We start from the raw sequence: 60948 nt of genomic DNA, 5'->3' as shown, positions 1-60948 counted from the left end.
TTCGCTTCTGGATGCGAACGGGGCTCCGGAACGGATCCCGTTCGCATCCCGAGGTAGCACTGTACTGTAGCATACCCATATTTTTCGCTCTATAAGACGCACCAGACCACAAGACGCACCTAGTTTTTGGAGGAGGAAAGCAAGAAAAAAAATATTCTGAATCTCAGAAGCCAGAACAGGAAGAGGGATCGCTGCGCAGTGAAAGCAGCAATCCCTCTTGCTGTTCTGGCTTCTGGGATAGCTGCGCAGCCTGCATTCGCTCCATAAGACGCACACACATTTCCCCTTACTTTTTAGGAGGGAAAAAGTGAGTCTTATAGAGCAAAAATATGGTATATTCAACACAAAAAACAGCTGCAATTTGTTTTTGACAAAGGACAGCTGGACATATAAAGGGCCCCATTACCTTCAGTAGCTTCGGGCCTCATCAAACCTAAATCCGGCCCTGCGCCAGATGTTTGGCTTCCAAAGAACGTTTGCTAACCAGAACACTCATTCCGGGGTTGCAGTATTTGGGGACCGGAATGCAAGGCGTTTGAGATCCGAGGTATAACTGTATGTTCTTTTAAATATATTTTTATCTCCGTGAAAAAGACCCTGGTGTTGGGAAAGATGGAGGGTGCAAGGAGAAGGGGATGACAGAGGACGAGATGGTTGGATAGTGTTCTCGAAGCTACAAACATGAGTCTGACCAAACTGTGGGAGGCAGTGGAAGACAGGAGTGCCTGGTGTGCTCTGGTCCAGGGGGTCACGAAGAGTCGGACATGACTAAACAAAAACAAGTCACCATGTTCCCTAAAGCGGTGGGGATCAGCTTGTCCAGACCTTACAACCAACCTCTGACTTCCCAAGCTGCAACATGGGACAGACGTCCGCATTTCTGCTTACAGTTTACACTTAAAGTAGAGGGGGAGGAAAGCGGGGGGGGGGGGGGATTCACTGGCATCCCTTGGGTTTCAGACAGTACATGGGTAAAGGTATTTTAATTTCACCATCTGCAGTGATAATGGAGCCCAAGAAAGTAAAATCTCTCACTGCCTCCATTTCTTCCCTTTCTATTTGCCAGGAGGTGATGGGACCAGTGACCATGATCTTTGTTTTTTGGATGTTGAGCTTCAGACCGTATTTTGTACTCTCCTCTTTCACCCTCATTTAGAGGTTATTTAATGGTGACTTTATGGGACAATAAACTCCATCACCCTTGCCAACAAAGGTCCGTATAGTTCAAGCTATGGTTTTCCCAGTAGTGATGTATGGAAGTGAGAGCTGGACCATAAAGAAGGCTGATGGCCGAAGAATGGATGCTTTTGAATTCTGGTGCTGGAGGAGACTCTTGATGGTCCCATGGACTGCAAGAAGATCAAACCTCTCCATTCTGAAGGAAATCAGCCCTGAGTGCTCACTGGAAGGACAGATATTGAAGCTGAGGCTCCAATACCTTGGACACCTCATGAGAAGAGAAGACTCCCTGGAAAAGACCCTGATGTTGGGAAAGATGGAGGGCGCAAGGAGAAGGGGACGACAGAGGACGAGATGATGGGACAGTGTTCTCGAAGCGACCAGCATGAGTTTGACCAAACTGCGGGAGGCAGTGGAAGACAGGAGGGCCTGGCGTGCTCTGGTCCAGGGGGTCACGAAGAGGCGGACACGACTAAATGACTAAACAACAACTCCAACAGCTCCTAATCCTTGGGCATGACAGCTGGGGCCCATCGAGTCCAACATCCTCTGGAAACCCCAAGGCAGCTAATGCTCCTCCAGGATGCCTCCAGCTAAACTGGCCGCCATCGTGCCAAGCGTTGGGCAAATCTAGTTTAGAATGCAGTGCGCTCGGCGTTCAGGCTTGTAGACGCTTCAGAAACCAGGCATGGCAGCAAGAACTCTTGTGGAAACCTGGTTCTTGCACCATACCACACTCAGTTATCGGTTGCCTTTTTTGTTTCCTAGACCAATTCCAGGTGCTCTTTAAACTTCCTAAATCAGGAGTGGGAACTGCCCCGAGATCTACGGATGAAGGGCGGTTATATGAATTTATTAAATAATAATAATTCTGCTCGCAAGGCTGTTTCCCCCAAACCACACCCTCCCATGCTAGACAGCAAACACAGATCGCAAGGGACGGGTCGATTGTTCCTTTTTGCTTGGAGCAGTGTGTTCCCGGTGCCCATCAGCTGGTAAAATGCAGGGTTGGGACGCCCTTTGTGCAGCCAGCTGTTGGGAGCCCTCCATAAGGAATTTTGACAGGTGGAGACAACTCACGTGTACATGATGCCGTGCGATTGACCTGTGGGTTGCCCCACACAGCCAGTCCGCCCACTCGGTGGGGTCAGGTAGTAAAGATCCGGACCCCAAAGCCCAAACGATTCCCCACCTGAATATATCTAACATGAGCCTCCCCAAACACAAACTTCAGGCTGAGTCTACCCTAAGAGCCATTAGGCTGGCAGGTACCAGCAGGCCAGACTCGGGTGGCACTGTGGGTTAAACCACAGAGCCTAGGACTTGCCGATCAGAAGGTCGGCGGTTCAAATCCCCGCAATGGGGTGAGCTCCCGTTGCTCGGTCCCTGCTCCTGCCAACCTAGCAGTTCGAAAGCACGCCAGTGCAAGTAGATAAATAGGGAAGGGAAGGGAAACGGCGTTTCTGTGCGCTGCTCTGGTTCGCCAGAAGCGGCTTAGTCCTGCTGGCCACATGACCCGGAAGCTGTACGCCGGCTCCCTTGGCCGATAAAGCGAGATGAGCGCCGCAAGCCCAGAGTCGGCCACGACTGGACCTAACGGTCAGGGGTCCCTTTACCTTTGCTTTTTACCAGCAGGCCAGACTGTGTGACCTCAATGCTTGTAGATATCAGGCTGTCTCAAAAGACAATGGAGTGCACCTCCAGGGGTGAAATCAAACCACTGTGTTAGCAAGACCCAAGTAACAACCCCAGGGCGTAAGCCTGGGCAGTGAATATGGGGGTCCTGCGACAAGACTCGCTGATGGGGTCCAAAGGAAAGCAGAGCAAGACACCTGGATACAGGTGTTGCCAGTGTACAAGCACCACCCAACCATTTTAGGGAATCCATTGAGGATTTGTGCAGTTTACTCCTTAACCCTTTCTTTTCCCCAAGGTATCTTCGCAAGGCATGGGAGGTATAGGATCAGTTTCCCTTTTCCTTCCCAGGTTAATAAGCCCCATCTGGCCATACCATGATTAGTGATTAAGACAAATGACAATTTGATGGAAGAAATTTAAAGAATATTTAACTAAATATTGTGATATAAGGGAATTAGAAAATTCTTGGAAGTAACAAATAGGCTTAGGGGCAGAATAAGAATAGGTGGTAGTAAATATTAAGGATTTGAATATTAATAAGAGACATGAGGATAGTAAATGAAAGGAGTGAATATTATTAGAAATATGAATTTGGAGAACTACTATACAGGGGTTATAATGAAATTCAGTTAGAGGGGATTTGAGGAAGTCAGGTATCAATGTAACGGGAATTAGAGATTTGAAGTAAGAATTCTGTTTTGTGTTTTTCTTTTCTTCTTGTGTGTTTTGTAATAATTTCTTTTTTTCTGTGATATGTGGAAACCAATAAAAAATGGCAATTTGTTTCCCATTTTTCCCAACCACACATTCAGTTGCACATTTGTTTTTCGGGGTGGCGCGTTTGCTTGTTTGTTAAAAGTTCTAATGAAAATCCCAATATCCAGATTTTCATATGCAATTTTGCTCATACAGACATTATGCAAGCAATTTCCTGTAATACACAGCAATGCAGTTTTCTGCCACTCGCTTCAATGTCCACTTTAGCCTAGGTAATTTAGACATTATGGCATATGTTGGGGTGGCTTTGCTAATTCAGAGAAGTGTGACTTTCAAAGGATAGCCATTGTTTTGGTTGGCCTATTGTTTCAGGAAACATGAAACAAGTCCACTTAATTCAGTGAAGTGTGTATACCTCTTAATTATCGCAAATATATCATTCACTCAATCACTACTGGCCTTTCTTCATGCCTGTGAAAGTCCCCAGGCAACCTATTTCGATTGCTTGCGAACAATGCTGAAATGGTGATAATTACGTATGGGGGTAAAGATTAATAATAATAATAATAATAATAATAATAATAATAATAATAATAATAACAACAACAACAACAACAACTGTTGCTACTATTACTACTACTACTACAGCTTTTGCACTAGACCCGAGAGTCTAATCTAGTGCCTCTGATTTTATCTTTAGGGGCGGGCGAATGAACCACGGGCGCATGCGTCACGTTCCCCGTCAGTTATCGCGAGAACTATCCCTGTTTTTCCCACGCTGCCTCTACGCCCATGCGAGAAGACGTTGGGCCGGCCGGCCGGCCGGGGGGGCGTGGCCAGGGGCGTGGCCAAGCGGAGCGACCCGCGCATGCGCATCCGGGACCTTCCCCGTCCCTCTTGTCGCGAGAGTTCGCTTACATACATCCGCGAGCCTACTGAAGGCGGGGAGAAGAAAAGAGAAAGGAAGCCCAAGTCACGTGGGGGCGCGGCGTCCCGCCCAATCAGGGCGCCGGAGCGCGAAGTCCTCCCGAGATCCCGCCAAATACGAGCGGGGCGCGAGGGAAGCGGGGAGCCGGACGGGGCGCCGGAGGGGACAAAAAGCCGCCGTCGCGGGTAACGGACGGCTTTGTGCGGTGGTTTCTTTTCCCACCCCTGTGAGGGTTGTTAAAGAGGGGGCAGGCGCGGGAGCGGGCCTCGGGGACGCGCGCGCCCCCCCCCTCCTCCGGTTCTCGTGAGGGGGAGCCCGGCTCGGCCTCTCTCTCTCTCCCGCGCGCGCGAGAGAGGCCTTTCCCCCTTCTTCTTCCCTCAGCGCCTCAGTCCTGAGGGAAAACTTTGTAGCAGGTGAGAGAGGGGAAGAAATAAGATATGAAGTATCGCCCCGCGACCCTTCGTGGGGGGGAGGGGGAGGACTCGAGGGGAGGGGAAACTGAGGCAGGTCGGGGAAGGCGGGTCGTGGGTTTGGGGGGGGGGGGAGAGATATTGCCCTGAGGGGAAACTGAAGCGGGAAAAGGGGTGGGGATGGGGGTTGTGTGTGTCACGCTGCCAGTATTAAGGTGCTGGCGGGGGGGGGGGTTCCTGAGGGGGAACTGAGGCATGTCGTGGATGCTGAGGTGGATATATTGGAGGGAGGGTAATTGTCGCCCTGAGGGGGGGGGTAGGATGGCTCTGCAGAGCTGGAGGGACTGTCTTATGGGCTGCTGGGGGTTGGGCTGGATGACCCCTGGGGGTCCCTTCCAACTCTACACACAGTTCTACGATAATTGGGGGGGGACACTTTTTTGGGGAGGAGATATTGTCTTGAGGGGAAAAGGGGTGGGGGGTTGTGTGTTGTCACGCTGCAGGTATTAAGGTGCTGGTGGGGGGGGTTCCTGAGGGGGAACTGAGGCATGTCGTGGATGCTGAGGTGGATATATTGGAGGGGGGGGGGAAATAATTGTCGTCCTGAGGGGGGGGAAAGGGGTGGGTAGGGTGGCTCTGCAGAGCGGGAGGGAGGGACTGTCTTATGGGCTGCTGGGGGTTGGGCTGGATGACCCCTGGGGGTCCCTTCCAACTCTACACACAGTTCTACGATAATTGGGGGGGGACTTTTTTTTGGGGGGGGGGGAGATATTGTCTTGAGGGGGAAACTGAAGCGGGAAAAGGGGTGGGGGGTTGTGTGTGTGTGTGTCACGCTGCGGGTATTAAGGTGCTGGTGGGGGGGTTCCTGAGGGGGAACTGAGGCTGCTGAGGTGGATATTGGAGGGGGGGGAATAATTGTCGTCCTGAGGGGGGGGGAGGGGGGTAGGGTGGCTCTGCAGAGCGGGAGGGAGGGAATCCCTTATGGGCTGCTGGGGGTTGGGCTGGATGACCCCTGGGGTTCCCTTCCAACTCTACACACAGTTCTACGATAATTGGGGGGGAAACTTTTTTTGGGGGGGGAGATATTGTCTTGAGGGGGAAACTGAAGCAGGAAAAGGGGTGGGGGGGTTGTGTGTGTGTGTGTCACGCTGCGGGTATTAAGGTGCTGGCGGGGGGGGGTTCCTGAGGGGGAACTGAGGCATGTTGTGGATGTTGAGGTGGATATTGGAGGGGGGGGGGAAATAATTGTCGTCCTGAGGGGGGGAAAGGGGTGGGTAGGGTGGTTCTGCAGAGCGGGAGGGAGGGACTGTCTTATGGGCTGCTGGGGGTTGGGCTGGATGACCCCTGGGGGTCCCTTCCAACTCTAATAATAATAATAGTAATAATAATAATAATAATATCTTTATTGTCATTACCCCCTCTCGGGGACAACGAAATTACTTGACTGCTCCATAAGAACACTAATTGAAACAATACAGTATAGTACAGCAAGGAAGATTAGATGACTTTCAAAGTCCAGGCTTCCCATTCAGGGCCGAGATCTATACAGTTCTACGGTAATTGCACACCCATGTTCTCTAACCACTGGCTGCAGGCTTTCAGAGGAGGAACGGAGGCGCTGCAGCAGAGAGGGAGGGGGGATATTTTATGGGCTGCTGGGGAGGGAAACTGAGGCAGGGCCAAGGAAGCTGCTGGGGGGGGGGGGGAGCGAAGTACAGTGGTACCTCAGGTTATATACGCTTCAGGTTACAGACTGCGCTAACCCAGAAGTAGTACCTTGGGTTAAGAACTTCAGGATGAGAACAGAAATCGGGCTCCGGCAGCAGCAGGAGGCCCCATTAGCTAAAGTGGTGCTTCAGGTTAAGAACAGTTTCAGGTTAAGGATGGACCTCCGAAACGAATTAAGTACGGTACTTAACCCGAGGTACCACTGTAGAGCTATGTTTATGTCTGAGGTTTCCAAGCAGAGGTTGGGTGGGGTCATCTGCCAGGGATGCTTTGGCTGAGACTCCTGCATTGCAGGGGGTTGGACTGGACGACCCCTGAGGGTCCCTTCCAACTCTATGCGATTCTACGATAACTGCACACCCATGTTCTCTAGCCACTGGCTTTGCAGGGATTCAGAGGGGAAACTTGAGGCGCTGCAGCAAGGAGGGAGGGACAGGGAAATCCCTTAGGGGTGGGCTGCAAGGGGGTTGTGCTGGATGACCCCTAGGGTTCCCTTCCAACTCTCTATGGTAATTGCACACCCATGTTCTGTAACCACTTGCTGCAGGCTCTGCAGGCTTTCAGAGGGGGAACTGAGGTGCTGCGGGAGGGGGGGATATCTTATGGGCTGCTGGGGAGGGAAACTGAGGCAGGGCCAAGGGAGCTGTTGTGGTCCTCATGGGGGGGGGGGGGACCGAGGCAGACATGAGTTTGTTTGGGTGTCAGAGTCCCTGTGAGTGGAAACACTTTTGGGGGGGGGGATGGAGAAGGGAGGCAGGGATATATTTGTTGCAGGTTTTCAAGCAGAGGTTGGTCAGGGATGCTTTAGCTGAGATTTTTGCACTGCAAGGGGGGCTGGATTAGATGACCCCCAGGGTCCCTTCCAACTATACAGTTCTGTGGCTCTCGAAATGGAGCTTTTGGAGGGGGATCCCAAGGGAGGGAAATGGAGAACATATTGCCGCCTGAGAGAACACTACATTTTTCAATATTTTAAGACTATTGTGTTTATAGACTGTTTTCGTAAACCTTTTCCGTAAACGCATTCATCAAATGCAGTTTATAATTAAATTGATTGTCTTCCATTGACAGCTATGGAGTGTCAAGATAAATCAGCGGTTCCAGCCCGGAAACTGATACAAGGTAACCCGTTTCATGCAAAAACAAAAAACCCTGACTTATTTTCAGCCTAGGCTATTCTTTCTGCATGGCAGAGACTTGCTAAACTCTTCCTTCAGGCTTGTTATATTTCTTTATAATTGTGATACTATACATAAACCTTTGAACTCATAATGCTACATTTCCAGGAATGCAATATTTATTTAATCTGAGGGAAAGCAATGGTGTTTTGCTACAATCTTTGCAAAGCAGAAGTTATTCAGTGCCCTGTCATACATTTATTTGGAGTATGATGCTACTTGTTGTATTTGTGGATGGTTACGATTTTTGCAAGAGGAAATATTTTTCGTGTCATCTCAGGCCCTTCTTGATATGTCGCCACCTTCTTTTCCTGTTTAAAAGATGAGAGTTGCATTTTTATTCAGTTTTTGGCATGTTTTATCCCATCCTTGAGCTCAGGGTGGGGTACAGTGGTGCCCCGCAAGACGAATGCCTCGCAAGACGAAAAACTCGCTAGATGAAAGGGTTTTCCGTTTTTCGAGCTGCTTCGCAAGACGAATTTCCCTATGGGCTTGCTTCGCAAGACGAAAAAAATTCTGGGTTTGAATTTCTGTGTGGTGGGTGGCTGGGGGAACAGTTGGGGAGGGGTTTGCAAGAATCTGGAAGCTTGTGTGGTTTTTTTCCTGCATTTTTATGATTTTCTGTGACCATTGGGCCACTCTGCTGTTTTTTTTAAAAAAATCTGGGTTTGAATTTTGAAATGCTCTTTACAGTATGTGTGACTTTAAAGAGCACTTAATAAACTCTTGTTGTACCAAATTTGGCTTTGTTTGGACTTTTTTTGACCATAGGAACGCATTAATTGATTTTCAATGCATTCCTATGGGAAACCGTGCTTCGCAAGACGAAAAATTCGCTAGACGAAAAAACTCGCGGAACGAATTAATTTTGTCTTGCGAGGCACCACTGTATATGGCTGTATTTGCTCTTATCCACACAACAACTGTATGGGTTGGGTTAGGCTGAAAGTCGCCCAGTGATCTATTTGTGATCTTTGAACCTGGTTCTTCCCAGTCCTAACCTATCGCCTGCACCTGGGATGAGGAACTTGTGTCCCTCTGGGTAGTCCCTTCATCCCTCACCATTGGCCATGCTGGTTGTTGGGTTGATAGAAGCTGAGAGCCCAACAGCATCTGAAGGGACACATGGTGTAGTATCTTTGACACGCTGTTGCATGTACGGAGCAGGCTTGTTCCCTGTGGCTCTACAGTGTACAGCATGGGTAGGCAAACTAAGGCCCAGGGGCCATATCTGGCCCAATCACCTTCTAAATCCGGCCCGCGGACAGTCTGGGAATCAGCGTCTTTTTACATGAGTAGAATGTGTGCTTTTATTTAAAATGCATCTCTGGGCTATTTGTGGGGCATAGGAATTTGTTCTCCCCCCCCCCAAAAAAAAGTCCGGCCCCCCCACAAGGTCTGAAGTACAGTGGACTGGCCCCCTGCAGGAAAAGTTTGCTGACTCCTGGTCTTCAGGGTAGGGCTAGAGTTAATGAATGAAAATTGCAACAACGTAGAATCTGGCTAAACATCAGGAGGAAATTGTTATTCGTTGTATTAAACATTTGTTGCTTGTTACTAAAGAGGTCTGCAGACAGTTTTGATTTAAAAACATAAACTTCCTAATGGTAAGAGATGTTTGATACAGGAATAGTCTGCCTTGGGAGATGTGGGCTGTTCTTCACTGCAACTATTTAAGCAGAGGTTCAGCATCTACAGTATCAGGGATGCTGTAATTGCATAGGGGGCTGGGCTAGGTTATCTCCAAGGCCTCTTCCTTCTTACCATTCCCCCCCCCCTTGCAGATGGGTGTTATTTAGTAATCTTGGGTGCACAGATCCAGCTTTCTAAAATATGTACAGTGGTGCCTCGCAAGACGAAATTAATTCGTTCCGCGAGTTTTGTCGTCTTGCGATTTTTTTCGTCTTGCGAAGCACGATGTCGGGAAAGTTTTGGAAAAGCTTCAAAAATCACGAAAGTCTTTAAAAACCTCAAAAAAGGCTACCACGCCGCGTTCTATGAGTTGCTCCTCGAAGTCAAGTCGCAACTGTATTAACGGTGTTAAGAAAAAGGAAACAAACTTGCAAGACGTTTCCGTCTTGCGAAGCAAGCCCATGGGGAAAATCGTCTTGCGAAGCAGCTCAAAAAACCCTTTTGTCTAGCGAGTTTTCCGTCTTGCGAGGCATTCGTCTTGCGAGGTACCACTGTACTTTTATTGGGAAAAATACATTCTTCTTTTTTCTGTTCCAGCACGATTGCCTTTCAAGCGTTTGAATCCCATACCAAAGGAGAAACTTGATGGAAGCCCAGGAGTCAAAAGAGGCAGGAACTCTCAAAACGTCTTTGATCAAAACACGCCCTGTCCTGGTTTGTCACATCCGTTACCGGACAATGCGGAGAACAGCTGCCATGAGGAAACCGAGACACAATTTGTTCCAAAACTTATTAATGGCAAGGGCCCCTTAGATAGCTTTGTGCAAAAAAGCACAAAAAATAGCACAAGTCAGTTGCCCTTCATAGACTTGACAGAGGATTCCAACCACAGACTGAGTGATACCGACACAGACCGCTGCAAATCGAACAAAGTAGCGGCACCTGTAGAGAAAACTCACGAGGAAGCGGAAGCCCAATCTGGGCCACAAAAGCCTGTTTGTAATACCCCTGTGGATGTTCTGATGGCAACTTGCCCAGTTACACCAGAAGAGGATGAATTATCAGATATGGTGTTGACCAAAACAGAAACCAATAGTACTACAGAGAGCAAACACAGTAATGTCATATTTGAAAGGAAAATGCCCGTCATTGTCCTGGAGGATATCATGACGGCCAGATCTCCACAAGCTTCACCTTTGGAAAGGAGCCTGTCTTCTGGAAATGAGACAATTGAGTCTTGTCCTGGAGAGAGCAAGGATTATACAAATTCCTCGTTAAGTTCCGCCTCCCTTACCAGTTCACCTGAATCCCTGCGTGTACAAGGATGCAAGGACAATATTAGTCCGATGGCTGCTTCAACACCTGTTGGAAAGGTATAGTATGTGTTGAGAGGGAAGCAATAAAGATGGCAAATGTTCCTTAGCAAGATCTTCTCTTTCCCAGCTTCCTGTTGCGGCCTCATCCACACGCTCATCTCTCAAATGTCCTCTCTCTGCCCATTTAATTTATTCCGGCTTTGGTGCCTTTACAGTCCTCGTCTGTCGTATCTCCTACGTCAGACATGTCCAACTGGTCGATCGTGATTGACAGGTAGATCCCCGGGGTGTTCCTGGTAGATCATGGAACTGTGGTCGATCATGGGCAAGGAATGATTCCGCCCCCGGTGCTAGGTTCCTCCATCGGCGTGGCAGCAGCATTGAAAGCCGGGCAAGGTGGAAAGCAAAAGTATTTTTTTCTTTAGTGCTGCATGTGATTGTGAGTGCTGGAGTTTAGGCTGAGCGCCCCCCCCCCCCAGCTAAAAGATTCCGGTTAACCCCCCCCAAAAAAACCCTCAACTCTTGGCAATCCTCCCCCCCAAAAAACCACACGCTTCTCCTCCCTCCAATGACAATGGATAGATCACTGCCTGTTTCTTTTGTACTGGGAGTAGATCACAGTCTCTTGGGAGTTGGACGTGCCTGTCATACGTCTTTCCCTGTCAGGTTCTCCCTCAGGAGTTCAGCTTCAAACACTGGTTTCCACATTGCACAGTGACTTCTAAAAGCTATGTTACATACTTCTCTTTTTTTGTCAGTGGGTTGGGTTTTTTGTTTTTTTGTTTGGATACTTGCATCCTGAGTAGTTAGAATCTTCTATGTACCGTATTTTTCGCTCTATAAGACGCACCAGACCACAAGACGCACCTAGTTTTTGGAGGAGGAAAACAAGAAAAAATATATTCTGAATCTCAGAAGCCAGAACAGCAAGAGGGATCGCTGCGCAGCGAAAGCAGCAATCCCTCTTGCTGTTCGGGCTTCTGGGATAGCTGTGCAGCCTGCATTCGCTCCATAAGACGCACACACATTTCCCCTTACTTTTTAGGAGGGAAAAAATCAAGAATCAAGTATATACCCTTCCAGAGTTAACACTAAGTACATTACTTCTGGTAAATGAGACACCATCGCTGCCAGAGGGCCATGGACAGTTTGTCCCAGGGTTTTTAGATTCTTAATCCCAGGGTCCTGGGTTTAAGCTCCAGGTTGGATGAAAGATTCCTGCATTCCCTCGTAGTCCCTTCCGGCTCTATAGTTCTATGATGTTGTAAAGTCATGTCTACTAAGGACCTGACTTAGGGAGCAAGCGTGTGAATGCCCAGCTCACTACTAAGCATTCAAAAGCAAGAAAGGCATCGCACCAAAGCATGAAATATGCCATGCTCTAAACTTTTCATTGCTATCTTCCTCTCCTTAAAAGTGAAACTTGTGGGCAGACTTCTTACTTTAGCTGCCAGTTGTCAAATACAGTGGTACCTTGGTTTAAGAACAGCTTAGTTTATGAACAACTTGGATTAAGAACGCTGCAAACCCGGAAGCAGGTGTTTTGGTTTGTGAACTTTGCCTTGGAAGCAGAACATGTTGAGTGTGTTCCATTTGTAGATTGATTCCCCCGTAGCTATGGGAAAGCATGCCTTGGTTTAAGAACGCTTTTGTTTAAGAATGGACTTCTGGAACGGATTGAGTTCGTAAACCAAGGTGCCACTATACAGTGGTACCTCGGGTTAAGTACTTAATTCGTTCCGGAGGTCCTTACTTAACCTGAAACTCTTCTTAACCTGAAGCACCACTTTAGCTAATGGGGCCTCTTGCTGCTGCCGCGCCACCGGAGCCTGATTTCTGTTCTTATCCTGAAGCAAAGTTCTTAACCTGAAGCACTATTTCTAGGTTAGCGGAGTGTGTAACCTGAAGTGTATGTAACCTGAGGTACCACTCTACTGTACAGTTGCTCCATGGGACTGGTAGCTGGCTAACCTTAGCTTTGCTTGAAGTTACTGTATCCTTGATTCTGAACAAGAACATACAATGTTTCTGATTTCGCATGGTGGTGGAAGCCTGATCAGAATCAGTGGGAAGTTCTGGTTAAAGAAAGTACAGTGGTGCCTCGCAAGATGAAATTAATCCGTTCCGCGAGTCTCTTCGTCTTGCGGTTTTTTCGTCTTGCGAAGCACGGCTATTAGCGGCTATTAACGGCTTAGCGGCTATTAACGGCTTTAAGAAAAAGGAAAGAAACTCGCAAGCCCATAGGGAAATTTGTCTTGTGGAATGACTCAAAAAACGGAAAACCCTTTCGTCTAGCGAGTTTTTCGTCTTGCGAGGCATTCGTCTTGTGGGGCACCACTGTAAAAAAATGGAGGTGTCTCTCCTCACCTCAGCACACTTTTTAAAAAAGGTACAACTTCAAATGATTAGGTAAAATTCACCTGCAGGCTCTCAGAACTAAAGATCACTTAGAACAGGGAAATATTTGGGTTTTAAGTTGCTATTGGAATCTTGCAAGGAGTAGGTAAAGGTACCCCTGCCCGTACGGGTCAGTCTTGCCAGACTCTAGGGTTGTGCGCTCATCTCACTCTAGAGGCTGGGGGCCAGCGCTGTCCGCAGACACTTCCGGGTCACGTGGCCAGCGTGACAAGCTGCATCTGGCGAGCCAGTGCAGCACACGGAAACGCCGTTTACCTTCCCGCTACTAAGCGGTCCCTATTTATCTACTTGCAGTGCTTTTGAACTGCTAGGTTGGCAGGCGCTGGGACCGAACGACGGGAGCGCACCCCGCCGCGGGGATTCGAACCGCCGACCATGCGATCGGCAAGTCCTAGGCGCTGAGGTTTTACCCACAGCGCCACCTGCGTCCCTACCTTGCAAGGAGTGGCATGTTCTAAATATATTTAACACTCTATTGGATCTTCTTTTCGACTGGTTGGAATTTTGGCCACCACGTGTTATAGTCATCTGAGTGCCAAACCCTTCAAAAATAACTGTGTTGGTGTGACAGGAACTGTCTCCTCTCGGGAACAGCAGCAATGAAATGGGATGGAGGGGGTGGTCTCCTATGCAAAGTCAGCTAATTTGCACTGGAAAAAGTTCAGCTTTTATTGGAAAGTTTTCTGGCGCCCAACAAAGTGATCTACCATATTTTTCGCTCCATAAGACGCACCAGACTACAAGACGCACCTAGTTTTTGGAGGAGGAAAACAAGGGGAAAAAATATCCTGAATCCCAGGAGCCAGAACAGCGAGACGGATCCCTGCGCAGTGAAAGCAGCGATCCCTCTTGCTGTTCTGGCTTCTGGGATAGCTGCACAGCCTGCATTCGCTCCATAAGACGCACACACATTTCCCCTTACTTTTTAGGAGGGAAAAAGTGAGTCTTATAGAGCAAAAAATACGGCAATTTACCATGCTTATTTGTGCTTAATAAAGTTATGCTAAAAACGTAGAAACTGTCAGGCATACCCAGGGTGGATAAAAATTAATGGTTTTTTTTTAAAAAATTAAAAATCAGATTTTTGAAATTTTATTTGGATTTTTAAAATAAAATGATTTTGGAGGGGAAATCTTTCTAAAGATAGCTTTCTATTTAAGTTACATTATAGTCCAAAGGCTATTCATCAGGAAATAAGGATTTGTTTTCAGTTTTTCATGTGTTTTTCATAAGTTTTTTTTATAAAATAATAATCGTTTAACCACATCAGTTAACAAATATGGATACATATGCTATAATGTTCTTGTTTTGGTTAAATAGTTCAAATTGTTATTAAGGAAAATATTATTTTTCTCCTTCCAATAAAGTACAGCAGAAAATTGTCCAAATATAACTTACTGATGTTAACTTATCAAACCTCACAATAATTTCGTAATTGTCTGTATGTATTTATAATAGTATAACCAAATCAGAAATTTAAAGATCCTGTAAAATGGGGAAATAATGCTGCAGAAAAATAAAGCCCTGGGAAATGTTTCACCCCACATGAAACGTGGATGTTTGCTATGGCATATATGGGGGGGCGGTTCGAATCCCCGCGACGGGCTGAGCTCCCGTTGCTCAGTCCCTGCTCCTGCCAACCTAGCAGTTCGAAAGCACACCAGCGCAAGTAGATAAATAGGTACCGCTTACAGGCGGGAAGGTAAACGGCGTTCCGTGTGCTGCGCTGGCTCGCCAGATGCAGCTTGTCACGCTGGCCATGTGACCCGGAAGTGTCTCCGGACAGCGCTGGCCCCCGGCCTCTTGAGTGAGATGGGCGCACAACCCTAGAGTCTGTCAAGACTGGCCCGTACGGGCAGGGGTACCTTTACCTTTATATGGGGGGGGCCCTTCAGCAGACTTCCAAGTGTGTTTTGGCCTACACAGAGCAGTGGAGATGTGGTTAATCTCCCATGTAGAGAGATGTAAAGGCCTGGAAAAAGAAACCAACCCAAGAAAAGTGAGGTGGCGGAGATATAGCAATTCAAATAAAACTGAGTGGCTCCAGAATATCCCCCCCCCCCTTCATATTGCTTAATTTCAGGTCAGAGAAGGATGGCGTTCCGGAGAAACGCCGGCTAATGTTTAAACAGATGAATCTGGTTTGCGCTTTGATTCTGATCGCCTCCTTTTATTGTTCCGGGGAAATACGTGTGCAGCACAAGGTTTGTGGTGTGAGCTATGCGCTGCTGCTTGGATGGGGTGCAGTTTCTTCCCAGGCCCTACTGAAATTTAATTGGATGCATTGATGTGCTGGCATTTTGTATTGATGAAAGTGCTGGAGGTGCCAGCACAAAATGGCTTTCGTATGCAGCAAAAAAGAGGGGTCTGTGTAAAGGTAAAGGGACCCCTGACCATTAGGTCCAGTCGTGGCCGACTCTGGGGTTGCGGCGCTCATCTCGCTTTATTGGCCGAGGGAGCCGGCGTACAGCTTCCGGGTCATGTGGCCAGCAGGACTAAGCCGCTTCTGGTGAACCAGAGCAGCGCACGTAACACCGTTTACCTTCCCACCGGAGTGGTACCTATTTATCTACTTGCACTTTGAGGTGCTTTCGAACTGCTAGGTTGGCAGGAGCAGGGACCGAGCAACGGGAGCTCACCCCGTTGTCACGGGGATTTGAACCGCCGACCTTCTGATCGGCAAGTCCTAGCCTCTGTAGTTTAACCCACAGCGCCACCCGCGTCCCTTACAGGGGTCTGTGTACTGGCGCTCTATTCCGGTGAGCGCTGTCACAGAAGTCCTGATTCTAATATATTGGGAGCTGGAGAGTTTTTAGCTGATCTGCAGCCGTCTGACATTCTGTAACCGTCCTATGAGGCTTGTCTACTGAAGTGGCCTTAAGTGTTAAATTCCACAATCCTTGCATATGCCTGTTCTTTCAGTGCCCCTCAGGAAAGGGCCATAACTCATTGGTAGAACATCTTGCTTTATGTGCAGAAGGTCCCATATTCAATCCCTGGTGCTTCCGGGTAGGGCTGGGAGATGTTTCCCTGCAGCTCGTTTCTCCCTTTCATCCCAAGTTCGTGCTTCTTCAAAGTCCATGATGCCTTTGGTAGAGGCTCTGAGTATTACCATGCAAAAAGAGTGTAAATCTCCCCCCAAAAGCCATATACATAACATAATATGCAGAGCATGCATTTGAAGCACATGGCTTTCCCCAAAGAATCCTGGGAGTGATAGTTTGAGGGTGCTGGGAATTGTAGCTCTGTGGGGGTAAACAATGGTTCCCAGGATTCTTTGGGGAAAGCAATCCTCTTTAAATGTGTGGTGTGTACATAGCCTAAAATGCAATGCAGTAGGTTTATCAGCTGTGCTTTCTCATTACTGAAACACTCAGAGTAACATAATCACGCACAATGAGTGTCATAGTAAATTAGGTGGGCAAGATTTGCCATCTTTTGTATCTTACTCCATCCCATCTTGAAAGTATACAGTGGACGTTTGGGTTGCGAACATGATCCGTGTGGGAGGCACATTCGCAACCTGCAGCATTCGCAGCCCCGCGTCTGCGCATGTGCAGGTTGCGATTCAGCTTTTCTGCGCATGCGCAAAGTGCGTTTTAGCGCTTCTGCACATGCGTGACCGCCAAAACCTGGAAGTAACCCGTTCCGGTACTTCCGGGTTTCAGCGCATCCGTAACCCGAAAAAACGCAACCTGAAGTGTCTGTAACCCGAGGTATGACTGTATTTTGGAAGATAATTTGAGTGAGTTTGTGTGTGTTTCATAACAATCAATTTATGCAAGAGCTGCTTCTCAGCTTTTACTTTCAGCTTCATGGCTTCTGGAAAGTGCAATAGGTTGTGTCCAACAAAGGTTTAATGTACATAAGTTATTCATGCCCATTAATTTGAACGGATCTCTTCCGAGTATGACTGATGCTGAAGACAACCCAAGGTTTGTCTGTATTGAAGAGAGCTTTTTAGCTTGCATTGGTGGTTGTTCTGACTATGTGATGTCACACGATTAAGGAGTCCAGGGCAAGCAGGAACCAATAGGAATTTGGAAGGGAGACCGTGTAGCACAAATGTCTTACAGGATGTTTAGTGCTCCTGGGTCAAAAGCCTGAAGACGTTCTGTGCAACACTTTGGAAACTGCTGTATCCAGTGTTAGCCATAGTTGGAGTACAGTCATACCTTGGAAGTTGAACGGAATCCGTTCCGGAAGTCCATTCAGCTTGCAAAACGTTCAGAAAGCAAAGCACAGCTTCTGATTGGCTGCAGGAAGTTCCTGCAGCCAATCGGAAGCTGCGCCGGATGTTCGACTTCCAAAAATCATTCGAAAACCGGAACACTCACTTCCAGTTTTAGATCGTTCGGGAGCCGAAACGTACGAGTTCCAAGGCGTTCAGCAACCAAGGTACGACTATACGTTCCTAAATTAGCAATGTCAATTTCAGTGGTTGTACTCTAGTCTCGACAAACATTGGATACCCCCTGGATATCTAACATCCCATAATCCTGTCAAATGTAGTAGCAATTCTCAACTGCTTCCTTTTTCAGTCTTGGGCCAAGGATGCTTTATGCGCATGAGGTATCAGCAGGCTTGAAGAAACTCCCAAGTTTTACAGAAGTACAAATTGAAGGGGGGGGGGGAAGAACTTAGTGAGGACCGAAGATGCTCGTGAGGGTGGGAGAGTAATAATAGAGTACTATGGTACCTCGGGTTACATACACTTCAGGTTACATACGCTTCAGGTTACAGACTCCACTAACCCAGAAATAGTACCTCGGGTTAATAACTTTGCTTCAGGATAAGAACAGAAATCGTGCTCCGGCAGTGCAGCAGCAGCAGGAGGCCCCATTAGCTAAAGTGGTGCTTCAGGTTAAGAACAGTTTCAGGTTAAGAACGGACCTCTGGAACAAATTAAGTAGGTAACCCGAGGTACCACTGTATTCTGGAAAAGTGCCTTGTAGGTATTCCGTACTGCTACCCTGAACTTCTTTGGCTGAAAAGTCAGAATAAAATTTTTATAAATAAATACTGGATGATTACATAGTGCAACATTTTATTGCAGGTTTCACCCATGAAACCTTTTTGATATTTATTCTCTTTTTTAATCCTGGCTTAGATCTGCATCCTTCTTCCGGCACCCAAAGCTTCCCCCAGTTTTATTAAAGGTTGCTCGAGGAATTCAGATCTTTACGTAATAACAAATCTGTTGACCGCTAGTCCCACGGGACTCTTTGTTTCTGTTGCTTTAAAGGGGTGTAAATAACGCATGCTCGTCTCTGTCCCCTCAATTCCAGGCACCGCAGAAAATTCAGCGGAGTTCTGAGGAGAAGGAGAAACTAAAGCTGCAGAGGGTAAAGTGGTGTTTTCCCCTTAATTGACCTAGAAACCTTATTTGTTCACTTTTGGTAATGAGCGGAGAGCACATCCCTTTTCCGGTTTCCTGACCTCTGCTGAAGGTCCAAGCCACCACTGGCATGTGGACCCCTAAAGTTGCCCTCTGGCTGAAAAAGTTCCCCCACCCCTATTCAGATTGACTTGCTCCTTTTCAAAGTTTCGTGCTGTGGGCCTTTTTGTTTTCTGTGCCCTTGCTTCAAGCGTTATCCTTTTCTCTCTACAAGCAATGCCAGGATTCAAGAAGCTATAGACGAAGTGAGTAGGAGGGTGCGGGAACTTTAGCACGAGTACAGAAAGGATGTGCTGCTTTGTCTGTTTGTTTTGAAGCATTTTTACCCTACCCTTCAGGCTTCCAGAGCAGCTTAGTTACCAGTAACATGGCAGCCCTGCCCTCAGGCTTAGGTAAAGGTAAAGGGACCCCTGACCATTAGGTCCAGTCGTGGCCGACTCTGGGGTTGCGGCACTCATCTCGCTTTATTGGCCGAGGGAGCCGGCGTTTGCCCGCAGACAGCTTCCAGGTGTGACTAAGCCGCTTCTGGCGAACCAGAGCAGCACACAGAAACACCGTTTACCTTCCCGCCGGAGTGGTACCTATTTATCTACTTGCACTTTGACGTGCTTTCGAACTGCTAGGTTGGCAGGAGCAGGGACCGAACAACGGAAGCTCACCCTGTCGCGGGGATTCGAACCGCCGACCTTCTGATCGGCAAGTCCTAGGCTCTGTGGTTTAACCCACGGCGCCACCCGCATATTGCCCTCAGGCTTAGACACAAGGAAAAGGGGATCAGGAGGGAGAAGGGGCAGGAGAAGGAAACTTTGGTGCTACTGCTTGGTTGCAATGGTCAACCGGAATGGTAACAGCTCAGGGAGAGGGAGAGGTTAAGGTTGCTGGTCCCTCAGCAGCACTGGTGGATACCTGCTTCCCTTCTCTCCCTCTGTTCTGCCACCTGGTGGACTGGCCTCCTGGTACCAGTGGATGAAGGTGAGAAGCCTGATGGAACGAATGGCTTCTCGCCAGAAACGGAGCCTGATTGAGCAGCTTCTTGGCACCTGCGATTAGGCAGTGCTTGACTTTCGTGGGGCGTTGGTGGAGCGTTGCCTAAAGAGCTCTTCTCTTTGGGGGTGTCTGTTGTCGTTTCTCGCAACCCAGGATCAGGAACGTGCAGAGAAGCTTCAAAAGCAGCAAGCTGAGCGGGAGGAGAAGGGGAGGCTGAAAGAGGAGGCGAAGGCCGCAAAAGAACGCGCCCGGGAGGAGGCGAAGAGGAAGAAGGAAGAAGAAAAAGAGTTGAAGGATAAGGAAAGGAGGGAGAAAAGGGAGAAGGAGGAGAAAGAGAAGGCTGAGAAGCTGCGGGCGAAAGAGGAGAAACGGAAAGAGAAGCAGGAAGCTCTGGAGTAAGTTGTCCTCTCTGGTGGGGTTTTTTTACGTGTGACTCATGCTTGAACATGTGTGCATGGTCGCTTGGTCCCCCCGCCACCCCCCCTCTGAAATCAAGCTTTTATTTTAAAGGGCAAAGCAAGAAGAGAAAAGGAAGAGAGAAGAGGAGAAACGGTTGAAAGAGGAAGAAAAGGTAACTGGAGTTTTGTCTCGCTCAGCCTTCACGTGGACTCCAGTTCCCATCAGCCCCAGCCAGCGTACAGTGGGACTGGTAGTCCACCGAAATCTGGAGAAGACCTAGTTGGGAAAGTCTGGTCTAGCTGAAGGGAAGCACACTCTGGCCTCTGCCATTGGCTGGATGCTGAGGACTTGGAGGAGGTGCCTTCCTTGCTTCCCGGCAAAAACATCCTAGTGAGGGGAAGGCTAGCCTAGCCCAGCCCATCTGTTAATAAATCCTGGGCTGCTTCTGCCAGTCAGTGTAGACAATACTGAGCCTGGTGGACTACAAGGGTCTGGCTCAGCCAGCTCCTTACGTTTTTATGAATTACGTTGTTATCAGTAGGTGGCCGGGGCCAGGATTCACAGTGGTGTTTTTAATTATTCAGAGCGAGGGGGATGCTTTCGCAGAAATGCTTTTAAATAATCCAAACCCTTTGCGTTTCATTTTGCCCATATTTCCATCTCTAGCGTATCAAAGCAGAGAAGGCAGAGATCACCAGGTTCTTCCAAAAGCCAAAAACCCAGCCTGCTCCAAAGGTGAGTTTTGTTTTGCTGCTTGTCTGCCTTTGTCTGGCTCTCCTGCAGTGCCATTTAAATCCATGCAAAATTTCCAGGGCAATGGAAATTGCCTTCAAGGTGGCCAACACACTTCCCATTTTAAATGCTGTGTTGTATATGCACAGAACCCTCTGAACTATGTATGTCTTTTTTCTTTAAAATATGTTTACTCCACCTGTCTTATCAAATCAAAAGTAGAATACAAACACAAAACCCTGATTTTTAGATCTATTGCTCTACCCACCCTCAATGAATATGCCCCAAGTGTGCTACAAACAAATATGAAGTCCTGCTAGTAATTTTTTTTAATGCATAATTTAAAAACTCTTACCCAATACTCTGCCACCTCAATGCTCATCACCAAATGCCAGCCAATAAAGATGTCTCCATGTGTTGATTCTAAAATAAGCAGGGGGGACATGACTCCAGAAGAAGTGGGCTGCTTATATGGTTGGAGAAGCTACTGGGAGTACCTTCTCTGCTTGCCTTTCTGAGGGTTATTTTGGCCCTGGGATGGGGAACCTTTGGTTCTAAGGACATTGCTGGACTTGGCTCCCATCATCCTTCATGCTGGAAGAAGGCTACAGGTTCCCCAGCCCTGCTTTAGCTAGTTGTGGAGATCAAAAAAAAGATCAGAAAGCATAGCTGACCATAGCTTGCAGCAGCCTGAAGTGAATTTCAAGTGGCACCAGGAAGGGAGGGAATAAGGTAAAGGTACCCCTGCCCGTACGGGCCAGTCTTGCCAGACTCTAGGGTTGTGCGCCCATGTCACTCAAGAGGCCGGGGGCCAGCGCTGTCCGGAGACACTTCCGGGTCACGTGGCCAGCGTGACATCGCTGCTCTGGCGAGCCAGAGCCGCACACTGAAACGCCGTTTACCTTCCCGCTAGTAAGCGGTCCCTATTTATCTACTTGCACCCGGGAGTGCTTTTGAACTGCTAGGTTGGCAGGCGCTGGGACCGAATAACGGGAGCGCACCCCGCCGCGGGGATTCGAACCGCGACCTTTCGATCGGAAGCCCTAGGCCAGTGGTCTGCAACCCGCGGCTCCAGAGCCGCATGTGGCTCTTTTACACCTTTGCCGCGGCTCCGGGGCGGATACTAGCGAGGGGAGGAGGCGCATTGTGCGCCCCGACACTCCCCACTGTGGCGGGCGCTGTACTGGCTGTGACGTCGCATGGGGGTGGTGCGTGAGTTAGTCATGCACCATCCCGACGTCACCTTCCCGCCTGCTGTCAGATCGCGGCTCCGGAGATATATTTGTTTTAAATGTCGCAATGGTTTTGCGGCTCCCAGTTGTTTTTTTCTTCGGAAACGGGTCCAAGTGGCTCTTTTTGTCTTAAAGGTTGCAGACCCCTGCCCTAGGCACTGAGGCTTTTACCCACAGCGCCACCCGCGCCCCAAGGGAGGGAATAGATGGTGGCAAAAATTGGTACCTGGATTAAGAAGCATTTTCCTCATGATTTCAGATTCTGGCTGGCTGGTGTGGCAGATTTGCTCCGTTTGAGATCAAGGAGAACATGGTCCTCGCGCCAATCTGCCGAGTTGCGGTCGATCAGGACCTCATGGACCAGTTAGACTGGCTGCTGCAAACTCAGAGCTACAGTGCTTCTTTCTTGGAAGAACTGAAAAGCAGAGATCCCTGTAAAACTGGACCCACCCTTGTCAGCAGCCCGAATGCTGATGCATTCAACAGGTTAGTTTTCTTGGTACTGTGAGCTTTTGAGCTATACTACTTGTAGAAGGCCGCCCACTGCTACTGCCTTAATCTGCGGCACTTCCTCCCAAACCCTCCTCAGCAGGGCACCTGGCTTTCTGCAACGTCCAACGTTGGCTCATTGCCTCCCACCATGTTCTCCACCCCGGCATCATCAGATAGAGGGAATTATGAGAGTTAGAAACCTGGAAGAGGGAAAAGAAGGGGAAAGTTTTCCTGCATTTCTTTCATTTGCTTTAACTTGGTTTAGTTTAATTAAAGACCCTTAAAGGTAAAGGGACCCCTGACCGTTAGGTCCAGTCGCGGACGACTCTGGGGTTGTGGTGCTCATCTTGCTTTATTGGCCGAGGGAGCCGGCGTACAGCTTCCGGGTCATGTGGCCAGCAGGACTAAGCCGCTTCTGGCGAACCAGAGCAGCGCACGGAAACACCATTTATCTTCCCACCAGAGTGGTACCTATTTATCTACTTGCACTTTGACGTGCTTTCGAACTGCTAGGTTGGCAGGAGCAGGGACCGAGCAATGGGAGCTCACCCCGTTGTGGGGATTCGAACTGCCGACCTTCTGATCAGCAAGCCCAAGAGGCTCAGTGGTTTAACTAAAGACCTTTATCAGGGGCAGTAGCCCCTTTTCTTGTTAGTCCAGTGTTGCCGTCTTAGCCTTGCTTCTATATAAAAAAATCCTTTTCAGTGGAAAGCAGGGATAAAGGAGTCTTTCACGCCGTCAGTCAACTGCCGGTGGTCTTTGTCTCACTGGCTTGGAACCCCGGTGGGCTGCATACCCGTGACTGATTACAGCATTTTCCTTTCAACAGCGATGTGGTCATTGTGAGCAGCAGCCAAGCAGGAGATGTGCCGGAGAGGAAGAAGTTCGGTAGGATGAAGCTCCTGCAGTTCTGTGAGAATCACCGCCCTGCCTACTGGGGCACGTGGAACAAGAAATCCTCGGCCATACGCCCAAGAAACCCTTGGTCAAAAGAGGAGGTCAGCACGTGATACTGCATCCACCTCTTGTTTCAGCTGAAGTAACTCAGTGGCAAGCCCTTAGGCAGCTAAGCAGAGAAGTCCAGGTTTAAGTCGCCAATATATAAGGCTGTGGTTGCCACCATGCCTGCAGCTGTGGAGTATATATGAAATTGCATCCGATTATAATCTCTGGACTATCCAGTTTATTGGCTCTTGGGAGGTGGGGCTGGGAGAAAAACCTCTCTGCCTGAGGGAGAGAAGAAACAAAGAACTACAGCTGTTATTAATAAGTTAATGAAGTTAAATTTATGAAATGACCAAAATAAGTTTATGGCTGAAGGGTTGCTGGGAAAATTTGAAATAAGGATGCAGAAAAGGGGTGGTATGGGGAGGTCCATTTTATGTTTGTTAAGTGTTTTATGTTTTTGTTATGTCTTTTATTTGTGGAAAATTAATAATTTTTTTTTTTAAAAAAGAAAAACCTCTCTGCCTGAGACCATGGGCAGGGGCCATAGCTCAGCAGTAAAAGCCACCTCTTCTGTACGCAGAGGGCTGTGCAGTCCTCAGCGCCTCCAGGTACAGAATCATAGACTTGTAGGGCCAGAAGGGAGCCCATGGGTCGCCATCTACTCCGGCCCCCTGCAAGGGAGGACTCACAGCTAAAGAATCCCCGATCCATAGAAAGTAGGACTGGGGAAATCCTGGCGAGCTGCTGCCAGGCAGTTCTGATGATACTGACATAGATGAATCCAATGGCCTGACATGGTATAAGGCACCTTTCTGTGTGGTTTAGTGCAGCTCGGTGGCTTTTATTTTCTGTCTGCTTGGCAATGGGCTTCGTAAGTTCACTTCTGCCTCCACTAAGCAACAGACTTGTGAACTGCAACTGAGGTTTCTGGTGCTGCAGTGTGAAGGAAAATGACCCTCTCTGCTCTTTAAATTGTTCCCTAGGGAGCAAAGAGGATGATTCCCTCACTCCCTGTCCTCTATTGCAGATCCCTCTCCTCCCAGTCTGGCAGCACAGTGTTGTTAGAATGTAGCCCAGGGGTAACCTAAGGCCCATGGGCCAGAAGCGGCCCGCGATGGTCATTTGACCGGCCTACGAGCTGCTCCCGAACTGAGTTGCCTGCTCGCACACTGCGCTAAACCACCACAGCACGGGGACTCGCTTCTGCGGCACCAGAAACCGCATCTGTGCATGCTCAGATGCCGGAAATCGCAGGCGCGATCCGGCCCATGGAGGGATCTCCACGGGACCAATTTGGCCCAGGCGAGATAAATCTTGCTGACCCCCGATCTAGCCTCTTGTTCCTTCTCCAAAATCCTATGTACAGCCTGCAGTACTTCTCAAGGCAGAATGGTTTTTCAGTACGGTATTGCTTTTTTGGTTTCCTCCTTCCCTCTGCAGAAACTTCTGGACTACGAAGTGGAGAGTGACGAAGAATGGGAGGAGGAGGAGCCCGGGGAATCTCTCTCTCACAGCGAAGGGGTAAGGGCGAATGGCCGCCTTCTGGCCGCAAGCGGGAAGTTCCACATTCAGAGACTTCTTTGTCAAAGGAACCAGGGTTCCGGGTGTAATGGAGACAAGCAAGATCACCTGCAGGAAAATGCTGCAGCCTGGGTTGCAACCGGCCATGCCTTCTTCTGGGGCCAGCAGTTGTTCCGTGTTCTGTGGCCACACTGAGCATGCTCAGTCCTCACTGGGCCGGCTTTTCGGGAGGGAGGAGGCTCATGATGTCAGAGCGACAAGCCAATGCGTGGATCTTCCCCACCAAAGTTCCAGCAGCTCTGTGGTTATTTATAGAACCTTTATGCATGGAGGGATAAGTTGCCTCTTGTGTTGCAGAGTGTGACAGCAGCTTCCACCACTTGTTGATTTTTGTTTTAACTATATATTTGTGCTTTTACCTTGTGAAGCGCCCTGATATCTTATGATGAAGGGTGGCATATGAATCTTAATCATCATAGTAATAATAATTGCAGTGATACCTTTCTGAACAAGGACATAGCTGCAAATGCACACAAGCAATTTACCCTGCTACCAAGTTTGTTTATTTTTATTATACAGTGGTACCTCAGGTTACATACGCTTCAGGTTACAGACTCCGCTAACCCAGAAATAGTGCTTCAGGTTAAGAATTTGCTTCAGGATGAGAACAGAAATTGTGCTCCGGCGGCGTGGCAGCAGCAGCAGGAGGCCCCATTAGCTAAAGTGGTGCTTCAGGTTAAGAACAGTTTCAGGTTAAGTACGGACCTCCGGAACGAATTAAGTACTTAACCCAAGGTACCACTGTATGTTTGAAAACATATGCCATTTTGCAAACCTCAACAAGTGGAGTTGCAGCTAACCTGAGGTTACTGACCTTTCAGTGAGTCTTAAAAGCAGAAATGCTTAGAGTAGGGCATGTTTTAGGGGTAAAGGTTTTAAATATATTTAGCTGTCTTTAAATACATTCATAGTGCCATGCCTTGTTTTTTCGGACAGTTTGTGCTGAGGTTAAGGCTATGGATTAGGAGATACTCTAGCTTGCCTTGTTTGTGTGTGTAGCGGTTTAGTCCTGCTGGCCACATGACCTGGAAAGCTGTCTGTGGACAAACCCCGGCTCCCTCAGCCTGAAAGCGAGATGAGCGCTGCAACCCCATTGTCACCTTTGACTGGACTTAACCGTCCAGGGGTCCTTTACCTTTACCTTTTTTAGATATATAGGTATATATATCCCATCTGATCTGACAATACTCTTTATTAAAAGCTTCCAGAGGGGTGGCTGTGTTGCCCTATTGCACCGAAATGACTCCTGTGGCACCTTAAAGCCTAACAAGTTTCATAATGTGCTGGAGTTTGAATGCCAGTTCATCAAAAGTTTACACCATAATAAATTTGTTTCACCTTTAAGATAATAAAGTCTTTTGCTGTTGTTTGCTCTAGAAAGAGGCTGACACCACGCTGTTTAAAACTTGCCCCTTTACAGGTTTTCTTGACGTCTACTTTTAAATCTTTCAGGATGATGACGATGAGGGGGGAGAGGAGGAAGACGATGATGACGGCTTCTTTGTGCCCCATGGGTACCTCTCAGAGGATGAAGGTGTGACTGAAGTAAGCCACAGAATTCCAGGGCACCTTACGACAAGACTGAACTGCCTTGGGAATAAATTTGCAATAGGTTACTTGTGTAGGGTAACTTGATCTACCCAGCTTGGCAGCGATGCAACCGTCCCTGCAGCACCAATAACTTGCCGGTTATAATCTGTACAAAAATCTCTGGTTATAAGTTTTAGAATTCAAAGCACTGATCTCATATTGGCTAGCTAAGCTGGGAGGTAGGCGGGATGTACAGCCAGGGGGGCCACTTTCCCTCTTGACCAACCATCCGAGCAGTCAAATCCAGGTTTGCGGCGTTTGGGAGCCAAAACATTCGAGAACTAATCTGTTCGAAAACCAAGGCACAACTGTAATAGAAAAGAACTTCACAGGGGGGGGGGTTTGGCACCTAGACCTTCTATTGTGGCAAGTGCAACCTAGGTTTAAGGCGCTATTTAGTGATTAGATTATATATCTGAGTTTCTAACCCTGGCACTGATACAAATGCGTCGGATGTTCGGGTTCCAAAGAACATTCGCAAACTGGAACACTCAGTTCCGGGTTTGCGGCATTCGGGAGCCAAAACGTTTGACTTGGAAGGCGTTCGACTTCTGAGGTACGACTGTACTTCAATAGTAAAGTGACCAATAGTAAAGTGACCAAATGTAAACACCCAACCTTTTGAGCCGTTCTCCTTCTTCATCAGAGTAATGCTTTTCTTCCCCTTCCAGGAATGTGACCCCGAGAATTACAAAGCTCGCCAGAAGCTGAAAGCGAAGGAGTGGGACGAGCTGATCACTAAGGGGAAGAGATTCCGCGTCCTTCAGCCTGTGAAGATCGGCTGCGTTTGGGAAGGCAAGGAAAACAGCGACGCAGATCTGAGGCCCCTGCAGCAGTTCACAGTTTCTATCCTGGACTCAACGATTGCCGATGAAGATCCGTTAGAAAAAAGCAGCAAAAAGAAAACGAAAGACCAGCAAAGTAAGCTGCAGGCAGGAAGAGTAAACAGCTCTGCCTCTTCCACACAGCAAGGGTGGCTTCGGCTAAAGCTGTTACGATGCTGTAAGGAAAGGTTTATGCCAGGGGTGGCCAACTCCCTTTTGAGGGGTTCAGGTCAAAGTTGTTGAGCTTTTTTTAGGGGAGCCAAACTTCTTTAGGGGGAACCAGTGATCTACCACAAACGTCCAGTGATCTACCGTTAGATCACAATCTACATCTACCTGTTGGATGTGGCTGGCTTGTCTGTTGGAGAAATTTGTAAAGCGTTCGTCCTAACCAGGGTTCACCAAAGGAACGCAGATAGACTCAGGCGTTAAGTGAAAAGTAAGCCTTTATTAATAAAGATGTGCATACATGATCTCAGCCTCTTAAAAAGCCAGAGGGAGGCTGCATGTTGATGCTACCAGCCATTTTCGGGCAAAAACCACAGAGAGGGAGTTGGGAGAGAGATCAGCTGAATCAGTTTTCCCTTTGTCTCCCTTTTGCTGGTTGGTAGGAAACCATGGCGGGGGTGGGGAGAGAGAGAGCAGATTAGAAATGTTCCTGTAGGAAATAACTGAATTTCTGGGCTTGTTACGCGAACCCTGGTCTAAAAAAGGGTTTTCTGGGGACACATCCTGGTACGTTTCCGAGCACAATTCAAAAGTCTTGGTGCTGACCTTTAAAGCCCTAAAGCAGGGGTCGGCAAGCTATGGCCCATGGGCTGGATGCGGCCCATGAGCCACCCCCGAACCGAGCCGCCCGCTCATTGCTCTTCCACAGCTCTGGAAATTGCTTCTGCTCATGCCCAGACGCCGGAAATCGCTTCTGCGCAGGCGTGATTTTCAGTGTCTCGGCATGCGCAAAAGCGATTTCTGGCGTCATGCTGCACCGGTCTGGCCCACAGAGGATCTCTGCAGGAGTGATCCGGCCCATGCCCGGTAAGCCTTGCCGACCCCTGCCCTAAATGGCCTCGGCCCAGTATACTTGAAGGAGCGCCTCCACCCCCATCATTCAGCCCAGACACAGGTCCAGCTCCGAGGGCCTTCTGGCAGTTTCCTCACGGCGAGAAGTGAGGTTACAGGGAGCCAGGCAGAGTGCCTTCTCGGTGGTGGCGCCCTCCCTGTGGAATGCCCCCCCCCATCAGATGTCAAGGCAATAAACAACTATCTGACTTTTAGAAGACATCTGAAGACAGCCCTGTTTAGGGAAATTTTTAATGTCTAATGTTTTACAATTTTTTTGTGTGCTGTAAGCCGCCCCGAGTGGCTGGGGAAAGCCAGCCAGATGGGTGGGGTATAAATAATAAATTATTAATTAATTATTCGGAAATTATTTTGGGAAGGGGAGGGGGCTGGCCCGAAGCTGACAGCCGGACAATCTCTTGATGACTTGACTGTCCTCCTCCATCTGTATGAAACAGCATCCTAATGCTCTCTCTCTTCTTTTCGCCACGCTCCAGTCTTGGGACAGCTGCTTCCCCTGCTTCACGGGAACGTTAACGGAAGCAAGGCCATCATCCAAGAGTTCCAGGAGTGCTGCCGCCTGGGGGTCCTGCAGGGCAACGACAACAACCCCACCTCTGCTCTGGAGGGCGGGGATGCCAGCCCCACAAGCCCCAACGCTTCCTGGGCCCAGGCCCCCGCCCATGACGGCTCCGCCATCCCTTCCAAAGCCAGGCTAAAACGGATCATCTCCGAGAACTCCGTCTACGAGAAGAGGCCCGACCACCGGATGTGCTGGTACGTGCACCCCGAGGTGCTGAAGAGCTACGGCCAAGAGAACTTGCCCGTCCCTTGCCAGTGGAATTACGTCACCCAAGTGTCCTCAGCGGGCAAGGAGGACGCCAGCTGCAGTTTGCCGGGAGGGGCAGCGATACAGACCACCCCGGTCTCTGCGAAACGGAAGTCGACAGGAAGCATGTCCATCACCAAGTTCATGAAGAGGCCTTTTGGCACCGGACAGGTGAGGTTCCTTTCAGGTACTCCGTTTTCTGCCTAGACTAGTACAGCCGCGCTCCCCAGGCCCTTAGCAACCTGCTGCACAGGGACCTTAATTTAAAGTGTGGCATCGTTGAATTCCTTGTCCACAAGCCCCACATAAGGAATAGGGAACCTGTGGTCCTCCAGAAGCTGTTGGATTCCAACTCCAGTGATCAGAGAAGACAAGAATATACAGTGGTACCTCGGGTTAAGTACTTAATTCGTTCCGGAGGTCCTTACCTAACCTGAAACTGTTCTTAACCTGAAGCACCACTTTAGCTAATGGGGCCTCCTGCTGCTGCTGCACCGCCGGAGCACGATTTCTGTTCTCATCCTGAAGCAAAGTTCTTAACCTGAAGCACTATTTCTGGGTTAGCGGAGTCTGTAACCTGAAGCGAATGTAACCCGAGGTACCACTGTAGAGCCCAGCATCACCTAGGCCCACATCCCTGCTCCCTGTGAAGATTTCCCTCTCTTCCCCTCTGTTCTTTCCTCCTGCTAGCCGCTCAGCCTCCAGGGCACTCTTTAGGGTCAGTTTTTTAATTTTAGATTTCATTTAGTGGGTGGCATAATTCACCTGCCTGTTGGTTGCTGATGTCTGAAGACCCCTTCCTTCCCCGCCCCCTTCTCTTTGCTCCAAGGCTGAAACCACAGAGATGGATGGATTTCAGGCTGACACGGAGGAAGAGGATGACGACGAATGCATGATTGTGGACGTGCAGCAAAGCAAAGGTGAGGCCCCTGGTTCAGGCACCCACGCACAGGTACACCCTCCCACCTCCACAAGCTGCCCAGTGTCTTTGCGTGTGCCATCTGCTCGTGGTCTCTCCCAAGCCGGCTTAAGAAGCCAGCTTTAAAAGATTGTAGCTCTTGTCATGAGGGACGCGGGTGGCGCTGTGGGTTAAAGCCTCAGCACCTAGGACTTGCCAATCGAAAGGTCGGCGGTTCGAATCCCCGCGGTGGGGTGCGCTCCTGTTGCTCGGTCCCAGCGCCTGCCAACCTAGCAGTTCGAAAGCACCCCCGGGTGCAAGTAGATAAATAGGGACCGCTTACTAGCGGGAAGGTAAACGGCGTCCCGTGTGCTGCGCTGGCTCGCCAGAGCAGCGATGTCATGCTGGCCACGTGACCCGGAAGTGTCTCCGGACAGCGCTGGCCCCCGGCCTATAGAGTGAGATGGGCGCACAACCCTAGAGTCTGTCAAGACTGGCCCGTATGGGCAGGGGTACCTTTACCTTTACCTTTAGCTCTTGTCATGACAAGACTCAGAAAACACAGCGGCAGAGAATTAAAGAACCGGAAAAACAAGCACACTGCTGTTTCCCAAGACGTCTCTCACACAGGTCAACCCACAGAGGTGAGAGGATGAGCAGAGCCGTCTATGGAAAAATCTTCCCCTGCTTTTGTTTATGCACCTTTAAAGGAAATGACGGGGGGGTCTGTAGGACAACAAGCACTCTGAATTAACTGCTGTGTGCATGTGAACAAGCGGCCTAACGTTCAGTAGGCTTGGTTTAATTTCCACCCTGCTTTCTGTTCCGGAAGGATCCCTTAATGCAGGCAGAAGCAAACTCAGCCCTCCAGATGTTTTGGGCCTACAACTCCCATCATCCCTAGCTAGCAAGACCAGTGGTCAGGGATGATGGGAATTGTAGTCCCAAAACATCTGGAGGGCCGAGTTTGCCTATGCCTGCCTTAATGCGAGCTTGTGTAAAATAATAAAGCACAGTAAGTTTGCTTTGGGCACTTCTCGCTCGTCTGACACACACAGCATCATTGTGGGGTGGAATTCCTTCCCATCTTCCCAGCCCATTGCCCCCCCTCCTCGCTTTGCTAGCAATTAGGTGGTCAGTTTCTTGGCCATACGTTCCATACAGCCATTCAAGAGTGAGAAGGCAACAGTTGTCATGCCTCAATTTTGTGTATAGTGTTAACTAGGCCCTGGCTCTGTTCTCGCGGCAGTCTTGAGTTCAATAAACCATGGCTTGTTGGATCTAGAATAAAAGTTGGACACACAAACACACTCCTGTTTTAGTGCTAATCATTGGGGGTTGTTACATCATGAGATAGATAGATAAAACGTTATTCGCATTAGCCAATGGCCATAGCAACAGTAAAACATTATACAGTATACAGTGGTACCTCGCAAGACGAATGCCTTGCAAGACAAAAAACTCGCTAGACGAAAGGGGTTTTTGTTTTTTGAGCTGCTTCGCAAGACGATTTTCCCTATGGGCTTGCTTCGCAAGACGGAAACGTCTTGCAAGTTTGTTTCCTTTTTCTTAACACCGTTAATACAGTTGCGACTTGACTTCGAGGAGCAACTCATAGAACGCGGTGTGGTAGCCTTTTTTGAGGTTTTTAAAGACTTTGGCGATTTTTGAAGCTTTTCCAAAACTTTCCCGACACCGTGCTTTGCAAGAGGAAAAAAATCGCAAGGCGACAAAACTCGCGGAACGAATTAATTTCGTCTTGCGAGGCACCACTGTACGCAGCATACGCAGAAAAGGAAATTTGATATAAGAGCACAATCATGAGTGTTGCTTCCAAGTCTACAATTCTGTAATAAAGGGAGTGTTGGGGGGCGGGGGGAATTGATCACTTTTCTGAACACAAAAGACAGTGAAAAACCCACAACTCTACAGAGGAGCAGCTGTTTATTCTGTATCTTGGTATTAGCCAAACTTCAGCTGGGAACAATTCAGCCAAGGAGGACTGGCCTAGGGGAAAGATCTGGGAGCTGTAACAGATTAGCTCCACAGGAAGCTTCACATCAGGAGGCGCAGACGCACCTTTTCTATTTTTTGAGTAAACTGTTGTGTCTTCACAGCACCTGCGTTGGAGACCCCGGAAATTGCATCCGAGGGAGTACAAGCAACTTCAGTCGTTGCCGTCGACTCCTCTAATGCCGATTGATATACACAGTCCCCACCCCACCCATTAACTGCTCTGTATGTATGTAGAATTCCTTAGAATGATTTTTTAAAAAACTCTTCTGTATCTTTTTTTATTGTATAAGATACTTGAACATACTCTGTATTCCTTGTAAAGAGAAGACAGCACTTTGTTCTGCTTCAGATCAGTGGAAGCACAAGACGTACTTTTTAGAGGGTTAGTTGGGGGGGAGGGGGGACAGGTTTAGATGAAAATACACTTATACTCTCTAATAAAAGCATTATTGACCTTTTCAGTGTGCCCCATACAAATGGGGATACCTGTCGCATTTTGTCTAGGTGGGGGGAGAGGGGTTTAAAAGTGTGCCAGGAACACACCTCATGCCTCAAATCCATGCCTGCTCATCCCTTCTATTCCATTCACATCAGCAGCACAAAGGCCCCTGGTCTCCTTTCCCAGTCTCAGCTGATCTTTCACATCCACTCTGGCAGCTGGAGGAGGAAACCTGGGGCCAGAAGTGACAAAGCCGCAGCTTTAGTCTGCACATGGATGCTGGCCTTGGAATTTTTCGCCCTATAGGACGCACTTTTCCCCCACCAAAAACGAAGGGGAAACGTGTGTGCGTCCTATGGAGTGCAGGCTTTCGCTGAAGCCTGGAGAGCAAGAGGGGTCGGTGCGCACTGACCCCTCTCGCTCTCCAGGCTTCAGGAAGCTATCCGCAAGCCTTGGGAGCCCGGCGGGAGTTCCCACCGGGCTCTGAAGGCTTGCGGATAGCAGCAAGCACCAGGAGCGAAGGCAAGGTTGCTTAGGCTTCCCCGGCCCCGTGGCTAAAGAGGAAGCCAAGACAGCCACTGAGATGGATCCCGCTGGTTGTCTTGGCTTCTTTGCTCTTTGGGGCTGGGGGGGGGGGTATTATTTTTTCTTTATTCCCCCCCCCAAAAAAAAAACACACCTAGGTGCGCCCTATGGTCTGGTGCGCCCTATAGGGTGAAAAATACGGTACGTCCCCTTTAGGAACATGGAAACTGCCTCTTGACCATGTAGTCCTGCACTGTCGACCTTAACTGGCAGCAGTACAGTGTTTCAGGTGGAGTCTTGCATCTTCCCCATCCGATGCTCTAAAGAAGCTGAACTGGAGATTGTACCAGCAGTGTCAGAACAAGCCGGGGGGGGGGGCACACGCAGCCCCCGGAATGAGACAGACCTCTCCGGGCGTCTTCCTGATGAAGCGCAGCTCGGGACGTTCACAAATCAGTCCCAGTGCGCACCAGCGACACATATCTAAAGACATGTGCACACTCTTATCAGCAGAGTATAGCAGAAACGATTGTGGAGCGCGAGTGTGTGCATTCGAAGTATGTATTAAGCAATGTATACAGGACAAAGCAATCATGGCGTTCTTCTCAGTTCTTCTCCAAGAGAGAGAGTAAAGAAAAGTACAAAAGTACAGTATAGCAGAAGGGACGCGGGTGGCGCTGTGGGTTAAACCACAGAGCCTAGGACTTGCTGATCAGAAGGCTGGCAGTTTGAATCCTCGCGACAGGGTGAGCTCCCGTTGCTCGGTCCCTGCTCCTGCCAACCTAGCAGTTCAAAAGCACGTCAAAGTGCAAGTAGATAAATAGGTACCGCTCTGACAGGAAGGTAAACGCCGTTTTCCGTGCGCTGCTCTGGTTCGCCAGAAGCAGCTTAGTCGTGCTGGCCACATGACCCGGAAGCTGTACGTCAGCTCCCTCGGCAAATAAAGCGGTATGAGCTCCGCAACCCCAGAGTTGGCCACGACTGGACCTAATGGTCCGGGGTCCCTTTACCTTACAGTATAGCAGAAGAGAGATAAGACTGACTTCCATTCTCACACTTTCCACACCTAGAAAGTAAACACTGACATGTGATGTAACAATCACGTACCCAGCAACGGAGGAATGAAATGCTAACAAGCAGCGCCCAACCTTTTTTTGATCAGTGGGCAGCAGTCCTGAAATTTGGGGCGGGGCATGGCACAACATTAAGTTGTCGCTGCTTCCGCTCCCCGGGGGCCTCATTCCCATGGGAAGTCAGCTATGCCCTTCGAACATCCCATAATACTTCAGGATGCACACAATGTTACCTAGGAGCAGGACCCATTCCTTAGTCCCAGGGGAAAGTATACAACAGGGGTCAGCAAACCTTTTCAGCAGGGGGCTGGTCCCTCAGACATTGGGGGGGCTATATTTAGGGGGGGGGCAAACGAACAGCCTTGACCAAAGTTGTCCTGGGCTTTGAAGACACTCGAACTCAGGACCAAAGGGAGAAACGTGCTAAGAGGAAGGCACGCTTGGTAAATCCACACAGTGATCAACTCCTGCCCAGAAACCTATGTTCCCACTGTGGAAGGACGTGTGGATCCAGAATTGGCCTCCACAGCCACTTACGGACTGCCGATTAAGACAGTGTTCATGGAAGACAATCTTACTCTGCTACAAGGGATCGCCAAAGAAGATGACATCCATCCCTTTCAGCAGGAAACCCCGCTTTCAGATAAATCCAAAAACAGGTGAAGAGAGCAAACTGCTTCTATAGCTCATTCCTCCACTCTAAGGTACACACTTGTTTCTGCAAAGCAATCTGCAGTCGCCCTGGCATGGACTAAATGGAAGCTTCTGGGTATAAAGCAAAGGTGAGGGGCCTCATCTTTGCCCATGCTGACCATTATTTGTAAGACTTAACAACTTCCAGAGTGGTCCCAGCTCTCCCGCCCCTCACCCTATTCCTGTGACTCTATTTTAATTGCTTTTAATATTTAATATGGAATTTCAAATTGCTATCAGCCACCATGAGACCTGAAGGTCATAGTAACAGTACTTTTATTACTAAATTTGTATAACTGCCCTTCGAAGATCACAGGGCAGCTCACGACAGAAAAATAAAAAACGGGACTGCAAAATACATAAAACGAAAACCAACGGCCTCTCCCTCCTTACAGATTTGAAAGGCTGCAGAATGCTAATCTGCCAAAGCTTGGTTATAGAGAACATTCCCCCCCCCCCGGCACCTAAAAGATAGGTGGGGCAGGTGACAGGCAAGCCTCCCTGGGGAGAGCGTTGCATAAATGGGGAGCCACCACAGAAAAGGCCCGTTCTCGTGTTGCCGCCCTCCAGACCTCTAATGGGGGAATAACATGAAGGAGGATAGCAGAGTTTCAATGTCTTACCCTGGCGACATGCAAGATCTTACCTGGGGTCTAGTACTGTTATTATTTATACCCCACTTATCTGGCTGGGTTGCCCCAGCCACTCTGGGCATAGAAAAACCATAATAAAATGTCAAACATTAAAAACCCTATACAGGGCTGCCTTCAGAGGTCTTCTAAAAGTCAGGCAGTTGTTTTATTTCCTTGACATCTGATGGGAGGGAGCCACCACTGAGAAGGCCCTCTGCCTGGTTCCCTGTAACCTCACTTCTAGCAGGGAGGGAACTGCCAGAAGGCCCTTGGAGGTGGACCTCAGTGTCTGGGCTGGACGATGGGGGTGGAGACGCTCCTTCAGGTATACTGGGCCAAGGCCGTTTAGGGCTTTAAAGGTCAGCACCAACACTTTGAATTGTGCTTGGAAATTTACTGGGAGCCAATGCAGGTCTTTTAGGACTGGTGGTATATGGTCCTGGCAGCCGCTCCCAGTCACCAGTCTGGCAGCCGCATTCTGGATTAGTTGAAGTTTCCGACTCACTTTCAAAGGTAGCCCCACGTGGAGCGCATGGCAGTAGTCCAAGCGGGAGATAACCAGATCATGCACCACTCTGGTGAGACAGTCTGTGGGCAGGGAGGGTCTCAGCCTGCGTACCAGATGGAGCTGGTAAACAGCTGCCCTGGATACAGATTTGACCTGTGCCTCCATGGACAGCTGTGAGTCCAAAACGACTCCCAGGCTGCGCACCTGGTCCTTCAGGGGCACAGTTGCCCCATTCAGGACCAGGGAGACTCCCCTCCCACTTGCATGCGGATCAGATGCTCCACCCCCAAGCCACAACCTCTCTCCCCTCACGCCGTTCGCCACTCTCATCGCCTGCTGCTCTGGAAGACAAAACACCCCAAGTACTTGTGGCAGCATATCTTCCTTTAATAAAGCCAACAGCTTCTCCTGCCTTTAGGCTGACTCAGTTACAGACCAAAAACGAAACAAAAAGAAAAGCTTCTTCCTAGCCTGGGATCGGGGAGGAACAAGGTTTGTGGAACGGAAGCAAAAAGGAAGCGCTCTTGGCCCCTCGGAACAAGCCGATTCGTGTCGCCAGGGCAGGGTAGTGTTTTGATCCTTGTTTTTCCCCAGCAAGAAGCTTCGTTTTGAGGCTAGAAAGAGGTTAGGACCCCTCCGAGGGAAGGTTATAAATAGAAGACAAAAAATAAGCAGCCCTGTAAAAATATCTCTCTGGATCCAACTCGTTTTGAACCAGTTCCAAGTCCTCCATGCGCTACTGCCCGGCGAGGCAACTGCTCCGGCCACAGCTACTCTGATTCCAGGGCCCTAATACTAGGAAAAACAGCAGCCTCCCCACTCCCTATTTCCGCCCCCATTTAGTGTTCACAAGACAGGGAGTTACTGGAGCGTCCGAAGCAGCGTCCGTAAAAAACACGGGAGAAGGGGACCACAAGGGGCGGGGCTGGATCTAATCCCGGTTTGCTTTTATTTTCAGGACAGGGTCTGCACGGCCAGCAGGAGGTCCGGCTTCAGAACGCTCTCCATGCGCTCCCCGCCGGAAGCCTTGATATCCGCCATGACGTCGGCATCCCAGGCGAATGTCAGAAGGGCAGACGGCACCTTGGGGAAGAAACAAAGGCACTTGGCGTTATTAGGACTAGAGGTGTAAAATTTCTGGAAATTTTGAAGCCATGGGGGGGGGGGGGGAAACGTCCGCCCCCCCTATTTTTTTCCGGGGGGAAATGGAAATTTAGGAAAAATTGAAACAAAGTTCAGTATGGCTTTACAAATTGTGTGAAACGCAGAGTAGATAAAAGTACAGTGGTACCTCGGGTTAAGAGACGCAGGTGGCGCTGTGGGTAAAACCTCAGCGCCTAGGACTTGCCGATCACATGGTCGGCGGTTCGAATCCCTGCGGCGGGGTGCGCTCATGTCGTTCGGTCCCAGCGCCTGCCAACCTAGCAGTTCGAAAGCACCTCTGGGTGCAAGTAGATAAATAGGGACCGCTTTCTGGCGGGAAGGTAAACGGCGTTTCCGTGTGCTGCGCTGGCTCACCAGATGCAGCTTCATCACGCTGGCCACGTGACCCGGAAGTGTCTCCAGACAGCGCTGGCTCCCGGCCTATAGAGTGAGATGAGCGCACAACCCTAGAGTCTGTCAAGACTGGCCCGTACGGGCAGGGGTACCTTTACCTTTTTTTACCTCGGGTTAAGTACTTAATTCGTTCCGGAGGTCTGTTCTTAAGCTGAAGCACCACTTTAGCTAATGGGGCCTCCTGCTGCCCCCGCAGCCCGATTTCTGTTCTTATCCTGAAGCAAAGTTCTTAACCTGAAGCACTATTTCTGGGTTAGCGGAGTGCGGAACCTGAAGTGTATGTAACCTGAGGTACCACTGTATTGTGCTTGCAATAAAACAGGTAACCACACACCCCTTTCCCTCAAAAGCAACAAAAAAAAGCAAGAAACCATCAACATGAAAAAATAATCAGATTTGCCCCTTAGAACCAACAGCAAATAAAGTTAAGGTCCACCTCAAAATTTAAGCTCTATAGAAGGTCTACCCTTTTGAGTAGTGCTTTAAAAAACAACCAGAAGACACAACATATACATTCAGTTTATCTCATTTTCTGAACTACTGCTATCATTTTCCATTTCTTCTGGCTCTTCCCTCTTTGTCGTTTTCTCATGGACTTCTAAAAAATGGCTTTGGGGAAAAACGGGAGGGGGGGACTGGTTCCGCACCGGGGTTTTTCCCAAGCCGTCCCATCCACTCTGGGCGACTCCCAACAGAATATGAAAAACACGATAAAACCAAACATTAAAAACTTCCCTAAACAGGGTTGCCTTCAGATGTCTTCTAAAAGCCAGATAGTTCTTTATTTCCTTGACATCTGGTGGGAGGGCGTTCCACAGGGCGGGCGCCACCACCGAGAAGGCCCTCTGCCTGGTTCCCTGTAACCTCACTTCTCGCAGGAAACGTACTGGGAGCCAGTGCAGGTCTTTCAGGACCGGTGTCATATGGTTTCGGTGCATATCCTCAGATTTCAGACTCTTGTCATTTAGAGTCCTTCCCTCCCCTGCCCTGCTCCCCAAGTTCTTCCAAAAATCACCTAGGCCAAAATGAAAAATTTCACCTGAATCACACAGGGTGTACAACTGTCCAACCCAAGCTTCCTTAGAGGAGCACAGTTCAAAGGATGGATCCTGCCGTTAAGGGACATGAAAGCCCCATCATATTCATGTTGGCTATTTGCAGATTAGTTGCACTACAGAAAGCTTCCTGGGGAGACCACACATTACAAGGAACGCAAAATACCGTATTTTTTGCTCTATAAGACTCACTTTTTCCCTCCTAAAAAGTAAGGGGAAATGTGTGTGCGTCTTATGGAGCGAATGCAGGCTGCGCAGCTATCCCAGAAGCCAGAACAGCAAGAGGGATTGCTGCTTTCGCTGCGCAGCGATCCCTCTTGCTGTTCTGGCTTCTGAGATTCAGAATATATTTTTTCTTGTTTTCCTCCTCCAAAAACTAGGTGCGTCTTGTGGTCTGGTGCGTCTTATAGAGCGAAAAATACGGCAACTTTAGCAAGGTTTTACTAACAAAAGCAAAAACTCCCTTTTACACTAAACATATCAATAAGCATAACCCAGCCCCCAGGGTACTGAGAGAGCTAGGTGCTGCTCTTTATATACTATACCTAATTGCTAACACAGCTTAATTAACACAACTAAACAGCACCTGCTATACTGCTTCACAGCTGTAAAACTAGGTCATGTTATTTGCTCTGGCCCTTAAAGACATACACATCTTGTGGAACAATAATGAACCTTCAAATTTAAAGAGACCATTCAACAATGTAGTGGTGCTTGCTCCAGGTTTCGACGTGGACAGGACCGCACCTGACCCCCCCGTCATTGGCAAGGAGACTTAAGCAAGGTGCCCACACTTACCAGGCCACATTCATTGAGCGCCATGCTCTCGTCGGTCAGTTTGTGGCCTCCGGGGGCCAGAAGCTCAAAGGGGAGCCAGTTGTTCTGTAGTGTCTCTCGCACAAACTGGTAAAGGGCCGAGACAGGCTCCCGGGCGTAGAACGTCCCTGCGCCAGAAAGAAAGAAAATTTATTCTCTAGTGTTTTGTGCAGATTCGGAAATTTGTGCAGGGCAAACCCACGCCATGCATTTGAAGCACATTCAACACGCATTTGAAGCCTGTGACTTCACTCAAAAGGATCCCAGGAACCGTGGTTTCTCGGTTGCAAATCTACCCATGCTCTTAAGAATATTAGTGGGGGTGGGCAGGGGAAGTAGTAGACCATGGGTGGTCCGGGAATCAGCGTGTTTTTACATGAGTAGAATGTGCTTTTATTTAAAATGCATCTCTGGGTTATTTGTAGGGCATAGGAATTCGTTCATTATTTTTTCCCCAAAATATAGTCCGGCCCACCACAAGGTCTGAGGGACAGTGGACCGGCCCCCTGCTGAAAAAGTTTGCTGACCCCTGAACTAGACCATGTGAAAAACGACCGTAAGATTTTAGCTGCAGTTCATTCCTTTTCAGCTTTGTATTCTTGTTATAAGAATACAGTGGTACCTCTGGTTATGTACTTAATTCGTTCCAGAGGTCCGTTCTTAACCTGAAACTGTTCTTAACCTGAAGCACCAATTTAGCTAATGGGGCCTCCCGCTGCTGCCGTCACGCGATTTCTGTTCTCATCCTGAAGCAAAGTTCCTAACCCGAGGTACTATTTCTGGGTTAGCAGAGTCTGTAACCTGAAGCGTATGTAACCCGAGGTACCACTGTACATTCCGTTGTTGCGCCCATAACCTAGGTTTAAGGCGCCATTTAGCTCCTGGCTTTCATATCTCAGTTTCTAACGCTGCTCGCGAGGTCATCGTGCTATAATATTTCTTTAAGGCATCCATTCCTCCAGCCCAAAGACTTAGGATGAAGCAACCTGTGTCGACTGAGCACTGGGTGGCTGGCGGCCTTTGGCCGGGCTCTGGTTCCCATTCAGAGCTTTCGCACGTACCTTGTAAGATGTACCCGTCCGGGAAGCGGATGCGCAGCAAGGCGTAGTTGTACTTTCTCAGCTCCCTCTGCTCCTCCTTCTCCCGCATGGCCTTCGTTCTCAGCATCGACGCCTTCTCAACCGCTTCTGTCCTTCAGAGGCAAAAGAGAGAGGGACCACATTGGAAGGCGGACCCAACAACTGGTGTCGCAGACACATCCGCAGCGGTTTCCAGATCTAAAATACAATGAGCAGCTGGCCGCCTTTTCCTTTTTGGGGGGCCCACTTCCGGGTTGGAGGAGCACCGGAAATAGCTTGTGCGCATGAGCGTTATTCCTGCATGCGCAAGCGTTATTCCCGGTGCACATCCGGGTCAGAGGAGGCCTGTGCACTTGCGCACAAGCTATTTCCGGTGCTCCTCCGACCCGAAAGTGCGCCAGAAATAGCGTGTGCCCATGTGTATGGGCACGTGCTCCGCCGCCCTCCAGCCCGCCGTGCGATCGGCGCTGGAGACACCGGCCCAAGGTGCAGTAAGTTTGCTGACCCCTGGTATTATGGGATGTGGAAACCAAAGTCCCCGTTCCCAGGCACACCGGCAGCAGACTAAATCTGTGGCTTAAGGGAGCAGTTTTAAAATAGGTTTGTCACTGTGGAGTGCTGCTTTTAACAACTAACGACCCTGCAAAGCAACAGCTTCCTGGGTTCAAGTCCTGATGTTCTGCGAAATGTACTTAAACACTGATTTTAAAAAAAAAGATTTTCAAAGCAACCCCCGGACCGAGCTTGGGAGGCAGCGGCAAAAACATATGGCCTGTGTTGGACTGATCTTTAGTTTAATAATGATATTGGAAAGCCGTTACATTCAATTATAAGGAAACTCAGAAGGGAGGGACTAGAGAAGAAGAGTTTGGATTTGATATCCCGCTTTATCACTACCCGAAGGAGTCTCAAAGCGGCTAACGTTCTCCTTTCCCTTCCTCCCCCACAACAAACACTCTGTGAGGTGAGTGGGGCTGAGAGACTTCAGAGAAGTGTGACTGGCCCAAGGTCACCCAGCAGCTGCAGGTGGAGGAGCGGGGAAGCGAACCCAGTTCACCAGATTACGAGTCCACCGCTCTTAACCACTACACCATGCTGGCTCTCAAAGGAAGTCAATTAAGAGGTTTTAAAGGGTGGGATTTTCAAAGAATTAAGTTTGTTGTTATTTGTGTATTTTTGTTTTGTTTTTGTGTTGTTATTTTGCTTTGTGGTTTTTGTTATATTTGTGGAAAACCCAATAAAATTAATTTTAAAAAAAAGAAAAAGAAAACGACGTGTGGCCTGTGAGCCTTTCAGTCGAGGCGGCATCACTCACCGGAGCCTCTGTTCCCGCTTGAGCTCCTCAGCGGTGATGCTGAAGAAGTCGCTTGGCAGCTCGAAGCGGGAGGCCTGGGGGGACGGCTTGAAGACGCGGAGCTGGCGGTCCAGCTGGGCCCGGAGCGGCTCCCCGCTCAGAAGCTTCTCCTTGTGCTCCTTCAGGTCGCCCAGCTTCCCCTCCTTCAGGACATAGAAGTCCTCTGTGGCCTCTTCTAAAGGGATGGAGAGGGGAGGAAAAGAGAGGGATCCTCTTAGCACTCGGCACTTGCTAAGGGGACGGGGTGGGCAGGTGTGGAGGACTCCCTGGTCCTGAATGGGGTAAAGGGACCCCTGACCATTAGGTCCAGTCATGGCCGACTCTGGGGTTGCAGCGCTCATCTCGCTTTACTGGCCGAGGGAGCTGGCGTACAGCTTCCGGGTCATGTGGCCAGCAGGACTAAGCCGCTTCTGACGAACCAGAGCAGTGCACGGAAACGCCGTTTACCTTCCCGCCGGAGCGGTACCTATTTATCTACTTTGACGTGCTTTCGAACTGCTAGGTTGGCAGGAGCAGGGACCGAGCAACGGGAGCTCACCCAGACGCGGCGCTGCGGGTTGTGAACGTGCCTCCCGCATGGATCACGTTCGCAACCCGAGCGTCCACCGTATATCTCCACCACAGCAGCTCTTAAAAGGTGGCTTGAAGATGGACAGAAGAGCTTCCAATCACAAGGGAAATTAAAAGGGCCTGGAGAAACCCTCATCCAGGAATCCCCCATCTGACCTAAATGAAACCAGAAGCATTCTGTACAGTGTTCAAAGTGCTTCTCGCCTTGTAATCCTGGCAACAATCCTGTAAGTTCGGCGGGTCTTATCCTTGTCCCCATCTGTGACTTGCCAAGATTCTGTGCGGCTTGCCCAGGGCCACCTTGTGAGTTCGTGAGACGGCACCTTCTCGTCTGCAGCTCAGCCTTTCAGCGGCTACGCTGAGCCTTACCTTGTCCCGGGACGCTTAGGGTGGCCTTTTCAAACCCAACGGCCTGGAAAAACTTGTGCGTCCCCTCCAGGCAGTGGATCCTTTCCTAGGAGGAAGCCAAACGAATCCGTGCTGTTTATTTCTTTTCCTGCAAGCCTTTCCTGCCATCCCACACAACTCCCTGAGGCTGGTTATTTCAGTTTTGTGTCGCTTGCCTTTGCACCCTCTGCCAAAGTCTGTTCAACAATATAAGGCGATTTAAGTGAGGGGCAGAGACCCTGTGAGCTGTGGGCCAAATCTGACCCAGCATGAGCCTCGCCCCAAACCACGGCCACCTGCCCCACACCTGATGTCACAACAATCTTAGCTTCAAGCGATCTTAGCCCCTGAGCTGACATGCCAAATGGGGCTTATCCTTCAGTTTTGTAGTCTTCATTTTTCTGTGAGATGGTTTCTGCCAAGCTCTAGCGAGAGCAGGGTTTGGGAACGTGAACATTAGGTAAAGGTAAAGGGACCCCTGACCATTAGGTCCAGTCGTGGACGACTCTGGAGTTGCGGCGCTCATCTCACTCTATAGGGCAAGGGAGCTGGTGTACAGCTTCTGGGTCATGTGGCCAGCAGGACTAAGCCGCTTCTGGCAAACCAGAGCAGCGCACAGAAACGCCGTTTATCTTCCCGCCAGAGTGGTACCTATTTATCTACTTGCAATTTGAGGTGCTTTCGAACCGCTAGGTTGGCAGGAGCAGGGACCGAGCAACGGGAGCTCACCCCGTCGCGGGGATTCGAACCGCTGACCTTCTGATCGGCAAGTCCTAGGCTCTGTGGTTTAACCCACAGTGCCACCCGCGTCCCATTACTGGGCCCTCAACTCCCACAAGGCCCAGCTCCTGGCAGGGACAGTTGTCTGGGACGAGCGGAGTTGTACTCCAGCAGCACCCAGGGAGACCCTCCTCTGAAAGGCACCCACCTGGAACACTTTGTTCTGCAGTTTGATTTTCCGGTACTTGTCTTCCTCTGGGTGGAGGTGGATGTTGTCAAGGTACCTTGGGAAGGAAGACAAGTTGTCATTCTGGGCACCAGTTCGCTCAAGCTTCCATTCAAAAGGAAGTAGCACCAAGTTCAATAGGGACTTTTTATACCATTTTCATAGGTTTTTTAAATAGGAGGCTTGTCAGAAGGGTTTCCCCCCCTAATAATAAATTTTTATTTATACCCAGCCCTTCCCGGTTCAAAAACTGGGCTCAGGGCAGCTAACAACAAATATAAAACACTTAATTGTAAAAGCAGCATAAATACGGTATAAAAGCATGAATAACAATACAATTCAAAATTCAGAAATCAATTTAGGGGAAATAATCTCCAGGATGGACCATAAAGAAGGCTGATTGCCAAATAATGGATGCTTTTGAATTATGGTGCTGGAGGAGACTCTGGAGAGTCCCATGGACTGCAAGAAGATCAAACGTATCCATTCTTAAGGAAATCAGCCCTGAGTGCTCACTGGAAGGACAGATCCTGAAGCTGAGGCTCCAGTACTTTGGCCACCTCATGAGAAGAGAAGACTCCCTGGAAAAGACCCTGATGTTGGGAAAGATGGAGGGCACAAGGAGAAGGGGACGACAGAGGACGAGATGGTGGGACAGTGTTCTTGAAGCTACCAGCATGAGTTTGACCAAACTGCGGAAGGCAGCGGAAGACAGGAGTACCTGGTGTGCTCTGGTCCAGGGGGTCACGAAGAGGCGGACACAACTAAACGACTAAACAACAACAACAATCTCCAGGGCTAGCTGGCTGAATTGGTCCTACTTGGGCCAGCGAGGAGGCCAGGGGAGAATTAGCTTTGGGGTCTCAGAGCGGGTAATCTTCATAAAAGGGGAGGGGGAGGGAAGAAAAGGGAAATAAAAGATCAGGCTGAATTCAAATTAAAGGTTAAAAGCTTTCTTTTTAGGTATTATAGGGCAGGAATGGCCAGAAGAGCAGAAGAAGGTATTCATGGATACTATAACAGCGGCTAGAACAGGCATAGGCAAACTCTGGCCCTCCAGAGGTTTGGGACTACAATTCCCATCATCCCTGACCACTGGTCCTGTTAGCTAGGGATGATGGGAGTTGTAGTCCCAAACATCTGGAAGGCTCTAGGATTTTACTAGCCCCAAAAAGGAAAGACGACAAGATACCAACGAAAGAAGAATGGCAAGGTAAGCATATGGAATATGCAGAAATGGCGAAACTCACAGGACGACTCAGAGACAAAGACAACAGAGACTTTAAAAAAAGACTGGGAATCGTTCATGTTGTATTTACAGAAATATTGTAAAGAAATGGACTTACTAGCAGGGTTTGAGTAAAACACTTAACGGTTAAGAAAACCAGAGTAAAGGTGAAGAAACGGCAATATGGAAATTAATTCAATGTAAGAAGTAACCGGAAGAAAATTCGGTACAAAAATGATAAGAATGTAAGAGCATTCAGCTAAAAGATGAAAAATAAGATAAAATTTAAGCAGAAGTGGCAAATTGTTAAAGAACCAGAAAGGGAAGCGGAGGGAAGGCACGGGGCGGGGAGTTTTGTTTTATTCTATTTTTTATATATGATAATTGTGTTGAATATTAAATGGTAAAACTTAATAAAAAATTATTACAACAACAACAATCTTTATTACGGTCCAGAGGCCCAACAAATCGTTACAAAGCAATACACAATTCATACAGCCTACCTCCAGGTTAAACAAGAATTTTGTTCAGAATATAGGGATCACTGGTTCTTGCAAAAACCCGACAGTACCAAACTATCGAAGGCTTTTCACCAAAGCCGGACTAAACGTCTTTCCTTCTGCAGTGTTGGACGGCAGGTTGACAGGAGTTCCCTACCAGGACAGACTTTGCTCGTGTGCTCAAGACATCGATCCCATAAAACGTATTTTGTTGCACTGTGCAAAATATGAGCAAGCCAGGGCTGAACTGATACTACCCCTGCTGGTACCTTTCCCGGGAAAATCAGAGGCTCGCTATGTCAGGTTCCTATTGTAAGACCGGACAAAATTATTACAAAAAAAAGGAACGGGGGGGGGAGGGGGGAACACACTGACAGCCACCAGGCTCCGCTTACTTTGCAATGGTCTCCACTCCGAGTTTGACCTTTTCCCGGTCCCTGTTGCAAGTGTGGATTTCCATGACGGCAGCAGCCACGGGGTCTTGGGCAGCATGCTGGGGAGATGAAGAAACAGAAATGCCCTGGACTGTGCTGCCAAATTCTGAAAGGCCTCTAATCTTAATAACTTGAGTTGCAGGTATTCAAGGGTTTGGCAGACTCCCTTCTTGAAAAGGCACCTTACAAACTAGAAGGATCCAAAAGGCAGAGCTCTGTAGCGTGAATTTATTTCTCGTACAGAGGCATGTGGTCATTCAGTATACCGTATTTTTCGCTCTATAAGACACACCAGACCACAAGACGCACCTAGTTTTGGGGGGAGGAAAACAAGAAAAAAATATCCTGAATCCCAGAAGCCAGAACGGCAAGAGGGATCGCTGCACAGCGAAAGCAGCAATCCCTCTTCCTGTTCTGGCTTCTGGGATAGCTATGCAGCCTGCATTTGCTCCATAAGACGCACACACATTTCCCCTTACTTTTTACGAGGGAAAAAGTGAGTCTTATAGAGCAAAAAATATGGTATGCAAATACCACCGGTATATGCAAATGTCTGGCTCGTTTAAGACTACAGTCACACCTTGGTTTTCGAAAAGCTTAAGTTCTCGAACATTTTGGCTCCCGAATGCTGCAAACCCGGAAGTGACTGTTCCGGTTTGCGAATTATTTTTGGAAGCCGAACGTCCAACGGGGCTTCCGATTGGCTGCAGGAGCTTCCTGCAGCCAATTGGAAGCCGTGCCTTGGTTTCCAAACGTTTTGGAAGTCGAACAGACTTCCGGAACGGATTCCGTTCGACTTCCGAGGTACGGCTGTTTATCGAACCTTTTGTCCTCCGTGATGATGGAGCTCACCGGTGGAGAACACTTTTATTTACTTCTACGAAACTTTGATCATTTTAAAAACAACTGCCGAACCCAAAGCGTTGTCTGCCAAGAGATACATATACAGACGTTAAGTCTTGCATGCAGCCATCCGCATGGTATCAAGACGGACTTGGAAAATCTTTTACATTACAACTCCTTTTATTTTTATCTACCGTATTTTTCGCTCTATTGGACAAACTTTTTCCCCTCCAAAAATTGAGGGGAAATGTTTGTGCGTCCTATGGAGCGAATGCAGGCTCCTTGGCTTCAGCGATAGCAACGCTAAGCCTCCGAAGCACAGAGGGAGCGCTCTCTCCACGCTCCGGAGGCTTCATGTTGCTTTCGCTGAAGCCTGGAGAGCGAGAGGCGTCGGTGTGTACCGACCCCTCTCGCTCTCCAGGCTTCAGGGATAGCCATGCGCAGCCCCTCCGGCAGGGAGAAGCTGCACGGGGCTATGGCTTCTTTAGCACTGCGCAGCCTCTCCCGGTAGGGAGAGGTTGCGTGGGGCTAAAGAGGAAGCGAAAACAGTGAGTAGGATCCATCCCGCTCGCTGCCTTGGCTTCTGCCATAGCCCTGCGCAACCCCTCCGGAAGGGAGAGGTTGTGCAGCCTGTACGCTGCAATTTGGGGCTGGGGGGGGGGACATAAGTTTTTTTTATTGATTCCCCCCCCCCAAAAAAAAACACCTAGGTGCGCCCTATGGTCCGGTGCGCCCTATGGAGCGAAAAATACGGTATATGTGTTACTTTTAAAGGAAACCTTTGCATGCACTGATACTTTATTATTTGGTCCTATCCATGTAATTCAGTGTTCTGTGAACCTCAGCTTTAATTTGAGGAAGTTAAGTTTCCCGTCCCTAAGGTTGCGGAGACAGGCTTGGAAATACAAGAGCAGTGCCTGGTGGCATCTCAGAAGCAGGATTCCAAACAGTCAGGTTATGGAGCTACATTAACTATCATGGTGCTTTACAGGATCTCATGAGTGAAAAAAGCTGGCTGAGATACTCAAAGTAAGCAAATATATGCACATATTCTGAATGATAAAGGTAAAGGTAAAGGTACCCCTGCCCGTACGGGCCAGTTGTGTCCGACTCTAGGGTTGCGTGTTCATCTCGCTCTAGAGGCCGGGAGCCAGCGCTGTCCGGAGACACTTCCGGGTCACGTGGCCAGCGTGACTAAGCTGCTCGGGCGAGCCAGCAGCAGCGCAGCACACGGAAACGCCGTTTACCTTCCCGCTATAAAGCGGTACCTATTTATCTACTTGCACTTAAGAGTGCTTTCGAACTGCTAGGTTGGCAGGAGCAGGGACCAAGCAATGGGAGCTCACCCCATCGCGGGGATTCGAACCGCCGACCTTCTGATCGGCAAGTCCTAGGCACTGAGTTTTACCCACAGCACCACCCGCGTCCCTCAATTCTGAATGATAGGATACTTTATTATCCCTTTGCAGCTGTGCTGCATTTTGGTACTTTTGTCTTCCCAGGCAAAACTTGTTAATGTTTGAATTTTTTTTTCCTGTTAACAAATCTATAAAGCTGGGTGGGTGGGAATGCACTCTCTGTCGAGACATCAGAGACCCTCCCTCCCTCCCCGACACACTCCCCAAAATAACCTTACCTCAAGGATGGCCTTTTTGATCTGCGCCTCTCTTTTATCCTTCCGGACGGTGGCCCCCGTTAAAGGGCAAGTGAAGTAGACTCCTGAGACGGACAGCATGGAGGGATCTTCTTCTTGAAGAGCAGGTAAAGAATTCTAAAGAGAGGCGGGGATTTAAGGCAGGCGCTCCATTGGAAGAAGAAAAAGAAAAGGCCTACACCCATTGTAGTTTGTTTTGTGACTATTTAGGGAAGCCTTTAATGTTTGATGCATTACTGTATTTTAATATGTTGTTGAAAGCTGCCCAGAGTGGCTGGGGAACAGAGTGGCTGTTATTATATCATTATTATTACTTTAGCTGCTGCAATGTTCATACAGATCAGGGGTCAAGCAAACCTTTTCAGCAGGGGGCCGGTCCACTGTCCCTCAGACCTTGTGGGGGGCCGGACTATATTTGGGGGTGGGAGGAATGTTGCAAGAGCACTACGATCCCCGGTGGCTGCTTACCTGCGTCTTGCAAGCGGCAGGGGCTGGCGGGAAGATGAGCGGCGCACGAAAGGACTCTGGAGAGCGGCTGCTTAAAATGGCGGCCGCTCAAGGGCTGCGGCTGCTGCAACAAAGCCCAGCCCCCTTCCTCCTCTAGGCAGGGCAGGGAGAAGCCAGGAGGAGGGAGGGAGGGAGGAGGCGCCGCCGCCGTGTGAGGGAGAGGGAAAGAACGCACGTACTGGCGATCCACGCGGCGATTCCTGGACCGTCTGCAGGCCAGATCCAGAAGGCAATTGGGCCTGATCCAGCTCACGGGCCTAAGTTTGCAGACCCATGATATAGATCAGGGGTCGGCAAGAAGAAGAAGAAGAAGAGGAGGAGTTTGGATTTGATATCCCGCTTTATCACTACCCTAAGGAGTCTCAAAGCGGCTAACATTCTCCTTTCCCTTCCTCCCCCACAACAAACACTCTGTGAGGTGAGTGGGGCTGAGAGACTTTAGAGAAGTGTGACTGGCCCAAGGTCACCCAGCAGCTGCATGTGGAGGAGTGGGGAAGCGAACCCGGTTCACCAGATTACGAGTCCACCGCTCTTAACCTCTACACCACACTGGCAAAGTTTACCTCGCCTGGGCCAGTTCACTCCCGCGGAGATCGCTCCGTGGGCTGGGTCGCGTCTGCGCAGACACGATTTCCGGCACCACGGAAGCGAGTCCCCGCTCCGCACTGCACCGGTTTAGCGCAGCATGTCAGGACTCACTGAGTGGGCGGCTCGGTTCGGGGGCGGCTTATGGGTCATTTAAACCAGTGTTTCCCAACCTTGGGCTCCAGCTGTTTTTGAACTACAATTCCCATCATCCCTGACCACTGGTCTTGCTAGCTGAGGATTATGGGAGTTGTAGTCCAAAAACAGCTGGAGGCCCAAGGTTGGGAAATGCTGATTTAAACAACGCTGCAGGTTGCTGACGCCTGATATAGATCCATCTGAAGTATTGATTGGATTGTTAGGTTTTGAAGTGATTTACCTGCAGACCTGATTGTTATTGTGACAGTGATGCCTCGATTTTGCATTTGTGAGCTGCTTGGAGCAGATTTACACAGAAAAGCGTCATACAAATTCAAAACAATAAATAAATGAAGGAAAGCCCAACCCTTTGAAGAAATGCTGAAAGAGCAGGTCAAAAACCTACTAATAAATGGTGAGGCGACAAACGCAGCTGTTCCTACCTTCTGATCCACAGAGGCTCCTTTGTCGCTTGCAGCTGCTTCAGCCATAAGCTCCTTTTTCACTGGAAGAACAATTAAAACAAACATATGCATCAAAAGTTAAATTTGAGGAGAGGAGCAACCAAGTAGTCATACCTCGTGTTACGTTTGCTTCATGATACGTTTTTTCAGGTTGCGTCCCGCGGCGACCCGGAACTACCGGAAAGGGTTACTTCCGGGTTTCGCTGCTCGCGCATGCACAGATGTGCAAAATGACGTCACGTGCATGCGCAGAAGCGGCGAATAGCAACCCGCATGTGCGCAGACGCGGGTTGCCTTCCTTTCAGGTTGCGAACGGGGCTCCGGAACGGATGACGTTCGCAACCAGAGGTACCACTGTATTCGGGGTCTATACCCATGGGTTGTGTGCTATACAGTGGTACCTCGCAAGACGAATGCCCTGCAAGACAAAAAACTCGCAAGACGAAAGGGTTTTTTGTTTTTTGAGCTGCTTCGGAAGACGATTTTCCCTATGGGCTTGCTTTGCAATACGGAAACGTCTTGCAAGTTTGTTTCCTTTTTCTTAACACCGTTAATACAGTTGCGACTGGACTTCGAGGAGCAACTCATAGCATGCGGTGTGGTAGCCTTTTTTGAGGTTTTTGAAGACTTTGGTGATTTTTGAAGCTTTTCCAAAACTTTCCCGACACCGTGCTTCGCAAGACAAAAAAAACCGCAAGACGACAAAACTCGCGGAACGAATTAATTTCGTCTTGCGAGGCACCACTGTAAATTAAAGTTCTGTCCAAACTTACATCACCTTCTCTCTCTCTCTCTCTCTCTCTCTTTGTGCACAATTACCTTCAATGCAAGTAGACCCAATGAAAATAACTGACGTGACACAGGCCCATTAACATAAGATTCCTGCTGGATCAGAACAACGGCCCATCTAGTCCCCGTTCTCACAGTGGCCAACAAGAGGCCTGTGGGGAACAGCGGTTCTCAACCTGTGGGTCCCCAGATGTTGTTGGACTACAACTCCCATCACCCCTGAGCTCTGGCCTTGCTAGCTAGGGGTGATGGGAGTTGTAGTCCAACAACATCTGGGGACTCACAGGTTGAGAAAGGCTGCTCCAACAGGACCCAAGCACACACGAACCCTCTTCCCTCCTCTGGTTTCCAGCAATTGATATTCAGGAGCGTTACTGCCTCTGACCCTGGAGGCAAAGAATTGCTTTGCCCCCGATAGCCCTTCAATGGATTTTTCCATCCTCTTTCAAAGCCATCCCAGTTGGGCCTCCTGTGGCAGGGAGTTCCAGAGTTTAACCACACCCTGACGACTTTCTTTTGCCTATCCTGAACCTTCCACCAGTCAGTTTTGCTGGAGGTCCAAGAGTTCCAGCGTGGCAAGAGCTGCCGCTCATTTCAACGGGACTACTGTGAGCAGGAGGGACGCGGGTGGCGCTGTGGGTAAAAGCCTCAGCGCCTAGGGCTTGCCGATCAAAAGGTCGGCGGTTCGAATCCCCACGGCGGGGTGCGCTCCCGTTGCTCGGTCGCAGCGCCTGCCAACCTAGCAGTTCGAAAGCACCCCCGGGTGCAAGTAGATAAATAGGGACCGCTTACAAGCGGGAAGGTAAATGGCGTTTCCGTGTGCGGCTCTGGCTCGCCAGATGCAGCTTGTCACGCTGGCCACGTGACCCGGAAGTGTCTCCGGACAGCGCTGGCCCCCGGCCTCTTGAGTGAGATGGGCGCACAACCCCAGAGTCTGGCAAGACTGGCCCGTACGGGCAGGGGTACCTTTACCTTTACTGTGAGCAGCACTTCACAGGCTTTTTCACAAGGTGTGTAGGAAACTGGATTCACTGCCCAAAAAGCACAGGCGCTGCACTTTCCCTTGCCTTCCGTGGAGAGAGCTGCCCTGGATCCTCAGAACATATAAATCAGGGGTAGGCAACTAAGGCCCGGGGGCCGGATGCGGCTCAATTGCCTTCTCAATCCGGCCTGTGGACGGTCCGGGAATCAGCGTGCTATTACATGAGTAGAATGTGTCCTTTTACCGTATTTTTCGCTCTATAGGACGCACTTTTTCCCCTCCAAAAATTAAGGGGAAATGTTTGTGCGTCCTATGGAGCGAATGCAGGCTCCTTGGCTTCAGCGATAGCAACGTGAAGCCTCTGAAGCGCAGAGGGAGCTCTCTCTCCGCACTCCGGAGGATTCGCTTTGCTTTCGCTGAAGCCTGGAGAGCAAGAGGGGTCAGTGCGCACCGACCCTTCTCGCTCTCCAGGCTTCAGCGAAGGCAATGCGAAGCCTCCGGAGTGCAGCGCGAGTTCAGGTTCCTTTCGCTGAAGCCGGGAGAGCAAGACTCTCCTGGCTTCAGCAGAGAGGGAGAGCTGTCCATCTCCCCTTCAGCCAAGTGAGTGGAGAAATGGAAGGGGCTCCGTTTCTCATGCCGCTTTGCTGAAGGGGCGCTGAGCAGAGAGGGCGAGAATTTTTTTTCTTGTTCTCCCCCTCTAAAACAAGGTGCGTCCTACGGTCGGGTGCGTCCTATGGAGCGAAAAATACGGTATTTAAAATGCATCTCTGGGTTGTTTGTGGGGCCTGCCTGGTGTTTTGACATGAGTAGAATGTGTCCTTTTCTTTAAAATGCATCTCTGGGTTAGTTGTGGGGCATAGGAATTCATTCATTATTATTTTTTCAAAATATAGTCCAGCCCACCACATGATCTGAGGGACGGTGGACCGGCCCCCTACTTGAAAAGGTTGCTGAGCCCTGATATAAATCAGCAACTAACCAAAAAGAGAGAGAGCTTTCATTAAGCCACGCAGGCCAGCAACTCCTGCCCCTCGCCCTTTTACCCTGATTCCGGATGGCGTCTTGGGATGAGGGGGGGCGAGGTTTGGGCTTCTGCTCCAGCCGGGCCAGGGCGGCGGCGGCCGCCATCTGAGCTTCATTGGTCGGCCCTTGGCGACACTTGGGAGGAGGGTCAGCTTTCGGCTTCTCCTTGGGAGCTCTTTCTCTGTTGGGGAGAAATGGAGACACTTTGAGGGCAGAGAAGCGCAAGCACTTTGAAGGCCCGACAAAGAACACAAGCGCCAGGGAGCCTGTCAAGCACAACTGTTGCCATGAGACTCACGAGCGACCAACCCCTTCCAAGGGGCACAGGTCAATTCTGTGTCCAGAGCAGCTGTCTACCAGCTCCATCGAATCCCCGTGACGGGGTGAGCTCCCGTTGCTCGGTCCCTTCTCCTGCCAACCTAGCAGTTTTAAAGCACGTCAAAATGCAAGTAGATAAATAGGTACCGTTCCAGCGGGAAGGTAAACAGCGTTGGTTCCGTTCCACAAACCTTGTTCCTCCCCGATCCCGGGCTAGGAAGAAGCTTTTTTTTTGTTCCGTTTTTGGTCTGTAACTGAGTCAGCCTAAAGGCAGGAGAAGGTGTTGGCTTTATTAAAGGAAGATGTGATGCCACAGGTACTTGGGGTGTTATGTCTTCCAGAGCAGCAGGCGATGAGAGTGGCGAACGGCGCGAGGGGAGAGAGGTTGTGGCTTGGGGGTGGAGCATCTGATCCACATGCAAGTGGGAGGGGGGACTCCCTGGTCCTGAATGGGGCAACTGTGCCCCTGAAGGACCAGGTGCGCAGGCTGGGAGTCATTTTGGACTCACAGCTGTCCATGGAGGTGCAGGTCAGTTCTGTGTCCAGGGCAGCTGTCTACCAGCTCCATCTGGTACGCAGGCTGAGACCCTCCCTGCCTAACAGACTGTCTTGCCAGAGTGGTGCATGCTCTAGTTATCTCTCGCTTGGACTACCGCAATGCGCTCTATGTGGGGCTACCTTTGAAAGCAAGTTGGAAACTACAACTAATCCAGAATGCGACAGCTAGACTGGGGACTGGGAGCGGCCACCAGGACCATATAACACCGGTCCTGAAAGACCTACATTGGCTCCCAGGACGTTTCCGAGCACAATTCAAAGTCTTGGTGCTGACCTTGAAAGCCCTAAACGGCCTCGGCCCAGTATACCGGAAGGAGCGCCTCCACCCCCATCGTTCTGCTCCCGTTGCTCGGTCCCTGCTCCTGCCAACCTAGCAATTCAAAAGCACGTCAAAGTGCAAGTAGATAAATAGGTACCGCTCCGGCGGGAAGGTAAACGGCGTTTCCGTGCGCTGCTCTGGTTCGCCAGAAGCGGCTTAGTCCTGCTGGCCACATGACCCGGAAGCTGTACACCGGCTCCCTCGGCCAATAAAGCGAGATGAGCGCCGCAACCCCAGAGTCGGCCATGACTGGACCTAATGGTCAGGGGTCCCTTTGCCTTTACCCAAAAGTGGAAAGAAGAAGAAGTCCCAGCAAAGGAAGAATGGATACAAAAATTTATGGAATATGCAAAAAGGGTGAAACTTACCGGAAGAATAAGAAATCAATATAACTTTTTTTTTCTAAAAGAACGGAAATGGTTTACAGATAAATTGCAAACAGATAAAAACAATGGCAGGGTTACTGTAATAACCTGCAGTTTCGTAAAAGAATATAGTTAAAGTAGATAACTAAACGAGCAAATTAAATGAATTTGGAAAAGCAGGAGACATTAAAAAATAAATTTAAGGATCCGTAGAAAGAGGGGGAAGGAAGTCAAACTTTGAAGTGTTAAATTGGTCGTAAAACTAATGAAATGTATCAACTTGAAAATGCAAGAGAATGCTAGTTTGGTTTTTAAGCGGTAAGGCAAGGCTGGGGAACTCGAGGTCTTCCAGCTGTCGCTGGGCTCCAAGTCCCACTAGCCCCAGTCAGGGATGATGGGAAATTTAGTCACAACATCTGGCAGGCCACAGATTCCTCACCCCTGCAGAAGGAATTGCATAAAACAGCGGGAATTTTGCGCCAACAAAGAGAACTAAAAGGTCCACAGACCATTGAATGTTTCCAAGCAAACGGTAAACAGATAAAAACATTGGGAGGGTTCTTTTAATAACCCGCAGTTTTATTAAAAAGTATATATTTAAAGCAGATGAATAAATGAACAAATTAAGTTAATTTGGATATGCAGAAAGTATTAAAAATAAATTTAAGGAACTGCAGAAAGAGGGGGGAAGGAAGTCAGGTTTTGAAATGTTAAAATGACTGTAAAATTATTGAAATGTATAAAACTAAAAGGGACACGGGTGGCGCTGTGGGTTAAACCACAGAGCCTAGGGCTTGCCGATCAGAAGGTCGGCAGTTCGAATCCCCGCAACGGGGTGAGCTCCCGTTGCTCGGTCCCTGCTCCTAGCATTTCGAAAGCACGTCAAAGTGCAAGTAGATAAATAGGTACTGCTCCGGCGGGAAGGTAAACGGCATTTCCGTGCGCTGCTCTGGTTCTCCAGAAGCGGCTTAGACATGTTGGCCACATGACCCGGAAGCTGTCTGTGGGCAAATGCCGGCTCCCTTGGCCTATAGAATCGTCCGTGACTGGGGTACCTTTACCTTTACTATAAAACTAAAAATTATCAATATGTTTTATATATATATATATATATATATATATACACACACACACATACACACACACACACACACATATATACATACATACACACAGACACAGAGACAGAGACACACACACACACACATGACCAGCCTGTTTAAACTCCAATGCCTTTCAAGATGGAGCCGACCTGTTTCTTGATGTTTAAAAGCCTCTGCCAGCTTCCCTAAAAGTTACTGACCACATCCCAGGCTGAGCTGGTATTGCAGCTTACAGCCTTTCACAACTCTCAGGGCAAGGCTGGCTACCTACCTGCCCAATTACAGATAAACGACCAGGAAGATGACTTACACACCTATTCATAAAGCGCAGGGAATTCCACGCAAAACAGAGAAATACTCCCAGGAGAAAAAAAGAGACTGATATAGTGAAGGGGGTACATACACCACTCTGGGGTGGGGTGTTCTGCTCATCCTGGCAAATGAAAGCTCAGCAGAGAAGCCAAGGCAGTATGGACTCCACTGTCCAGCCACCACTGTCCTCACAGTGTCACAGCACCATCACAAAGGGGCTGGGGAGCACCCACTTGCAGCCAGAGGCCCCCCAGAACGTCTTGGATGAAGGAGTTGAGGGAGAAGAGTTGGTGGAAGAAGACTGGAAAAAGTTTAAAGACTATTTACAGAAATATTGCAAAATTAATGAATGTTAGAAGGATGTTGGAATGAAGTTCTATGGCTTTAGTAGAAATGTTATAAGGAATTAAGTATAAATAGATTAATAGAATATTAAAGGAAAGAATAAGGTTAGTTTGTGTTAAGATAATTACAGGATAGAGTAAGATGGAAAGGAACTGCTGAAATAATTAATAGAAGTGGAATACAAAAAGGGAGGTGTGAGGAGGTCGTTGAAATATGTGAATGAAAGATAAGATATTGAATTTTTTTTTGATGGGTTTTAAGTTGTTTTTGCTTTGTCTTGTTAGTTTATTGTTTTAGTGTTATGTAGTGTTTTTGTATTGTATTGTTTCTTTTGTTCTTTTTTTGTAGTGCTTAAATTGTTGTAAAAGTAATAAATATTATTTTTTTAAAAAAAGGAATTGAGGGGACGCTCGTCAAATCTGCAGGTGACACCAAACTGGGAGGGGTAGCGAATGCCGCAGGAAACAGAATCGGGATTCAAAAAGACCTTAATGGATTGGAGAACTGGGCGCAAGCTAACAAAACGAATTTCGATAGGGACAAATGTAAGATTCTGCACTTAGGCAGGAAGAACCAAATGCACAAATATGGGATGGGGGGACACCTGGCTTGCTAGCGGTACATGTGGAAAGGATCTAGGGGTCTTGGTGGACCACAAGCTGAACATGAGTCAACTGTGTGATGCAGCAGCAAAAAAGGCTAATGCTATTCTATGCTGCACCAACAGAAGTCTAGTGTCCAGATCAAAGAATGTAATAGGTAAAGGGACCCCTGACCATTAGGTCCAGTCGTGACCGACTCTCGGGTTGTGGCGCTCATCTCGCTTTATTGGCCGAGGGAGCCGGCATACAGCTTCTGGGTCATGTGGCCAGCATGACTAAGCCGCTTCTGGCGAACCAAAGCAGCGCACGGAAATGCCGTTTACCTTCCCGCCGGAGTGGTACCTATTTATCTACTTGCACTTGACGTGCTTTCGAACTGCTAGGTTGGCATTAGCTGGGACCAAGCAATGGGAGCTCACCCCATCATTGCGGGGATTCCAACCGCCAACTTTCTGATTGGCAAGTCCTAGGCTCTGTGGTTTAACCCACAGCGCCACCCACGTCCAATTCTGGGCACCACAATTTAAGAAGGATGTTGACAAGCTGCAACCATCAAGGGTCTGCAAGCTAAGCTTAATGAGGAGCGTTTGAAGGAGCTGGGTATGTTTAGCTTGGAAAAGAGGAGACTGGGAGGAGATAGGAGAGCCATCTTCAAGTCTCTGAAGGGCTGTCACACGGAGGAGGGAACAAGCTTGTTTTCTCCTGCTCTAGAGGGCAGAACTCAAACCCATGGCTTCCAGTTTTCTGAGTGAACATGAGGAGTGAAGAGCTGTTCTGACTGGGGTGGAAGGTGGTGGGCTCTCCTTCCCTGGAAGTTTTTAGCAAAGGTTCAACATCAAAAAAACAAAGATCATGGCCACTGGTCCCATCACCTCCTGGCAAATAGAAGGGGAAGAAATGGAGGCAGTGAGGGATTTTACTTTCTTGGGCTCCATGATCACTGCAGATGGTGACAGCAGCCACGAAATTAAAAGACGCCTGCTTCTTGGGAGAAAAGCGATGACAAACCTGGACAGCATCTTCAAAAGCAGAGACACCACCTTGCCAACAAAGGTCCGTATAGTTAAAGCTATAGTTTTCCCAGTAGTGATGTATGGAAGTGAGAGCTGGACCATAAAGAAGGCTGATCGCCAAAGAATGGATGCTTTTGAATTCTGGTGCTGAAGGAGACTCTTGAGAGTCCCATGGACTGCAAGAAGATCCAACCTCTCCATTCTGAAGGAAATCAGCCCTGAGTGCTCACTGGAAGGACAGATCCTGAAGCTGAGGCTCCAACACTTTGGTCACCTCATGAGAAGAGAAGACTCCCTGGAAAAGACCCTGATGTTGGGAAAGATGGAGGGCACAAGGAAAAGGGGACGACAGAGGACGAGATGGTGGGACAGTGTTCTCGAAGCTACCAGCATGAGTTTGACCAAACTGTGGGAGGCAGTGGAAGACAGGAGTGCCTGGCGTGCTCTGGTCCAGGGGGTCACGAAGAGGCGGACACGACTAAGCGACTAAACAACAACAACATTGTATGGCCCTCGGTCTAGTTGCCTTGCAGAGGGGGCTGGACTAGATGACCTTTGGGGAGCCCCCTTCCCTGCCCCTCCTTCTCTTCTCCCCCTCCCCAACGGGGACCCCGCCCACCATTCGCGGAGGGGCGGGGCTGGTTACCTAGGCGACTCGCTGAGCTTCTGGCCCGGCCCGGCTCCCTTGAACTGCAGCTCCGCTTTGATATCCTGGAAGAACTTCTTCATGGCGGCGTCGAGAGCGCCCCTCCCCCCCCCCTCGCCTCACGAATCCCCAAACATATCGACGTTCGTTTCCTCTCGTCGCTCCGGCCGTAAACAGGAAGCGGAAGTCGGTTGCCGGAAGGGCCAGGGACCGCTTTCCGGTCACGTGCAGCCGCCACTTCCGCCCTCTCTGGACTCAAACGGGAGGTTGAGCGCTGCCCCTGTAAAGTGCCGATCCCGGCGTCGAATCCCAGCCGGAAGTGGAAACCCTGAGCTTTTGATTGGTTAGACGTCTATGGTTCCCGCTCCCAGCTAAGGAAGGAAGGCCGCTCTAGGCGAGTGACCTTCCTTCTCCATGGTCAAAGTTGACCAAGTCTTTAAATGAGGCCGTGAAGTCATAGGGTCAGGGAGTTGGAAGGGACCCTGGGGGGTCATTTAGCCCAACCCGCTGCAATGCAGGAATATTCAGCCATCCCATATGCAGGGGTAGGCAACCTAAGGTCCGGGGGCCAGATCTGGCCTTCTAAATCCACCCTGCGGATGGTCTGGGAATCAGCGTGTTTTGACATGAGTGGAATGTGTGCTTCTATTTAAAGTGCATCTCTGGGTTATTGGTGGGGCAAAGGAATTCGTTCATCCCCCCCCCCCCCCAAATAATAATAATAATAATAATAGTCTGGCTGAAAAATATAGCCTCCCCATTGTCTTTTCCTTCCCAAATCCTCTCTTAAGGGCACATTTAAGATACGAATAGGGTGTGAGCCTGTGACCTGGCCCAGGAACTAAGTATTTATCATTACAAAAGACTGGCCAGGCTCCCCAGGCAATCCAATCAAGTAACCTGCCAGACAGGAGAAAAACAACATTCAAATTTCTGTTTTAGACCGCCTTCTCTGTGATGTAGGTGTGATGTATCTGAGGGGTGGTCTTAGGTTACACCCCTTCTGTGATGTATGTATGATGTTTCTGGGGGTGGTCTTGATCGACAGGGTGGCAATTTCAAAAGTCTTTATAAGGCCTTGCGCGCCATTTTTCTGGGTCCCTCCTCTCTCCTGCGGGTGAGGGGAGCACCCTGTTGCAACAGATCAATAAAGATCAAGCTCACTAGCAGCTTTGCTTCTCAATATTCTCTGGTTGGCCTCTCTTATTTTCTCCTACCAATAGGAAACCTATGTAAGGACTATATGGGCTCTTGGGTACCCCATAAGGGAAAAGGGCAATTTTTTAAAAAAAAATTATTAAGGGTTTTCTTGTTTTACAGTGTAAGTGTAATGCCTCGTATTTTTTCCCCCCATGTAACATTTTTACAAATCATTTGTTGAGGCATTAGGGGGAGAAGAAAAGAAAGGGGGGTGGAGGGAGGGGAGATGGATGGGGGTGGGGTCAGGTAGCGGTGTTTCTATTATGCTTAATGTATGTAGAGTTTGGTGTCAGCGTTGCTTGTGTTGTTCACTTGTGTTCCTTTGGTGGTGAGAGAGGTTGGGGTTGGTTTCCCAACCTTGGGCCTCCAGCTGTTTTTGGACTACAACTCCCATCATCCCTAGCTAGCAAGACCAGTGGTCAGGGATGATGGGAATTGTAGTTCAAAAACAGCTGGAGGCCCAAGGTTGGGAAACACTGGGCCCCTAGGGTGTGATTGTTTGCTTGTGATTGGCTGTGATGATCTTTGTTTTCGTGTTACAGATAGGTAGCCGTGTTGGTCTGCCATAGTCAAAACAAAAAAAATTCCTTCCAGTAGGAAGTAGACCAACTAAGTTAGTTCTTGGTATGAGCTTTCGTGTGCATTGGTATCTGAAGAAGTGTGCATGCACACGAAAGCTCATACCAAGAACTAACTTAGTTGGTCTTTAAGGTGCTACTGGAAGGAATTTTTTTTGTTTTGTTTTCGTGTGTGAGTGAGGTGGGTGGGTGTTTCGGATCAGGTTAGCCATATTGATTTGTATGCTGTTGGTGGATTATTGTCATTGTCCTGTTGGGCTGTGTATGTGATAAAGGGGAGCCATAGGTGTCTTCTTCTGTTTGTCCCCGTGTCAGTTTCAGTTTATTAGTTAATTTTTCTAGTAGGGCTGTTTCCCATACTATTTGGTACCATTGGTCCATGCTTACTCCTGACAGGTCTCTCCAGTGTCTGGTTATGGTGTTTCTGGCTGCCGAAAGGGCAATTTTTGTTTACAACACTGGCCCATGGCTGAAAAAGGTTGCTGACCCCTGCCGTATGGGGATCAAACCCGCAACGTTCGGGTCATCAGCACAGTGCTCTAACCAACGGAGCTCTGCAACCTCCATGCATGAAGCACATTTAAAAGCCAGGGTCTTCCCTGAAAAAATCCCTGGGAACTGAATGCTAGCGTATTTGCAGGTCCCCAGGATCTGCCTCGATATTTCTTCCTTCGCTCCA

At 49.1% G+C, this 60948-nt stretch overlaps 2 protein-coding genes across 6 annotated transcripts; one reads left to right on the top strand and one right to left on the bottom strand.

Annotated features, from left to right (window-relative positions):
• The first annotated feature begins 4491 nt into the window (after nt 1-4491).
• On the top strand, nt 4492-32590 carry CHAF1A (chromatin assembly factor 1 subunit A). Of its 2 annotated transcripts, none has more exons than XM_028713309.2 (15): nt 4492-4647; nt 7672-7722; nt 10008-10783; nt 18433-18489; nt 19683-19924; nt 20040-20100; nt 20595-20663; nt 22152-22378; nt 23214-23382; nt 24773-24853; nt 26366-26458; nt 27175-27424; nt 28884-29386; nt 30045-30135; nt 32231-32590. In XM_028713309.2, exons 2-15 carry the CDS (start codon nt 7674-7676, stop codon nt 32314-32316), a joined length of 2754 nt encoding a protein of 917 aa, XP_028569142.2. In that variant the 5' UTR covers nt 4492-4647; nt 7672-7673; the 3' UTR covers nt 32317-32590. The 2 variants fall into 2 exon arrangements, with proteins under 2 accessions (XP_028569142.2, XP_077778003.1); XM_077921877.1 differs by lacking the exon at nt 4492-4647 and adding an exon at nt 4654-4875.
• Nucleotides 32591-36365: 3775 nt separating this feature from the next.
• Nucleotides 36366-58677, bottom strand: UBXN6 (UBX domain protein 6). Of its 4 annotated transcripts, none has more exons than XM_028713595.2 (12): nt 58492-58677; nt 52931-53091; nt 50096-50157; nt 49109-49186; nt 48405-48539; nt 45887-45984; nt 43746-43821; nt 42800-42884; nt 41822-42035; nt 40489-40619; nt 39410-39555; nt 36366-37082 (listed from the first exon to the last, which is right to left on the bottom strand). In XM_028713595.2, exons 1-12 carry the CDS (start codon nt 58572-58574, stop codon nt 36954-36956), a joined length of 1398 nt encoding a protein of 465 aa, XP_028569428.2. In that variant the 5' UTR covers nt 58575-58677; the 3' UTR covers nt 36366-36953. The 4 variants fall into 4 exon arrangements, with proteins under 4 accessions (XP_028569428.2, XP_077778004.1, XP_028569429.2 ...); XM_077921878.1 differs by having other exon boundaries at nt 52867-53091; nt 58492-58655; XM_028713596.2 differs by lacking the exon at nt 49109-49186 and having other exon boundaries at nt 58492-58676.
• Nucleotides 58678-60948: the final 2271 nt, after the last annotated feature.

Source organism: Podarcis muralis, chromosome 18, assembly GCF_964188315.1.
Source record: "Podarcis muralis chromosome 18, rPodMur119.hap1.1, whole genome shotgun sequence".
Lineage (NCBI taxonomy): Eukaryota > Metazoa > Chordata > Lepidosauria > Squamata > Lacertidae > Podarcis > Podarcis muralis.
The sequence above is the reverse complement of the archived record's forward strand: the minus strand, read 5'-3'. Positions and strand labels throughout refer to the sequence as shown.

What these genes read in the sequence shown, in the direction of transcription:
- CHAF1A (XM_028713309.2), top strand. Translation starts at nt 7,674, where the DNA reads ATGGAGTGTCAAGATAAATCAGCGGTTCCAGCCCGGAAACTGATACAA. An exon ending in GGTTGAAAGAGGAAGAAAAG is followed by an intron (nt 20,101 to 20,594) that starts GTAACTGGAGTT and finishes TTCCATCTCTAG; the next exon opens with CGTATCAAAGCAGAGAAGGC. An exon ending in GGACGTGCAGCAAAGCAAAG is followed by an intron (nt 30,136 to 32,230) that starts GTGAGGCCCCTG and finishes GTGTCTTCACAG; the next exon opens with CACCTGCGTTGGAGACCCCG.
- UBXN6 (XM_028713595.2), bottom strand. Translation starts at nt 58,574, where the DNA reads ATGAAGAAGTTCTTCCAGGATATCAAAGCGGAGCTGCAGTTCAAGGGA. An exon ending in AATCGCCGCGTGGATCGCCA is followed by an intron (nt 48,540 to 49,108) that starts GTACGTGCGTTC and finishes GCCTCTCTTTAG; the next exon opens with AATTCTTTACCTGCTCTTCA. An exon ending in GGACGGGTACATCTTACAAG is followed by an intron (nt 39,556 to 40,488) that starts GTACGTGCGAAA and finishes TTTCTGGCGCAG; the next exon opens with GGACGTTCTACGCCCGGGAG.